The sequence below is a fragment of the Bufo gargarizans genome, chromosome 6 (genome assembly GCF_014858855.1).
Source record: "Bufo gargarizans isolate SCDJY-AF-19 chromosome 6, ASM1485885v1, whole genome shotgun sequence".
NCBI classification, from domain to species: domain Eukaryota; kingdom Metazoa; phylum Chordata; class Amphibia; order Anura; family Bufonidae; genus Bufo; species Bufo gargarizans.
In genome coordinates this window covers 248,453,013-248,525,101 of record NC_058085.1, presented here as the reverse complement: position 1 = coordinate 248,525,101, position 72,089 = coordinate 248,453,013, and the positions used below count along the sequence as shown (strand labels likewise).

The 72,089-nt window shown below is 44.1% G+C and overlaps 1 protein-coding gene and 2 long non-coding RNA genes across 7 annotated transcripts; 2 read left to right on the top strand and 1 right to left on the bottom strand.

Annotated features, from left to right (window-relative positions):
* Positions 1-13,975: 13,975 nt before the first annotated feature.
* On the bottom strand, positions 13,976-27,186 carry CNPY3 (canopy FGF signaling regulator 3). 5 transcript variants are annotated; one of them, XM_044297441.1, is made up of 7 exons: positions 27,136-27,186; positions 24,826-24,925; positions 19,675-19,804; positions 16,649-16,745; positions 15,976-16,098; positions 15,770-15,887; positions 13,976-15,394 (listed from the first exon to the last, which is right to left on the bottom strand). In XM_044297441.1, the coding sequence occupies exons 2-7, from the start codon at positions 24,914-24,916 to the stop codon at positions 15,192-15,194; spliced, it is 762 nt and encodes a 253-aa protein (XP_044153376.1). In that variant the 5' UTR covers positions 24,917-24,925; positions 27,136-27,186; the 3' UTR covers positions 13,976-15,191. The 5 variants fall into 5 exon arrangements, with proteins under 5 accessions (XP_044153376.1, XP_044153375.1, XP_044153378.1 ...); XM_044297440.1 differs by having other exon boundaries at positions 27,130-27,184; XM_044297443.1 differs by having other exon boundaries at positions 27,125-27,181.
* A 5,660-nt stretch (positions 27,187-32,846) lies between these two features.
* On the top strand, positions 32,847-34,277 carry LOC122939897. Its single transcript, XR_006390204.1, has 4 exons — positions 32,847-33,250; positions 33,800-33,856; positions 33,941-34,006; positions 34,228-34,277. It is a non-coding gene; the product is annotated as an uncharacterized LOC122939897 (long non-coding RNA).
* Positions 34,278-34,431: 154 nt separating this feature from the next.
* LOC122941597 lies at positions 34,432-35,950 on the top strand. The gene is made up of 3 exons (XR_006390467.1): positions 34,432-34,454; positions 35,411-35,570; positions 35,652-35,950. It is a non-coding gene; the product is annotated as an uncharacterized LOC122941597 (long non-coding RNA).
* The last annotated feature ends 36,139 nt before the right edge of the window (positions 35,951-72,089 follow it).

Below are 72,089 nucleotides of genomic sequence, written 5' to 3'. Positions count from 1 at the left end.
GTTTATTGGTCTTGGCTGGGGAATTCAGTCTGCCTTAGAAAGTCTTAACATGTAACTACTCTCCTGACCCAACATGTCTCGGTCAATCTTTTTCAGAGCAATCTTTGTACAAACAGAAGAGTGAAAGCTTAAACTGGTCAAATTACCATTTCCACAGTTCCAGGGTGTCTGGACTGCTCACACCGAGACCTCACCGCAGAGCCATGTGCACTGAGTCAGGACAGCTCTGTACTATGTAACCGTAGCCACTCTATGTGACGCCATATGGTGCGTATATATGCGTATATATCATATTATCCCCCTTTAAAGGGAATGTGTCAGTCAAACATTACCTATTGTTTCAATCAAGTTTTTATGTTAAACATAAATACATTTTGGGGGCTACTTTTAATTTCGCATGTTGATACTTACAGTTAAAACAAAAATCCGAAAATCCTCCAGTTTTGGCATTTGCCAATAGGCCAAGGTGGTATTACGCTGCCCAGTCTTCGGGCAGTGTGAGCGCCGATGGATGATAATCATCCACTAGCGCCAAGTTTGCACTTGTCTGATTACACGGGCCGGTGCAAACTTTGAATGAAGGAGGAACGATTGTTACTGCAGTTGTCACTCCCTCATTGGCAGCACAGCCCTGATTACAAAGCTCCTGATGAAAGATGCCCATAAGGGTACTTTAACACTAGCGTTCCATCAAAAGGGCTCAATGCCAGAAAATAACTGATCAGGCATATCCCCATGCATTCTGAATGGAGAGCAATCCGTTCAGGATGCATCAGGATGTCTTTCGTTCAGTCATTTTGACTGATCAGGCAAAAGATAAAACCGCAGCATGCTACGGTTTTATCTCTGGCCAAAAAAACTGAAGACTTGCCTGAATGCCGGCATTTTTTTCCATAGGAATGTATTAGTGCCAGATCCGGCATTCAAAATACCGGAAGCGCAGACCGAAAAAAAGGTGAAGAAAATAAATGCCGGATCCGTTTTGCCGGATGACACCGGAAAGACGGATCCTGCATTTCAATGCATTTTTCTGACTGATCAGGTATTTTTATTTACAAATGCCATCAGTTGGCATACGTTTTACCGGATCCAGCAGGCAGTTCCGGCGACGGAACTGCCTGCCAGATCACTCTGCCGCAAGTGTAAAAGTAGCCTAAGCCAATAAATGAGTGTTTGCTCATTCAACAACTGATTGGCTGCTCTATTATATACAGTGGATATAAAAAGTCTACACACCAGTGTTAAAATGTCAGGTTTCTGTGATTTAAAAAAAAGATAAATCATTTCAGAACTTTTTCCGCCTTTTATGTGACCTATAAACTGTACCACTCAATTGAAAAACAAACTGAAATCTTTTAGGTGGAGGGAAGAAAAAAGAAATAATGTGGTTGCATAAATGTGCACACCCTCTTATAACTGGGGATGTAGCTGTGTTCAGAATTAAGCAATCATATTCAAAATCCTGTTAAATAGGAGTCAGCATACACCTGCCATCATTTACAGTGCCTCTGATTCACCCCAAATACAGTTCAGCTGCTCTTGTTGGTCTTTCCTGAAATTTTCTTAGTCGCATCCCACAGCAAAAGCCATGGTCCAAGGAGAACTTCCAAAGCATCAGAAGGATCTCATTGTTAAAAGGTATCAGTCAGGAGAAGGATACAAAGGGACTTCCAAGGCATTAGATATACCATGGAACACAGTGATGATATGGCACAACAGTGACATTACCAAGAACTGGACGTCCCTCCAAAATTGATGAAAAGACGAGAAGAAAACTGGTCTGGGAGGCTACCAAGAGGCCTACAGCAACATTAAAGGAACTGCAGGAATATCTGGCAAGCAGGGACGTGCACACTTAGGCTACTTTCACACTTGCGCTTGATCGGATCCATTCTGAACGGATCCGATCATATTAATGCAGACGGATGCTCTGTTCAGTACGGATCCGTCTGCATTAATAACTTAGAAAAAAGTCTGAAAGTAGCCTGAGCGGATCCGTTCAGACTTTCAATGTAAAGTCAATGGGGGACGGATCCGCTTGAAGATTGAGCCATATGGTGTCATCTTCAAGCGGATCCGTTCCCATTGACTTACATTGTAAGTCTGAACGGATCCGCTTGCGTCCGCACGGCCAGGCGGACAGCTGAACGCTGCAAGCAGCGTTCAGCTGTCCGCCTGGCCGTGCGGAGGCGAGCGGAGCGGAGGCTGAACGCCGCCAGACTGATGCAGTCTGAGCGGATCCGCTCCATTCAGACTGCATCAGGGCTGGACGGAGGCGTTCGGGTCCGCTCGTGAGCTCCTTCAAACGGAGCTCACGAGCGGACCGACGAACGCAAGTGTGAAAGTAGCCTTAGGGCTCAAAGGGGGCTTGAGCCCCTGCCCCCTTAATGCCCTATTTTTTTTTTTCACTTGTACAAGTGCCGGGCTCCCACACAGCCTGCGTGTGCCGGGCCGGTCCCGTTCGGCGTATCCACGCAGCAGTGTTCAGATGTGCTGTTGCCAGGCCTATGGAGGGGGAGAAATGTGCCATTGGGGTGAGGGGGGGGGGGACTGCTGCCATGGAGGGGGTAGGGGAAGAAATGTGACATGAAGGGGGTGATGTAAAATGGAGGGGGTGATGTGACATGGAGGGGGAGAAATGTGACATGAATGCAGGGAGCGTAATGTGACATTAAGGCCGGGGGCATCATTGGGGGCACTTTTTACTGGCACATTATTAGGTGGCACTATGCGGGCACTTCTTGCCGCCACATTTTTGGTGGGCACTGAAGGGGCATCTACTGAGGCCATAAAGAAGGGGTATGTTATATGGAGAGCTCTGTACAGTGGCATTTTATACTGGGACACATTATGGTGGGTTACTTCTGGGCTAATTCAGGTGATTACATCCCCAAAAACTTTGGCTTCTTTCACATTAGCGTTAGGCTTGTCCAGCAGGGGAACAGCCTGCCGGATCTGTACTAACGCTAGCACATGTATGCCACCGTAAGTCAGCTCCGGCCCCATTAACTATAATGGGGATGGGTAGGAGATGCGGCCGGAAAAAAACCGCAGCCGGAACAGCCTGCCGGACAATCCCAACGCTAATGTGAAAGAAGCCTTAGCGTGTTCCTTTCTGTGTTCAGTAATCTCAGCCTCTCTCATCCTCTTCTAGGATGTTTCTCAGAGAATTGAATTTTTTACCAGGTATTATGCAAATGACATACTAATCTGGAGCAGCCCTAGTCAAGAAGGACTAAGATACATTCAGGATGCAAAGCATAACAATAGACTATTACAGACTTATTGCGTATTTTCGAAACTCCTGTTCACACTATGCCTGTAATTATAGTCAGTATTATTCACTTGTTCTCCTCTATTGCTGCTACTTAGATTTTTCAATAAAAAGAAAATTGAGAAGAAAAGGTGGACATACCCTTTAAATGAGTATGGCAATAAAATAATGGTCTATTATCACAAGACACATTCACATTCTGAAATAATCAGTAGCTACCTTGTTACTCGTATCTTCCAGCTTCATTTCTGTCAGTTTAACCATTCGAAGTAAAAGAAGTATGATATTTTACTGCCCACCTCTGGATACTTGGAAGGTTTACAAGATATCTTTATTCATCCAATCACCATTTGTAGGTAAACACTCACTAAGCCTGGTTCTTGGAGCTAGTTTTGTTCTACCATCTTCTACCAAGCTGTGACCAGCAGAAGATATTCTTCACCAGACAACTGACAAAGAGACGGCGCAAGGTTAATAAATAGGCTGCAAACTCAAGTACCATAAGGGGGGGCAGACGACAAAAATAATCCAGGTATATTGCTCTTAGTTTAAGCTGAGCTGAATGGGGTGAAATGCTTTCCCATACTTTTCAAGCTTTAGGTTGCTAAATTCGGGACATCCAAAACCCCGCCCCTGGGAACACCCCATTCCCACCAGGAAATGGCCACTTAAGGGTGTGGTTATTGTTACCCTCACCCATTTTCGGACCACGACACCGCGATTTTGCCGGGACTGTTTCTGAAAATCAGGGAAAGTCCCTGCGAATTCGAGACAGTTGGGAACTATTCTTTCCCTTATCCATCTCTGATCTCTGGCAGCCATTTTCCTTTAAAAAAAATAAAAGCGGTGAGACAGATAATGTCATGTGTGAACATAGCCTCAGAGACAGATCAGATCCTCTGGTGCAGTTGTGAGTAGTGACGGCTTGCCGTTCGCCCGGCGGTCGTTTCGTGGCGAACTTTGCTCGTTCGCGATTCGCCGAACATGCAAACATATGGCGATATTCGCGCCCGCCATATTCTTTTACATTGTGAAGAACTTTGACCCATGACACATCCATCAGGTGGTACAGGACAGCCAATTGAGACGTTTCAGCACATGGACATACCCCCTACCTTATGAATAAACCTGATCTGGCTGCCATTTACATTCAGTCTTTTGCCAGTGTAGGGAGAGGTTGCTGTGTGGAGCAGGGACAGACTGTTAAGGACACCAAACGCTAGCTAATAGGGCCCCAAAAGTCCTTTTAAGGACTGGTATAGGTGTACTATTGATAGGTGTAAAAAGGGCTGCCATCAGAAATTTTGGGGCTCTTTACACAGCTCAAGGCCTGGGCCACCCAGCCCCCCAGACGAAAGCTAATTTTGCCACCCTCCTTGACTCAGCCCATTGACCACACCCTTTAACCCTCCCCTTTTTGTCGGACATCTATTTAATGATTGTTTCATGCAACATTTTACTTGACCAGCTAATTTTAGATATTCTAGATATTCTTGGTGGTCATCTGTGCCATTTTGGCCTCGAAACATTACTTGGCCCCTACACTACATTACATTATTGACAACTGTAAGATTTTACCTTGACTGGTGGTGGCCTAGGTGTGTTTATCAGCAGGTCTGCTCCAGTCACTGTTATGGGGGGATCTGTGGATGACACTGTACTGGGGGTAGAAAATAGGCCAGCACTACTATTATTGTAGCAATTCCAATACGTGGTGGTGCCTGTAGCGTTAAATCCTGGTCCTAGGATTTCCGCAATAGACAATGTAGAATAAGCCACGGCACTCCAGAGGGATTCCAGTCAATTGACTGGAATCCCTCTGGAGTGCCGTGGCTTATTCTACATTGACTGTAATGGGGGATCTGTGGATGACACTGTAATGGGGGATCTGTGGATGGCACACTGTTATGGGGGATCTGTGGATGGCACACTGTTATGGGGGATCTGTGGATGATACACTGTTATGGCGGATCTGTGGATGACACACTGTTATGGCGGATCTGTGGATGACACACTGTTATGGCGGATCTGTGGATGACACACTGTTATGGCGGATCTGTGGATGACACACTGTTATGGAGGGGATCTGTGGATGACACACTGTTATGGGGGGGATCTGTGGATGACACACTGTTATGGGGGATCTGTGGATGGCACTGTTATGGAGGGGGATCTGTGGATGTCACATACTGTATATAGCATCTTATGCTATGTGTCATCCACAGATCTCCCATAAGTGTCATGCACAGATCCCCTTCCCCATAACAGTGCACAGATCCCCCTCCATAACAGTGTCATCCACAGACCCCCCCCCCCCCCATAACAGTGTCATCCACGGATCCCCCGCTCTATAACAGTGCCGTCATCCATAGATCACCCTCCCCGCCACTCACAGTAGTATACATTTATAAACTGTAATCGGTATCCTGCAGACAGTAACTTTAACGGGACACTGTCAGGCCCACTAAGCATTTCTAGCTATATATATGCAGGCACAGGTCTTCTAATGTGTATTAAAAACATATACGGTAAGTATACCCCCTGTCCACCTTATAAATGCAGCAAAATCATGTTTGATAACCTGATAGAATCGCTCTCCTTTGCGTCCAAGGGGCAGCGTTTCAGCTCCACTTGTGCCCAGCCGCGCCCTAACCGCCGTTTTCAAGCGCCGCCCAGCTCATCAATATTCACTTCGCTGGGCGGCTTCTGCTGTCCCCAACGCAGGCGCTTTTTTACACATATCTGCAGCAAGACATGTAGTGGCTGTGATCACAAAGCCGGCGCAGGCGCAGCTGAAGCCACCTCAGCGATGTTTATGGGACGCAAGCGCAGTATCATTGTGGCCACTGGGAGTGCCGGGCAAGGTATCCTGCGCATGCCCAGAAGCTGCAAGTGAGGGCGATGCCCATAGCTTTCTATTGGGCATGAGCGGGATCTAGGAGCGTCAGGGACAGCAGAAGCCGCCCAGCGAAGTGAATATTGATGAGCTGGGCGGCGCTTGAAAATGCAAAGTTAACACACTGACACAAAAAAAATATATGGCTCGGGTATCAGATTTACCCCCCTGATGGCGGCCCTGGGTGTGATATACTGAGGGGTGTGATATACTTAAAATATACTTTCTAACATAGAAAGCATATTATTGTGGATTTGTATTGTGCAGCAGTGGTGAGAGGTTCTGCAGCGATACTACAACTACAAAGAGTGACAAACGCAATTACAAAAAATAATTATAACTGGTATGATATACCAGTCGCCCACCCCCCCCCAAAAAAACTGATAGAAGCGGGGTGTTATATACCAATAATACACTTTCTATATAGTGCATTTGGGTAGTGCAGCATTTGTTTGCGGTTTTGCTGCGTTCCCGCAGCTTCACAGAGTGACAAACGGTACTGGAAAAAATAAGTATAACTGGTGTGCACATGCGTGTACGCGAAAATTATATTGCCGATATTTTGCATTGAATAAAATAATGAATGGAGATCGCAAATTCGAATAATACATCTGCTATGTCACTGTCCATGTTGTTGGACTATTTGTGCACTTCTAGTAATTATTTCTTGGCTGCAAATATAAGCTGAAGGTTTTTCAGGTTCGCCTGCCATTAAAATGAAAGGGACCCGCTGCAAACTTGCAGTTTGCGAACTGTCCCGGTAGATGTTCGGCCATCACTAGTTGAAATCAGAGAGGTAACTAGAATTTCCTATGCCCCCATATCAAGGCCCCTCAATTATCACATATTTTATATTACTGGTCTCATATGGGACAGAGAGATCTACTGTGCTCCTTCAGGCTCCTTTTCTTAGGTGTGTCTGCTACCTGTCAACCCCCTTATAGTTATGTCCTAGGATGAACTTGAATCAGATGTCCCTATATATGTTTCCCAAACAAACTAGTTGTGAACATGATCGTACAAATCTGACAAAATGGATTCTACCTGTTGTCTCCATAGAAATAAGTGGCGCCAGAGCCTGGCATTAAACGGTCTCACCTTGAGTCATCGACATGCATGTATGGCATTTCTTACTAAAAAGTGTCAATATATACAGCGTGAAGTACATCAGTCTCATTTTTATCTTCATGTTGTAGAGCGCCACCTTGTGTCCACTCCAGTTATTAACAACCCAACTTTTAGCTAAAAATTCCTGCTCATTACTGGGCTGAATAAGAGGTCATCCTTATCAGCGTCATCCCACCATAATGAGATGTTTACCTTCTTGTCCCTGTTTTTATTATGCATTTGCTAGAGGTTAAGACTGGCCTGTAAACCGCAGATATGAACTTCCTGTCGGCCTGTAGGAAATGGGATATAATTAGCTGAAGCAGATAAGGAGAGTAGCAGGGGTGAAGCAGAAGGCCAGCCTTGAGCTGTGGGGACGAAGAGATGAAAAACTTCTCGTTCTTGGCTTCGGAGTGAGAATGGACACGGCAGAAGTTGTGTCTTTGCCGCTTTGACGTTTACATTATGTCACAGGTTAACTGCTATTTTAATCTGTTCATCCCTGCCAAAGGGTTAAAAAGTATAGATATTTCCCATTATTATGCCACATAAAACGGTTCTTGCTAATACATATGAAAGCAGTCATAATCGGGTTAATTTTTACAGGGGGTTCCTACTGCTTTGGTGGTCAAAAGGAAAACAAAATTCTCCGTTATACAAACTTCGACCTTCAGGCTGCAATGTTGGCTGAAAATCTCAGCTCATCTGTGAATCTAATGATCCGTATGTAGAGCATAATAGATTTCTATGGGACGGTTAGTTTGGGTTACTAGACCCACAGTGGAGCTGAGATTTGTGTCTATAATACAGACACTTAAAGTGTACCTAACCTTTCAACAAACTTTGCATTAGTCTATAGTACAGTGTGCGTACATGAGGAATAACGCTATTTCTGGCTATTGTATCAGTTGTAGCTAGCTTTTTTAGGCAGTTTTGTCTCTAGATTGTAGTTCTCCTAGCTCTGGTGAGTGGAGACCAGCTCTCATACTCTGCATACAGAAAGTAGAGAAGAATCTGCTTCCCAACCTTCTCTTACTCACTCAGAAGCAGCCCCAGGATCATGGAGGACATTATAGAGAGGTACTGACCTGCATTGATGTGAATTTAGCACTTGTCTATGCAGTATCTCTTGCTTTGCCTGTTTCTGAGTTCCTGCTCACTCCTACCCCCATCCCTCTCTATAGACTTGTATTGACATATGTAATCTGATCCTTCATTGAGCTGGTCCATTCTGGAGGGCTTCAAGAAGAGAAAAGCATTTCGCTGGGAGTTCTTATGGTCACTTGTACTATTGATCTATGCCAAGTTGTGTGAGACGTTAGTGACCATTTAAATGGACCTCATTACGGCCTTCTACATAACTAGCATATGTTTGTGTAGCATAGGTATGCATATGATGTAATTAAATCCGAGAGATTACGACACTGCTTATAATGTGTGCAACCTGAGAAGCTTGAGAAAGGGGCATGTCCCCTGAAATGTCACTGGGGGTGTTGGCAAACTAATTTGTCTACCTCCATTCCTGTTTAGGCTACTTTCACACTTGCGCTTGATCGGATCCGTTCTGAACGGATCCGATCATATTAATGCATACGGAGGCTCCGTTCAGTACGGATCCGTCTGCATTAATAACTTAGAAAAATTTCGCAAGTGCGCAAGTAGCCTGAGCGGATCCGTTCAGACTTTCAATGTAAAGTCAATGGGGGACGGATCCGCTTGAAGATTGAGCCATATGGTGTCATCTTCAAGCGGATCCGTTCCCATTGACTTACATTGTAAGTCTGGACGGATCCGCACGGCCAGGCGGACAGCTGAACGCTGCAAGCAGCGTTCAGCTGTCCGCCTGGCCGTGCGGAGGCGAGCGGAGCGGAGGCTGAACGCCGCCAGACTGATGCAGTCTGAGCGGATCCGCTCCATTCAGACTGCATCAGGGCTGGACGGAGGCGTTCGGGTCCGCTCGTGAGCTCCTTCAAACGGAGCTCACGAGCGGACCGACGAACGCTAGTGTGAAAGTAGCCTTAAATAGCCTCTATGGATTTTCAACTTTTTGATATGGGCTTTTAATCACTGGGTATGGACACCATTTATGGACTTTAGATATCATTGGAAACTAAGTGAATTTTGACTAATTTATATAAAGTGAATAATTGAATCATAAAAAAAGATTGTGTTTGTCCTATTTTCATACGGGTGTTGATATTCCTGTCATACTCCTGGTGTACTAGAGAGGGATGGTGGCTAATACCCAGTGTCTCTGGGGGTACATGGTGTTAAAATTCGTCTACACTATCGATACATGAAGTTCTGGATTAATAACAGAGGGCGCTCACTGCAAAGGATAACTTCTGGACAGGTATAGTGCTATCTTTGGTTAAAAAAAAAGCAGCCTCGTTTTTGTAAGACCTCACACACACGACCGTATCTGTAGTATTGTCCGCAAACCACCTACAGTACAGACCAAAAGTTTGGACACACCTTCTCATTCAAAGAGTTTTCTTTATTTTCCTGACTATGAAAATTGTAGATTCACACTGAAGGCATCAAAACTATGAATTAACATGTGGAATTATATACACAACAAAAAAAAGGTGAAACAACTGAAATTATGTAATATTCTAGGTTCTTCAAAGTAGCCACCTTTTACTTTGATTACTGCTTTGCACACTCTTGGCATTCTCTTGATGAGCTTCAAGAGGTAGTCACCTGAAATGGTCTTCCAACAGTCTTGAAGGAGTTCCCAGTCCGTGTGTAATCTTTGCAGGTGACAGACTCATAGCCCATCTGTTCTGTGCGAGTGCCTCTATTGCTTCTTCTTAGCAATCTATGGGTAATCTCAGCATTAAAGGGTTTCTACCACCAGAAATACTGTTATGTAGCTGACTGACATTAGCGATGCGCTAATGTCAGCACTACATAACAGTATGTTTCTAACAGTAGTTCCTGCAGCCGTTTTTGTTAAAAACGTACTTTATGCTAATGAGCCTCTAGGTGCTATGTGGGCGTCATTAGCACCTAGAGAGCTCCGTTCACTAACCATTTCAGCCGCCCATCGCGTCCCTCCAGCTTGTCCCGCTCCTGTTGATTGACGTGAAACTTCTCAGTATCGAGTACCAATTCCCGCGCCTGCGCCGTGCGCTTCTGTATTCTCCCGGCGCCGGCTTCCTCACTGCGCCTGCGCCAACTACGTTACAATGAGGAAGCCGGCACCAGGAGAGCACCATTCACTCACTGCGCCTGCGCCGAATACAGAAGTGCACGGCGCAGGCGCGGGAATTGGTACTCGATACTGAGAAGTTTCACGTCAATCAACAGGAGCGGGGCGGGCTGGAGGGACGCGATGGGCGGCTGAAATGGTTAGTGGACGGAGCCCTCTAGGTGCTAATGACGCCCACATAGCACCTAGAGGCTCATTAGCATATCTATAAAAGTACGTTTTTAACAAAAACGGCTGCAGGAACTACTGTTAGAAACATACTGTTATGTAGTGCTGACATTAGCGCATCGCGAATCTCAGTCAGCTACATAACAGTATTTCTGGTGGTAGAAACCCTTTAAGACCCCACTAATAAAAACCTCTGATTTATCACTATAACATTTGAAAAGTTTGTTAAAAGCACAGGTACATTACAGAAAACTGTATTGTCCTGCATCTTTATAGTGTAAGACACATGGCTGAGTTTCTTGTATACCACTAGCACTGTATCCACTGCATACCCACACTGTTTTACTATGTCCAGTTGCTTATATAGTGGCAGAATATTCCAATATACAAGCCTGTGTTGGGCCATCAGCACTGAGAGTTATGTATTTTCCTTGGTGCATCTCAAAAGACATAACTTTTTATGTGTTTAAATTTTTTCCTATTTAATGACTTGTTTTTGCAAGCCCTGCAATGAAATAGTGTATCATAGAAGCACATACTTCCTGCAATCCAATGTACAATTGTGTCATAGTGATGGTGCAAATTCAGGAGCGGTGCTCCTGCTCTCACTACCGGGATCAGACGTAACTCCTATCCTTGTAGTTTTAAACCCCTAGATACCATGGTCAATGCTGATCGCAGCATCTAAGGCTACTTTCACACTGGCGTTTCTGGGTCTGCAAGCTGCCCCAAACGTATCAGTTCAACCCCAATGCATTCTGAATGGATAAGGATCCGTTCAGAATGCATCAATTTGGCTGCGTTTGGTCTCCGTTGTGCTTTTGAGGCGGACACTAAAACGCAGCTTGCATTGTTTTGGTGTCCGCCTGATGATGCGGAGCCAAACGGATCTGTCCTGACTTACAATGTAAGTCAATGGGGACAGATCCGTTTTCACTGACACAATATGGTGCAATTGAAAACTAATCCGTCCTGCATTTACTTTCAATGTAAGTCAAGACGGATCCGTTTTGACATAGACTTTTTTTTAATGAATAATGCAAACGGATCCGTTATGAACGGATACAAGCCTTTGTATTATTGGTGCGGATCCGTCTGTGCAGATACAAGACGGATCCGCACCGAACGCGTGTGTAAAAGTAGCCTAAATGGTTAGAGACATGGGGGATGGTTTTTTTCCTCGCATCAGCCCCCCATAATGCCAAGGAGTTGGCATGGCAACCAGGGCCTTACAATGACCCCAAGGCCTGCCACATACTCATATCTATTATGCCCTGTGTTTAGAAGGGCCTAATAGGCACTCTGTTCGTTTTACTGTAACTGGCATATTACACTGCAATACAAGTACTGTAGTGTATTATATGGGTGATTATATGTTTAAAGGGGTATTCTGAGTTTTTATACTGATCTGTAGGGGTCTGACACCCCGGACCCCTGCTGATCAGCTGTTTTAGAAGGCTGCAGCACTCCTGTAAGTGCCGCTGAATTCTCTCTACTTTTCCTAGGCCAGTCACAACACGTTCACGTGTCACAGCTTCTTAACGGCATTCTCTGCAGCCAATGAGGATGCCAGTAATTGATTTTAGTGCATTTAAGCTGCAATTCTTATTTTGGCCAGCAGGTGGCAGGCCAACATAAGAAATTAGCAATTCTGAACAATTAATGGATGTAAAAAAAGTCCATGATTGTTCAGAATTGAGAAAAAAATAAATGATTTCGTAGGCTTAAATATGAGCTTCAAAATCATTTAAACAAAGTTTTAAAAAACTGTCACAAAATATATAAACAATTTAAATAAATATAAGTTTAAATCACCTCCCTTTCCATAGAATAAAAAAATAAATACAGAAATAATGAAAAACACAAATATCATGGGTATAACCGTGACTGAAAACGCACGTACTATTAAAATATAGAAATATTTTACCAATACAGCAAATGGCGTAACAGAAAAAAGGGTCAAATGGCCAATTTGCCATTTTTTCATCTCTTCTCTTACCCCCAAAAATGTAATAAAATGTGATCAAAATGTCATATATCTACTGATACCATTTTGTGAGTATCAGCTCAGAAGATATAACTATAAAAAAGATATGGGGGTCAGAATATGGGGATGTAAAAAAGAAATATGTTCTCAAAGTTTAAATTTATTTTTACACTATTTAGACATAAAAACATATACATATGTGGTATCGTTGGAATCGTACTGACCCAGAGAATGAAAAGCACAGGTCAATTTTGCCGCAAACGGAACGCCGTGGGAACAAAACACGTAAAACAGTGGAGGAATTGTGTTTTTTTCCCGCTTCTCACTATATTGTATGCCATATTAAATGGTGGCGTTGGAAAATACAACTTGTCCCACATAAAATAAGCCCTCATACAGCTATTTGAACAGAAATATAAAAAAAAGTTATGGCTCAAGGAAAATAGGGAACTAAAATGAACACGCAAAAATGAAAAAACTCCAGTATCCTAAGGGTTAAAAATAATTACATGTCCCTTGAAAAATCAAGTCCTCACATGCTGAGGAAGAAAATTTTTAAAAATTATAGGCCAGATTTATCATGACTGACAGCTCACTCCACTTTCACATATGGCTAAAGTCAGTTTTAGCCAAGTCAGATTTATGATTGGCCCTTTAAGACTGTAATAAATGTGGTTTGACGGTAGCAGTTTATCCGTCAGTAAGCAGCTTTACAAAAGTCACACATCTTTACGAAAAAGTTGCATGTTCTATTAAAAAGTCTCATAAGATAAGCATGGTCCTCACTGGAGTGAAATTGCGCATTCTTTTGCGACTTTTTAAATAGTCCCAATAGTAAATCTGTCTAGAGATTCATTTACATAGGAAAACACGCCCACTTTCAGAAAACTGGCGAGCATAGTGCAGAGCAGGAGAAAGTTGCAAATTTTTGCGCAGTTTTAGTGATTGCGCAAAAATTTGCAACTTTCTGACTCCATTATTCTGACTTGAGCTAATGATAAATCTGGCCCTATGTCTTTTGAAGTATGGAGTAAAAGAAATTGCCATGTCCTGAAGTCCAAAATAGGCCACATTCTTAAGGGGTTAAAACATAAGAGCGACTAACCTTACATATTTAATCGCTTATCTCCACTACATTGCCAGACAGGAAACTAAGACCCTATTTACAATAAAGTGGTGCTGCCAGTTACGATTCTGACACCTCATTTCCGCATTTTGGACTATGTATCCAATTTTGAGTCACACTTTCATACAACACATCATATACCGTAATTGCGCAAATTTCCACCCATGTAACGTATGCCAGCCTGGACAGATAAAACTCAAACATTTATTACTTATATCTTTATTTTAATGTAAGAAAATAACACCAGTCTGCAGAACAGAAAGTCATGATCAGTTGAAAACCAACACACAAGAAACTCACAGGACACTGGGCAAGAATATTCTAGAAAAACAGCGAGGAGAGCGGCGAGAGACAAAGGAGAGAAAAGAATGGTAAACGGAATACTGATGGGCATAGAGGGGAAATGTGATGGATATGAGGGTAGGAGTCGCAGAAAAGTAAGTGATAGAGAAATAACCAGTCAAAGATGTAAGATGACATGAGCTCTACTAAATGTAACAGTGTAATAATACTGGAGGCAGCCTGGCTCAGAACTTATGATAGACCTCTTCTGTACATGTGAAGGTAAAAGGGTCTTCCAAGACCTCCCGGGGAGACAGCCAAGTACAAGTGCTCGGCTCTTTCTGGCAGTACTATAGAGATGAATGGAACGGCAGTGTGTATTCTTGATCTGCTGCTGCTCCATTTATTTTTGAGGTCCTAGCAGAGTACAGAGCCCATATTCTAGTGATTAGTGCAAGTCCCAGTGGTTGGAACCAACTGATCTGAAAGTTATTCCCTATCCTGTGGATAGGGGATAATGTGATGTAACCGGAAACCCCTTTATATACTTAATTTCTGTATGTCTGCAGTCACCACTAGAGGGAGCTTACTGCATACCGTTTATGGTTTTAATTCAATTGCATAACAATATACAACAAGCTCCCCCTAGTGGTGAGTGAAAGCAAACAGAACTTCATTATATGCCAGCACATAAATACTGACCTATGTAGAAAAAAAGATGGCCAGTCACTTTAAGTCAGAGAATCTAAAAACAGAATCAGCACTTCAGAGTAATTACATATATTATCTATAGCAGGCATGCTCAACCTCCAGCCCTCCAGCTGTTGCAAAACTACAACTCCCAGCATGCCCGAACAGCCTACAGCAGGGAATTGTGAGAGTTGTAGTTTTACAACAGCTGGAGGACCGTAGGTTGAGCATGCCTGATCTATGGGGTCCATCCTCAGAGCCTAGACATGATGTGCATATGGTCTTCACCGTTCTTCCCGTATCCTTCCATAAAACCAGCTGACTTAAATAGGAAGGAGGCAGTGTTATCAATAACAGGGATATGCAGGGAATAGAACCCAGAGGCATCGTGCCTAGGTTGAAGGCGCCATCTTAACCAGTCCAATTTCTTTCCAGCTGGAGGCAGTGTCAGAGCTCGTCACTAGATCTGCTTTGAGGAAGCTTAGTCTCCAGAGCTTCCATTTTCTCGGGGATTGCTCCATTATTGCGCTTACCATTTGAGTCTTTTGCTGCCTTCTTGGATTTCTTTTTCTCTCCTTTTTTGGTTTTCTTCTTCCCAGATGAAGGTCCAGGGTCCCCTTTCTTACCAGCCCACATCTCAGATAGGCAGCCTGGTCAAAGCCAATACAATGTTACAACAGTGCCTCCTTTGAGATGAATACTTATATAGATAACCGAAATGAAACGTCAAATTTAAGAAATCCTGTAATTTTAACCACATGAAAAACACCAGTGGACACTATATTATAGTGACATTGATAAAGGGCACTACACGGATGCACACAGAGTGACCAGATAGGCACCGCATGCTGCCATATAGTGCTCTGCCTTGTGCAGTAAGTGTCAAATAAACTTAAAGTTACGTCTTGTCTTCAATAAACAAATCTCTTGGCCAACTTTTTTTTTTCTCGCTCAAAACTGCCACTTTTGAGTTTGAATGGTCCTTAGGAAAGGAGGTAGTAGCCATGTTCTAATTAACCACTCACTTTTGTCTTGCCCTTTCAGGACGTGTTGCGCACATAGAAAGTCAGTAAGGTCCTCTTGCTGGTGATGCCGATACCAGTCTTCGATGACATCTTCAAACTCCTCTATCAGGAAATCACACTGATGATGAGAAGAGCATGGATGTAACCAGTGGTGTCACCAGAGATGGTACCATCACAAGCATATCCTCTATTATCTCAGAACTTACCTGCTTCTTCATATCAGCCACCTCAGCAGACGTTTCATTCCACAGCTCATACGGTATGTCCATCACAACTTTCACACCCTTATGAACAAGGTGATGCAAGGTCTGGAAGGTTTCTGACATTCCCTGAGTGAAATAAAAGTGCTGAGGTCAGATGGAATATGGAACATCAGTGTTCATCATTGCTCTATAATAAAAAAACATTTTTTAAATACTAACAAGCATTTTAGTGAGAATAACTCTTGCTAAAGGAGGGCTGAGCGGTGCAACATAAAATCAAATGTTAACCCTGTCTTCTACCCTAGACTACAGGTAATCAAATATTACTTAACCTCTCGACTACCCTAGACCTGGTTACATTATTCACTCCACTACGATAGACCACTATGGAAGTCTTAATAAGTCTGAAATAGTTTTCTAAACAATGGCGAGTCAGTATTTCATGAAAAAAAGGAAAACAGCTGAATAAGCACACCATAAGTATGTGTACCAAAAGTAGAAAATCTATGAGCCCAAAAGTAAGCGGAAAGCGGGAGCGCAGATGATTTCAGAAGTCTTTGATAACTCTTTACTTGCTGTATTGATCAAAGTCTCAGACCCAACATTATCATCTGTCACCCACATGCTCATTTATACACAGGAGTATATGTATAATCCTCTGTACACTGACAAGTACCTTGGCAAAACGGTTACTTCCAGAACGTTCCTTGTGAAGATTGTACTCCAGCAGTCTTTGGCAGAGGCCTTCAGTGACTTCTATCAGACGGATGTCCCTGGAAAAAGCCAAGTGTGTAATCATTAGTAAGAGATGTCCTACGGCAAGATGTTTAAGAAGTAAAGCTAACACTCTAATGTCCTCGTGTACTCCTACCTTACAATGCCGGTCCTGTCTATGCCGCATATCCCTGTAGATTAGGAAATACTGCACCAAACATGTACACTTTCTGTTCTCCAGTGGAGTATACTGTATGTGTCTTCATATTCTCTGCCTGTGGTTCCAACAGATTTCATGGCTTTGTCCATATAACTACCTCTACAGTGTGTCACAGAGGTGGGGACATTAGTCACATAATGTATGGAACGCTCTGATTAAGGCCTCATGCACATGACCGTATCAGTTTTTGCAGTCCACAAATCGCGGATCCACTAAACACAGATACCGGCCGTGTGCATCCCACATTTTCCTTTCCGTAGGTCCCACAGTATGTTACAAATGCCTATTCTTGTCCGCAAAACGGACATGTTCTATCCTTTTTGTGGGACCAAAGAACGGGCATACAGATGCGGACAGTACATGGAGTGCTGTCTGCATTTTTTGCATCCCCATTGAAATTGACGGGTCCGCATCCAATCCACATTGTGCATGACGCCTAAGAAGGACCCTCATTGATAAGCCAGAGCATAAAGCAGCTATAAACAGTACTCTCATTTAGGAGAACCTGGCGCGTCCATACATTACACAAACGAACCCACTGATTTCAACGGGACCTGGGTAAACTGTGCAGGTTTCTCTACAGATCCCTGTTAGTCACACCTTTTTTGGGCTGAAACGATAACTTGATTGAATCGAGTAATTCGACACACAAAAAATCCTCGATGCAGATTTTTTGCATCGAGGATTCGTTTGTGTCATGTGACCACGGAGCGGGAGTGAAGCGCTTGCTATTACTCACCACTCCGTGCACTCCACACCGCGCTGCATTTTCCTCCTGACACATGGTCAGAACATAGTGCATGTAAGCGTGCACTATGACACGACGCTGCAGTGCGCGGAGAAGATGGACGAGCTGTGGAGCGGCGCCCCTACAGGAGAGGTAAGTATTTTATTTCACTGGCGCTGGGGACATGGCTAGGAGGGGGAGATGGTGGTACTGGGGGCAAGCTGGTGGCACTGGGGTGCACCTAATGGCACTGAGGGGGGAGCAGATGATGAGGGCACTGAGGGGGTAGCAGCTGATGAGGGCACTGAGGGGGGGGAAGCAGCTGATGAGGGCACTGAGGGGGGGGAAGCAGCTGATGAGGGCACTGAGGGGGGGGAAGCAGCTGATGAGGGCACTGAGGGGGGGGGAAGCAGCTGATGAGGGCACTGAGGGGGGGGGAGCAGCTGATGAGGGCACTGAGGGGGGGGAGCAGCTGATGAGGGCACTGAGGGGGGGGAGCAGCTGATGAGGGCACTGAGGGGGGGGGCAGCTGATGAGGGCACTGAGGGGGGGAGCAGCTGATGAGGGCACTGAGGGGGGGGGGAGCAGCTGATGAGGGCACTGAGGGGGGGAGCAGCTGATGAGGGCACTGAGGGGGGGGAGCAGCTGATGTGGGCACTGAGGGGGAGAGCAGCTGATGAGGGCACTGAGGGGGAGAGCAGCTGATGAGGGCACTGAGGGGGAGAGCAGCTGATGAGGGCACTGAGGGGGAGAGCAGCTGATGAGGGCACTGAGGGGGAGAGCAGCTGATGAGGGCACTGAGGGGGAGAGCAGCTGATGAGGGCACTGAGGGGGGATGATGAGTTTTTATAAAGAAAAACGTTCTTTTTTTATTAGTTTTTTTTTAAATTAGAGTACTTGATTAATCGCTGGACTAATCAATAGAATACTCGATTACAAAAATAGTCGATAACTGCAGCCCTACACCCATTTGTTGGCAGATCCAAAAAGAGATTCAATGCTGTGAACAACTTAAACAAGGAAACAAAATGATTTTCACACATGCTAGAAGGACGTTGCACTATTTTTCAGGCTTTCACTGGATCAAATGTAGTAGCACATGTTCATCCCTGTACTGCTTTTTCGTTTTATAGCGAATGAGGGGTTAAGATATGTTCATTGAGTTGGATAACGGCCTATAAATTTGATTAGCTGCAGTTAACCTCCTTACTCCCGCTGCCTGTCTGTACTATCTGTGTGTGCCGACTCTCCAGTGAAGTTCTATGGGATGTAGCTTCACACTGGTCTTCTTACCTCCTGCATGTAAGAGCTGACAGGGGAGAGAGATGACAGGGCAGAGAGGGCAGGCTCAAGCTGCACCACACAGGAGAACATGGAGACCCTGCAGTGTGATGGGGAAAGCAGCTGTGTCACTAATCTGTCATGGCTGCCCTCAGAAAACACAATGCAGTGTGGTGAGACGCCGTCCCCTCTGTCTCTACAAAGCTAGGCATGATGGGAAATGTAGGATGCATTAGGAAAATCATATCCAAGGGGAGAAGGAATCAAGATGGCTGACAATCCACAACGTACACCTCAAATAGAACAGGTATATACGAGAGCCTCTACCTTATTTTAATAATGGTCTGTCCTGCACTATCCTGGTAAAACTGTGAATCCCAACCTGTGGCCCTCCAGCTGTTGAAAAACTACAACTCCCAGCATACCCCAATAGCAGAGTTTTAGTTTTGCAACAAGTGAAGGGCCGCAGGTTGAGCATCCCTGGGATCAAAAACTCAGTGTGCTTCTTTAAGATATTGATTAGACTCAACTAACAACTCTTAGAGGATCTTAGAAGCCAAGACTATGGTTGCACCGTGTAACATGCAAACCTCCCTCTCCCATAGATATATAACTTCAGAGAGGAGGGATGAGAACCTGAGCACTGAGGCAGTAGCCTTCCCTGACTACCATACTACTGGCACATATCCTGCATTGTCCCAGAGTGATCAGTGATTGTACGATAAGACAAGACTGGAAGAACAGTAAATTGAATACTCACGAATTTGTGTACTTGATCTTAGTTTGCTTCTTGGTACCATCTATAAAGCCATAGTGAGTATCAATCACTTCACTTCTCCGTGATGTCTCTTCAAATGAGGATTTCAGCTCCACGGCAACGTATTTACAGACTGCAAGAGAGAAACTCCGACACCTGCTGACACTGGCACACAGGAGGGTACTGCGTTCCAGGTAGATTCCCAAGACACCCCACTATCATGGCTCACTGCCCTCTAATAATCTCTCTCTTACAACAGTCAAGCAGAGATGACAGAGCTGCAGTGTAAAGCACAGGGGAAGGGATGAAGTGGTGCTTTTCTTAGATGCCATTATTTGGTGCATAAACATTAACATTAAATCAATGTCAATGTACAGTGTTGTGCAAAAGTTTTAGGCAGATGTGGGGAAAAATGCTGCAAAGTAAGAATACTTTCAAAAATTGAAATGTTCATTATTATTGCATCAATTAACAAGATGCAAAGTGAATGAACAAAAGAAAAATCAGATCAATATTTGCTGTGACCACCTTTTGCTTTCATAGCAGTATCAAATCTTCTAGGTACACTTACACACAGTTTTTGAGGGACCTCGGCAGGGAGGTTGTTCCAAACATCTAGGAGAACTAACCACAGATCTTCTATGGATGCAGGCTTGTTCAGATCCTTCTGTCCCTTCATGTAATCCCAGACAGACTGGCTGATGAGAGCAGGACTATGTGGGGACCATATCAGCTCTTCCAGGACTCCATGTTCTTCTTTACGCTGAAGTTCTTAACCACTTCTAGGCACAACCAGTTTTCACCTTCCTGACCAAGCCTAATCTGACATGTGTCACTTTAAGTGGTAAAAACTCTTTTACTTATCCAAGCGATTCTGAGGCTGTTTTTTCTTGACACATCATACTTCATGTTACTGGTAAAATTGGGAATTGATGGGGTAAGAGGTTTAGATGTGTTGGTCAGCATTGGCCACTATGGGGTCAAACCACAAGCACGGGCCTGGCTGTCACCAAACATAGCTTCTGTGCCTGCCTGATCAGTGTGCTGTAATAGTATGGTGTGGGTTATTAACTATCTCCTTGCTGCACGGTAAATATACAGTCCATGGGCTGTACGTTTGGGGAAACTGTTCTGCTGCAGAATAAATTTGGTGCTAATCAGACACCTCCCTGGAGGTATTGCATGATGGACACAGCAAAGAGGACATCAATCCTGACCACCTCGAGGACCATAGATGCAGTGATCGCCAAGGAAACCTTTTTCAGCAGATGAAAGACTCGAAAGCAGAAGATGTCCAGCAGTGCCAATAAGATCAGAACTGACAAAAATCAGTGGGACCCTGGTATTTCCATTTACTGTTCAGAAAAGCCTGGAGAAGTGGTCTTCATGGAAGAATTGGAATAATTTTGATGTGGAAACAAGGCCGAACGACTCACCTAGGCAGGAAAACATAGGAAATGGGGTGCAGAAAAATGGCAGCAGGTACTTCGGACTAATGAGTCAAAATGTGAAATATTTGGCTGTAACAGATGGCAGTTTGTTGACTGAAAGGCTGGAGTCTAGTACAATAATGAGTGTCTGCAGGCAACAGTGATGCATGGTGGGGGTTCATTACAAGTTTGGGGCTGCATATCAGCAAATGGAGTTGGGGATTTGATCAGGATTAAAGATGTCCTCAATTATGAGAAGTAGAGGCAGATACTTATCCTTCATGCAATACCATCAGGGAGGTTACTCTGCAGCAGGACAACGACCCCAAACATGCATCCAATGTCATTAAAGGGTTTCTACCACTTCGGTGTCACATATTTGGCTGTCAGACACTAGCGATCCGCTAGTGTCTGCTCTGCCCAACCATCCTAATATAATTGCTTTTGGGGCAGCCGTTTTGCTAAAAAAAAGAACTTTTATTAATATGCTAATGAGCCTCTAGGTGCTATGGGGGCGTCATTAGCACCTAGAAGCTCCGTCTACCTTCAGAAGCTGCCGCCGCCCAGCGCGTCCCTCCAGCCCGCCCATCTCCTCCTGAATGCGATCCTCCTTGTGAGCGCCTATATTCGGCGCATGCGCAGTGAATGTCTGACAGCTTCCCTGCTCAGACATCTCCACTGCGCCTGCGCGATGACGCCATAGTGCTCCGAGGAACAGGCACAGTGGAGATGTCTGAGCAGGGAAGCTGTCAGACATTGACTGCGCATGCGCAGAATACATACGCTCACAAGGAGGATCGCATTCAGGAGGAGATGGGCGGGCTGGAGGGACGCGCTGGGCGGCGGCAGTTTCTGAAGGTAGACGGAGCCTCTAGGTGCTAATGACGCCCCCATAGCACCTAGAGGCTCATTAGCATATTAATAAAAGTTCTTTTTTTAGCAAAACGGCTGCCCCAAAAGCAATTATATTAGGATGGTTGGGCAGAGCAGAAACTAGCGGATCGCTAGTGTCTGACAGCTAAATATGTGCAGCGAAGTGATAGAAACCCTTTAACAACTATCTCTAGTGTAAAGAAGAACAAGGAGTCCTGGAGGTGATGATATGGCCGACACAGAGCCCTGATCTCATCATCCAGTCTGTCTGGGATTACATGAAGGGACAGAATGATCTAAACAAGCCTGCATCCATAGAAGATCTGCCGAAGTCCTTCAAAAACTGTGTGTAAGTGTACCTGCAATGGGTGGGGTGTCACACCAAATACTGATCTGATTTAGATAATGTTCATTCACTTTTCATTTTATAAATTGATAAAAATAAATGATTAATATTTCCATTTTTGAAAGCATTCTCACTTTGCAGCATTTTTCCCACACCTGCCTAAAACTTTTCCACAGTACTGAACACCGGGGAAAAGTAGAGCTAAAAAAGAAAAAATAAACATTCCTTCGCAGCTTTTCATTTTCTTACTTTCATACCGGACACAAATTATAATGTTATGTTATAGGATATGGTCAGACATCCCTGAAGGAGGAATGCACGATACGGGCACCCATGGCATGGCAGCAATTCTCTATGACATGAGTGACACAGAGCCAAGGTTTTTCCTGATAACAAGGGCTGAGCGAATTGCGCTTTGGATCCAATGCTGAACTCGATTTGTTCCGCCCAACTTTGCTTTAATGCTGTACAGAGACCTGTCTCCATACAGCATTAAAATGTATGGGTTGCACGGAGGAGAAATTTGAGACTCGTGAGACTTTGGTGAATAACTTCAGCCTTCGATTCTACCAGCTGGCAGCTCGGTACCGAAGCCGACTTCAGATTCCTGTTTTAAAATGTTTTTAAAGTTGTAGAATCGAAGGCCCACGTTCTTCACTGAAGTCTTGCGAGACTTCGGCCTTTACAAATTTAGCCTCCGTGCAGACCATACATTTTAATGCTGTACGGAGACAGGTCTCTGAACAGCATTATAACGAAATAGGGAAGTAAATCGACTTTGGATCTTGGCTCTGAAACGCAATTTGCACACCCCAACTGACAACAACCATTAAGGTGGCCACACACATTAGATAGCAGCTGGGCGATGGTTAAACTTCTGAACGTTCGTGTCGCAGGCACGGCCATACACATTTTAGTGCATATTGACTGTTACAGTTATTCTAACTGCCCATACACATTCCATGAAACTGGGGGAAGGACAAAAGATCTTTCTGGGAACGTTCTTTCAAAGAAAGCTCTTTCATTCACAAACTTTCTTTGAGTGAAAGATCTTTCGTCCGACTATCGAACAAAAATAATTAACCATGGTCGGCTAAAACGATTGTTCGTTGTGAAATTGAAACCGATAAACGATTGTTTTAAATGAAATCATCAGTTTTGATCGGCTTTAGGGCTTATTCAGACGGCCAGACACGGATCCGTTTTTTTGCAGATTAGACACAGACCTATTCACTTCTATGGGGCCCTTTTCTTCTGTTCTACGGCTCCACAATGTTGCGGATAGCATGCGGCTGTCTGAATGAGCCCTTAGCAGGGTGGATAAAAATCAATTATATATATATTTTTTTTATAAAAAGAAACCGGATTTGTTTTTTATATAAAATGCTTTTGAGGAAAATATATTACCATCCAAAGGTTATTCCATCATGAAATAAAGATTAGTTTTTTAATTGTGTAGAATAAGGCTGTATATGTTAAATTTTTGGGGTAAATAAATTCCATGAATCCATTCACAATGTCATGCTCTTCCAGAGGTTTTTGTAAGATTATTGGGCAGTTTCTCTGCCTACAAGATATTATCACAGATGCTTGGTTTACTTTTGCAGTTCTCAAAACTGAATTTGACTCAGCAGAGATCACATGCCTCTTCATAGCATAAATGTTATAACATGGACAGAGTTGAGAAAAATACCTTAATCCTAACTTCTACAAACCTATGAATACAGAATCAACCCCTTCAGTGCTAAGTTTAAAGAAGTTCGGTGAATAGAAAAGAAACAATATTTTTCTGATTGTTTGGAGTGGAATAGATCTGCACAAGAAGCAAATAACATGCTATAATGTTATTGTTTCAGTTGAATAAATCTATTTAAATTGTTATTATTAAGGTAATGATTATTTTTCTCCTTCCTAAGTACAACAGAAAAGTTGTCCAAATATGAATGATTAACCTATTAAACTGGGGATAAAAAAACTAATATGAAAAGTTGTTATTCTTAAAATCTTCATCTACTTGCATATTATAAGTTATACCAGCAAGAATTGGTCTTTAGGTAGAAAACTATGATTTAATCAAGCCCTTAGACTAATGTATATGTATATTACAGCTGTTCTCTTGATTGTGTACACGGCAGCGTTCACTGGATGACCATAGTGAGTGTACTGCTCATGGCGTGGCTGCTACCTGCCACTTAAGCCTTATTCACACGTCAGTGTTTGGTCAGTGATTTCCATCAGTGATTGTGAGCCAAATCTAGGATTGGAGCCTCCACAGACTCCAGGTATAAGGGAAAGATCTGCACCTGTTCTGGTTCACAATCACTGACCGAACACTGACGTGTGAATAAGGGCTTATGATTATGTTGTGTTGTCTGTTAGCGATAATGTTTGTAAAAGTGCAACTTCCGAATTTGCTTTTCAGAAACAAAGAACCAATAGCACTGGGTGGAGAATTTCAGGTAAAGGACTGAGAAACTTCTCCTTACAACTACATATCGGTCGTACCTTCACATTTATTGGGAAGATGTACCCATTCATTGTCCACTGCGTTTGCCAGCCGGACAGCGAGGGGAAGAAGAACAAGCAGGAACCACATAGCTGATGTCTGGAGGGAAACAAATCACAGATCAGACATGGAATGGGAGACCCCTATATATTAAATACTGATGGCCTAATCTCACATGTACACAAGTAACGGTATGTCCTAACATGGGCTCTGGCTGACAGTAGAAACTGTCACACAACACCACAACCGGCTTTGGTCACAGCGCAGAAGGGGTAAACATGGACCATTCCCAGCCATTACGTCAACCATAACTGTCCTCCAGGGGACTGCACAGACACAGCTGCTGTGCCCAGGCAATCACCATCATTGAGACAGTGATGATCACAATAGGAATCTCTATAAGGTACCCATAAAGAGGGAAAACATTAGAAGGTGGCACTCATGTTCAGATGTCCTTCTGAAGATGTGGGCAGAGCCTCAAGATGAACAGCCCTGTCTTAAGGCCCGACAAAAAGGAAGTGTTCCTTCCCGACAATTGCCTACTCATCTGTGGGGGTAAAGTGCTGCATTTACAAGCAGCGATCTTCTCCAAGGTATAGAAAGGAGTGATCGCTCGTCTGGCGGCAGCTTTACACCAGCAGACAATCACTAACGAGCGTCGGGATGTGTAATCAGCCCTTTAGAGATGGCCTCTTATGCAGTGCCTGGGCTCTAGCTGAAAGGGGCGTCTACAAGTGCTACGTGTAAATGAGCAGGGTGAGTACTTTAGTGTAACCCTAGGGGTTATCGGACCCCTGAAATGCCTCCCCATATGCCCTGGCCCCTCAAGCACAAAGCACTTACCTTGGTCCCCGGCACCTGAGTAACTCCTGGTCCCCGCACAGCCGACGCTGAATCTCCCCGTGCGCAGATGAAAACGATGTCGGGGATGGGGGGGCAGCTAATGGCAGGCGGTGACAGGGATGAGCCTCCCTAGCGTCACCTGCGATGCAGGAACCGGGGAGCAAGGTAAGTACATTGTGTGTGTGGGGCCCAGGAATATGGGAGAGCATTTCAGGGTTCAGATAACCCCTTTACATTTGCACTTTGTACCCCGGCAGTTTATTCCCGTGGAGGAACAGACTGCCGGAATTCACTGCACCCAGCGTATATGGACAAGAAATACTACACGCAGAATTTTTTGTCCGACCTAAAGCCGGCATATGTGCGGGAAGCGTCCGGATCCCATCACAGTGAATAGGGATACGGCGGTATCCAGCTGTGCCAGATACAGTGAACTCCGACAGTTCAAAGCGCAGATGTGAACCCAGCCTAACATTACATTAGGTGATTGCGGTTAAAGGGGCAGGCTTATCTTAATAATATGTCCTATTAGATCAAATTGACATCAATGGCGGCCCCTGCTCGCAACCCTCCATTATTTTATATATAAACCTACATTTCCCCTGCAGGAAAAATGAGCAGCGAAGGGTAGCTTTCCTGGCCAAAATAGTCTATTTGCTGGGAGTCTGACCTGAAGGGATCAGCTGATTTCTGCGCAGGTTCCCACATTAAATGGGTGACAAGACAACCCCTTTAAATTGATTGGATATGTCATGACTGTATGACCTGTAGGTTTGAGAATAAGTGTACGGATAATGCCACCATCTCAGGGTGGGCAAGGATGCCAGTGGTCAGGAAAATCTGTCACCACATACCTCCACAGTAATCCAAGTCAAGTGTCACATGTGCTCTGGTCCCCAATCCTGATCGGTGCTGGCATTCCTGAGAAATCATAGATTTTCTAATATGCAAATGAGCTGTTTGGTGCAACATGGGCGTCAGCATTACACCAAAACGCCAGCCCTTCGGTGGGAGGGGAGATGTGTTCTGGAATTGGCGCATGCACAGTACAGCCATGATGCTTGCCCTGGCGGGACCCATCACTGAGAGCTGGGGGGCAGCGCTGGACCCGATAAGGAGCAGAGGCTTTGGTGACACAGTGACGCCCTAATTGCACCAAACAGCTCATTTGCATATTTCCCAGGGATACAGCTGAACCCCAGAGTGATCACGTGATACCCTCCAGTGGTAGTCACTCTTTGCAGCAGCTCTCCAGTCTGACTTTGTATAATGACAGTCCTGCATACAAATATATAGGGGGTGACTAGTGTCACTAGCGTTTGTTAATGTGAAGTGTCCCTTTAAGAGAGGCAACCTAGCAATATACAGAATGGGGAGCTTTCCCTTTAAATGCCGCGAAGCTATAAGAGAGGCTGATAAAGCACGGCGTACAGTATCATACATGCTGCACATCACCTCACCCGTACCCGCTGCTCCTCTCCGGTAACTTCCGCTTTCTGCTGTCACGCGGCACAGCAGCCAATCACAGAGCGCTCCGTTCCTCCAGTCACGTGATACCACTTCTCTTTTTTCCCCAGCTCGGTATGCGCGTCTGCTGAGTGGAACTCAGAATCCTACTGCGCTTGCGCAACCTTGTTCCCATCCGCAGCATCCCGGGTCCTGCATGGGGTTCGTTGTTCTCTGCCGGATCCGGGATGCTGCAGAAGGGAACGTAGATTTGGTTTCTGGAAATGAATGTAACTGGTGATAGACTTGTATACAAACCCTTTTAATGAACAATGGGGGGTGGGGGATTAAAAGAAAACTGGCTTATGCCCACAGCAACCAATCAGATTCCACCTTTTATTTTCCAAAGGAGCTCTAAAAAATGAAAGGTGGAATCTGATTGGTTGCTATGGACAACTATGCCGTTTTCCCTTTACACCAGTTTGATAAATCTCCCTAGTGTGTACAGTGCTCTGTCAGTGTATGGAGCAGGCAAGAAAACTGTATGCGGTATGAAGATGAAGGTGTATGGCGGTACGGTGAGGGCTGCGTGGCTTTTAGTGAAACCCTACTGTGGCTCTGAAAGTTTAACCCCTCACTGACATGGAGATTTTCTGTATTTACGCTTTCGTTTTAAACACCGTGCCGGGGCGGTAACCTTTTTATTTTTTCATTCTCAGTTTTATGGGTTTTGTTTTTACAGTGTTCACTATGCGATAAAACTGTTTTCAATCTCTGGGTCAGTACAAAAAAGTAAAAACTTTTTTACATTTTTTCATTGCCATAAGCAGGGGAACAGCAGCCGCTATTACACGCAGAGGTAGAGTGGCCGCAATAAGGTAGCAAAGGGTGAAGCAGCGCTGCCCCTGCTGATAGAGAGAGGACGCGCGTCCTGGCACTGGCATGGCCATATGACCACTTTCCTGCTCCTGGTGAGACAGAACTAATCTGGCGAAATGCGTTGAGCTGAGATAGGAAGCCTATTGATTAAAGGGGTTGTCCGGGTTCAGAGCTAAACCCGGACATATCCCCATTTTCACCCAGGCAGCCCCCCTGACTTGAGCATCAGAGCAGTTCATGCTCCGTTGCTCTCCTTTGCCCTGCGCTAAATCGCACAGGGCAAAGGCATTTTTGGGAGATCCGGTGACGTACCGGGGCTCTCTATGGGGCTGCCAGGAAGCCCAGTGACGTCACCAGCACTGATGGGAGGGATTTAGCTCTGCCCTAGCCAGTAAAACGGCTAGGGCAGCACTAATGCCCGCCCATCAGAGCCGGTGACATCACCGAATACACTGCCAGGTGGAAGTTTCCACCCAGAAGTGTGCTCATGAAAATAAAAGAGCCCTTGCCCTGCACAATTTAGCACAGGGCAAGGGAGCGCATCGGAGCATGAGATGCTAGCCTCAGTGGGGCTGCCTGGGTGAAACAACCCCTTTAAGAGCTATTTTAAAGGGAACCTGTCACTGGGATTTTGTGTATAGAGCTGAGGACATGGATTGCTAAATGGCCGCTAGCACATCCGCAATACCCAGTCCCCTTAGCTCTGTGTGCTTTTATTGTGTAAAAAAAATGGATTTGATACATATGCAAATTAACCTGAGATGAGTCCTGTATGTGAGATGAGTCAGGGACAGGGCTCATCTCAGGTTAATTTGCATATGTATAAAATCGTTTTTTTTTTACACAATAGAAGCACACAGAGCTATGGGGACTGGGTATTGTGGATGTGCTAGCAGCCATCTAGCAACCCATGTCCTCAGCTCTATACACAAAATCCCGGTGACAGGTTCCCTTTAAGCTAGGAAGTGTATAGCAATATAGCCAAGGGTATTTTGAGAGCCAGGTGTTGGCCTCACACATGGAGATTATTTTTGACTCCCGCTTCAGAAAATATATATGTAGAACAGACTGATTGCCCAGTTTTATAAATCACTACTGCTGCTCCACATATAATCCTTTTACGACTCCATACCGTCTATGACGACAGCCATTGTATAAGGCCTCCTGCACACAAACGCGTGCTCCCCTTGGCCGTGCTGCAGCCCGCAAATTGCACGAACACCAACCATGGGGCAGCCGCAGCGAATCGCGGACCCTTTCAATTTAATGGGTCCGCGATCCGCCCGTTCCACAAAAAGATAGGACATGTTCTATCTTTTTGCGGAACGGGATGAACCCCCACGGAAGCACTTCGTAGTGTTTCCGTCCTGCACTATTCCGCATCTCCGGATTTGCGGACCTATTGAAGTGAATGGGTCCGCATCCGTGATGCGGAATGCTCATTTAATAAAGATTTATTATTTTTATTTTAGTATCCTTTTCAGGCAGTGAAGTGTGAACTCAGCCTAAGGCCTCATGCACACGACTGTGCCGTTTTTTGCGGTCCGCAAACCGCGGATCTGCAAAAAACGGAAGCCGGCCGTGTTGCCTTCCGCAATTTGCGAAACGAAACGGGCGCGGACAATATAAATACTTATTCTTGTCCGCAAACCACGGACAAGAATAGGACATGTTATATTTTTTTTTTGCGGGGCCACGGAACGGAGCCACGGATGCAGACAGCACACGGAGTGCTGTCCGCATTCGAGCTGCCAAAACGGCGGCTCGTATGCGGACCCAAACAACGGTCGTGTGCATGAGGCCTAACTTTGTTATAGTTATATCTATGGAGCTGTGTGAGGGCTCATTTTGTTGAGGGACTATCTGTAGTTTTTATTGATATGATTTATTTTATTTTTTATCACTATTTATTCCGTTTTGTGGCGGTAGGTGAAGCGATGAAAAAATGGCGAATTGGCCATTTAGAGGCTGTATGGGACAATTTTTTTTTATATTTTAATAGTACTGGCATTTTCAGATGCGGTGATGCCTATGATGCTTATTTTTGTACCGGTACGACATGAGTTTAAAACACGATTGCGGCATTGCGGGGGTTAATCGGAACAGAATGCCCACTGAAATCATTCAGCGGGCATCCTGTCACAACGCCGGGGGGGCATATGACCCCTCCCCGTATCGGCGATCGCAGCAAACTGCAGGTCAATTCAGACCTGCAGTTTGCAGCGCTTTCTGCAGTTTCTGATCCCCACGGTGATCAGAAACTTTAAAATGCCCAAAATATAGATTTTTCACCCCCCATCCCCCCTGCACCCCTGAATGATTTTATGCCGGCGGGTGGTGCAGGGGGGGGGTTGCGGGAGGAGGGCGGTGCGATCCCCCGCCCGCCTCCTCTTGAATATTCATTGGTGTCCAGTGGGTATACCAGAGTGTCAGCACATTGCTGACACTCTGGTATAAACGGCTGACATCTGTGCTGTGATGTCAGCCGTTTAACCCTTTCCATACTTCAGTCCGTACGGACCGCTGTATTGAAAGGGTTAACAGTCAGGGAGCTCCCTCCCTCTCCCATCGGGGGGCTGCTGTGCCTTTGCAGCCCCAAGACAGGATGGGGTCACAGAGGGAGGGAGCCCCCCTCCTTTTCCTTCCCCGTCTGCTCAGTTGTGGCAGACGGGGAAGGTTCCCATGGCAACAAGACGTCTTCTCAGGCATCCTGCTGTCCATGTGCTAAAGGCATAGATCTGTTCAGACAAAGTGTAAGTAAAATACAGTACAATACACTATATAGTGTATTGTACTGTATTATTCAGACATCAGACCTACTGGATCTTCAAGAACCAAGTGGGTCTGGGTCAAAAAAATGTTTTAAAAAAAGTGAAAAAAGTAGATTAAAAAAAACACATTTATCACTGAATAAAAAAATCACTATTTATTCCGTTTTGTGGCGGTAGGTGAAGCGATGAAAAAATGGCGAATTGGCCATTTTGAATTTTTTTTTACTTAACTTTTTGGTTAAACTATTCGCTGTATGGGACAATTTTTTTTATATTTTAATAGTACTGGCATTTTCAGATGCGGTGATGCCTATGATGCTTATTTTTTTATTGTTTATTTTCATTTTAGGGAAGTGATTAGAACTTTTATTTTTTTCTATATATTTTTCAAAATGTTTCCTTTTTTTTAAACTTTTTTTAACCCCTTAGAGACGCATGACGTACCGGTACGGCATGTTTCCCGAGTCCTTAAGGACCCGTGACGTACCGGTACGACATGAGTTTAAAACGCGATTGCGGCAATGCGGGGGTTAATCGGAACAGAATGCCCGCTGAAATCATTCAGCGGGCATCCTGTCACAACGCCGGGGGGGCATATGACCCCTCCCCGTATCGGTGATCGCAGCAAACTGCAGGTCAATTCAGACCTGCAGTTTGCAGCGCTTTCTGCAGTTTCTGATCCCCGCGGTGATCAGAAACTTTAAAATGCCCCAAATATAGATTTTTCACCCCCCATCCCCCCTGCACCCCTGAATGATTTTATGCCGGCGGGTGGTGCAGGGGGGGGTTGCGGGAGGAGGGAGGTGCGGCAGGCGGGATCGCGATCCCCCGCCCGCCTCCTCTTGAATATTCATTGGTGTCCAGTGGGTATACCAGAGTGTCAGCACATTGCTGACGCTCTGGTATAAACGGCTTACATCTGTGCTGTGATGTCAGCCGTTTAACCCTTTCCATACTGCAGTCCGTACGGACCGCTGTATGGAAAGGGTTAACAGTCAGGGAGCCCCCTCCTTTTCCTTCCCCGTCTGCTCAGTTGTGGCAGACGGGGAAGGTTTTCATGGCAACAAGACGCCTTCTCAGGCATCCTGCTGTCCATGTGCTAAAGGCATAGATCTGTTCAAACAAAGTGTAAGTAAAATACAGTACAATACACTATATAGTGTACTGTACTGTATTATTCAGACATCAGATGGATCTTCAAGAACCAAGTGGGTCTGGGTCAAAAAAAAATAAAAAAAAGTGAAAAAAGTTAAGATAAAAAAAACACATTTATCACTGAATAAAAAAATAAATAATACACTACACATATTAGGTATCGCCGCGTCCATAACGACCCGATCTATAAAACGGTCATGTTACTTTCCCCGCACGGTGAACGCCATAAAAACAAAAACAAAAAAACTATGAGCAAATTTAAATTTTGCCCACCTTACTTCGCAAAAAAGGTAGTAAAAATGATTAAGAAAAAGTCGCATGTACACCAAAATAGTACCAATCAAACCGTCATCTCATCCCGCAAAAATCATACCCTACCCAAGATAATCGCCCAAAAACTGAAAAAACTATGGCTCTTAGACTATGGAAACACTAAAACATGATTTTTGGGGTTTCAAAAATGAAATCATTCTGTAAAAGTTACATAAATTAAAAAAAGTATACATATTAGGTATCGCCGCGTCCGTATCGACCGGCTCTAAAAAAATATCACATGACCTAACCCCTCAGGTGAACACCGAAAAAAAAAAAAGCCATTTTGTAAAAAAAAGGCATTTTTTGTCATCTTACATCACAAAAAGTGTAATAGCAAGCGAACAAAAAGTCATATGCACCCCAAAATAGTGTCAATCAAACCGTCATCTCATCTCACAAAAAATGAGACCCTACCTAAAATAATCGCCCAAAAACTTAAAAAACTACGGCTCTCAGACTATGGAGACACTAAAACATGATTTATTTATTTTTTGTTTCAAAAATGAAATCATTGTGTAAAACTTACATAAATAAAAAAATTGTATACATATTAGGCTATGTTCACATCTGCGTTCAAGCTCTCCGTTCCTGTAGTCCGTCCGGAAGTAGAAAAAAAAATCTAAAAACGTATCCGTTCAACCTCCCATAGAAACTAATTGACGTATGTATGCATACGTTTGACTCCGTTAGTTGGTAATACGTTCGGAATACGTTTTTTCAGACGGAAAACAAAATCCTGCTTGCAGGATTTTTTTCTACGTTCAGAAAAGCGGATTCTTGACGGAGCGTCCATTCACGTTCATTGTAGTAAATGAGAAACGGATTGTTCAATTTTTATTTCGCGGACATAGCGTTCCTAAAGTACGTTTTTTTTGTTGCTGAACATGCGCAGAACAAACAGGAACTTACAAACGAAGACAGGAAACAAGGGAGTGTCATGTGACAGTCACGTGAGCGCTACTCCTCACCATTTCTGAAGGCTGATGTGCAAGTTGGAGAAAGTCTCAAGAAAAGGGTATGAATTGATGCAATTGAAAAGTATTTACTTCGATCATCTACTGGTGCATGCTATTTGGCTACTGGGGGCTAATATCTTGAAACTGTGGATGCTATTAGGCACATGGGGGATGTTATTAGTCTTTTGTGAGATGCTATTACGCTACTGGGACATGTTATTTGGCTACTGGGGGCAAATATTTTTAAACTGTGGATGCTATAAGGCTATGGGAGGATGCTATAAGGCTACTGGGGAATGCTATTATGCTACTGTTGAAGCCTGTTGGAGGATGCTATTGCGCAAGTGGGGGATGCTATTCGGCTACTGCGGGGGTGCTACTAGGCTACTGGGGGATGCTATAAGGCTGCTGGAGAATGCTATAAGGCTACTGGGGGATGCTATAATGCTACTGGGGAATGCTATAAGGTTGATATAATTTTAATGACCAGAGGAGCAATTTTGTGTTTTGACTAATCCCTGTTTTTACCCTTGTTGCATCTTGTGCCAATGTGTATGTTGAAATATGTCTATAAGCTCTTGTCTATAATGTTTCTGTAACGTTTTCAGATGTCTTCGCCTTGTCCTTCGGTTTGCAGTCGAAGTACCCCCTCCTTTCACATGCAGGTAAAAATCTTTAAATAAAAATCTATTATTAATGATCCAAATAATAAATATGTTTGAACCACAATACATATTTATATATTGCAGGGACACTCCGACACTGAATCCTCTGCTGGCGAGGAATTGCGTTTTTCTCCTGAACCAATGGAGTCAGTAAGTGTGGAATGTTATATTTAGATTTTTTGGTTTCTACACATCCATAATTGGTATAATGGATATAAACTCGAAAGGTACATGATTTGCCAACACCGCAAAAGGATAGATAGGCCAATGTATTGGCAACAAGATTTGAAATAGTGTATATGGCATTTTGGTTGCTGCAGGGCAGGCAGATGGCAATTTTCAATGAATAGAAAACTGTGTTTGTTTTTCAGACACAGGAGGGTACACATTCAATAGAAAATCCGCGAAGTAGACGTCATAACGACGATAATGTGAGTATCTATACTTAGGTTCTCTAACTAAATCAATTTTCTTTTGTGATAACTATATTATTTATTAGGACCCAAACAGTCAAATTGAAAATCCATCACCTGTTCAAAAAAGAACTTCCAGGCGTGGTGGTCGCGGACAACGTGGTCGTGGTGGACGTGTAGGCCGTGTGAGTAGGCACATGTGCTGTGATGTGAGCTGTCCACACTGCCCTCAGTATACAGTATCTTATATCACCTATAAGATAACGTGGCCATCATACCTCAAATTTTTTTTATTATTAGAACAAATGACCATGAGGATTGGAGACATTTGTTTTACCCAAACCAAAGTTTAAGGGTTGCTTATGCCATAATGGACATACCATGAACAGGGGCTACTCTCTTATAAAATAAAAAGCAATGACCCGCTCGCCAAGTCTATATCTTTATAGCCGTTCACACCCAAAGACCAAATACAAGGAAATCCAAAAAATGTTTATATTTTTTTATTAAAACAAAAGATGCAGTGGGCAGTGGTTGGCACATGCAACATATTCGCTATACAAGTTTTATCCAAAAGACTTAAGTGCTATTGGAATTGCAGGTAGCTTTTATAGGTAATGATAACATTTGTTTTAAACCAAATAGGGTAGACAGCAAGAATTGGACGAGGAAGATAGGCAATTTCTCCCAATCATAAACTGTGAACTGCTAATACAGCTAGTAGAAGCAAGGCCAGCTCTATGGGACCAAACAGACCCCAAGCACTCGGACCACAACACGACTCGTCGACAATGGCAAGAGGTCTATGCCAATTTGGTTCCCACATGGAACGATTTGAGTCGTCAGGCTAAAAAAAATTGTGGTACATTAATTTCAATCCTTTTGTTAAATCATTTGGTTTTAGAAGATTTGATAGTGATGTTTCTAGTTGGAAGAATAGTGAAGTGAGCATAAGTTTTCTGTTTGGAAAACTTTGTTTCAACAACTGATACAGCCAATTCAGGTACCGGGCAAAATAACAGTTAAATACAATGCAGAATTTTGGACTGCCTGGGGCAACAGTTTTTTATGCAATCCGATGTCAACAGAAAAGAATATATAACATTATATACGGTTATTAAAATTGTTCTTTATTTTCTAGCTGAAATCATATCAACACGCTGGAGGTCAATACGCGATAGGTTTATGCGTGACCTCAATCATGAACGAACGGCGCCAAGTGGTTCGGGTACTTCTCGGAGGAAACCTTACCAATATGCACCACATCTTCAATTTCTTCAACGTTGTTTTCAGCAGCGCATGTGAGTTAAATTTCCTAAAGAGAAGACAAAAAAAAATTATGAATATAGAAATTATACCTTTTATTTCCCTATCTATTTTAGGACTCATTCAAGCACACTCCCTCCTGAAGCAGAACCTGTTGAACATGAGGACTCAACCGAACAATTGTCTGGACGATCTACCGATCAAACTTCATTACCATCTCAGTCACAGGATTCTGCTCTGGAGTCGCGCGGCCGGCAAACTGAGACATGTGCTCAGATTGAAGATACTCGACAGTTCATTTCTTCTGCCTTTGACAGAGTTTTAAGTAGGCCGAGGCCACTTCGAAGACCACATAGAGTCTTTGAGGATCTTGCACTGATCTTCCGAGATTGTTTATTAAAAATAGAGGAGGAGCAAACTCTGTATAAGCAAGAGTTAACTTCCATGATCAATCATGTCGAGGTAGTTTGTCGTCCAGAACCCCTTAACCATAATCAGCAGTTTCTCTTAACGTTAAGTCATTGGATGGACAACATGACTCCAGAGCAGAATTGTGATTGTCGAGTGACATTGATCAAAACTGTTTGGAATATTAAACACGCACCATCCTCTAATTTTGTTCCTCTGGCTCAGTCGTATCCACCAGCCACCTCCTACCCAACATCCATGACTTCTCCACCTGCTCACTCATACTCTGAGCCACATATCGCTCCCCAGTCACAAAACTTTCAACAGTCACAAAACTTTCAACAGTCACAAAACTTTCAACAGTCACAAAACTTAGCCCTATCCCAAAACTTTAGCCACTCCCAAAACTTTCCCCCATCCAAAACTTTACCTACGTACCACAACTTCCCACAGGCCCAAAACGTAGGCACTGCACAAAACTTTCCAGCTTTACAGAACTTTCCATCAACATCCCACATCTTTATTCCATCCCAAAGCCATCCACCGTCCCAAAGACAACCTACGTCCCACCAATACCCAACGGCTCACACATTTCCACCTTCTCAAAGCCATAGCACATCCGCAGGGGCGTAACTAGAAGTGACTGGGCCCCACAGCAAATATTTGTAAGGGCCCCCCTCAGCGCGCTTCGCACCTCCCTCCTCCTGTGTAAACCCCACTCCTTTGGCACAGTGTAGCGGTATACTGTATATTGTGTGGCACAGTATAGAGGTATACTGTATATTGTGTGGCACAGTATAGAGGTATACTGTATATTGTGTGGCACAGTGTAGAGGTATATTGTGAGGCACAGTGTAGCGGTATACTGTATATTGTGTGGCACAGTGTTGAGGTATATTGTGAGGCACAGTGTAGCGGTATACTGTATATTGTGTGGCACAGTGTAGCGGTATATTGTGAGGCACAGTGTAGAGGTATACTGTATATTGTGTGGCACAGTGTAGCGGTATACTGTATATTGTGGGGCACAGTGTAGAGGTATACTGTATATTGTGGGGCACAGTGTAGCGGTATACTGTACATTGTGTGGCACAGTGTAGCAGTATACTGTATATTGTGAGGCACAGTGTAGAGGTATACTGTACATTGTGGGGCACAGTATAGAGGTATACTGTACATTGTGAGGCACAGTATAGAGGTATACTGTATATTGTGTGGCACAGTGTAGCGGTATATTGTGGGGCACAGTGTAAGCTATATGTGTATAACATAAACATACTCCACATGAACACTTACAGTTACATGGCTTGGCCCTTGGGGGTCTCGGACGCCACTTCCACACTTTGGCCGGGGGCTCGGCGGAGCTGATGTTGTGTTTTATCCTAATGAGAAAGATTTTATAATAAGGATTTGGAGAAGGGGCAGAGGGATAGCAGAGCAGGGAGAGGCCGGTGCTGCTACTAGGGGGTCATACCATGGGACAGTAATAAAACCCACCATAATGCCCCCCCCCCAGTAGTAATAATTCTCCTTATAATGTGACAGTGCAAAAAATACCCCCTTGTAATGCCCCCAGTTGAGCTAATGTCCCCATAGTGCCCCAAAAAATGTGCCAGTATAAAATACCCCTATATAGTGCCCCCAGTAACTTCCCCCATAGTGCTCCTCTCCCCCCTTCCTGCTAGTGCCCCCCAAAATGTACCAGTATAAAATGCCCCATATATAGTGCCCCAGTAGATGCCGCTCAGTGTCCGGCCTCTGATAGGCTGCCGGCCTAGTGTCCCCCATAATGCCCCCCAATAATGTGCCAGTAAGTGCCCCTATCATGTGCCAGTATCAAGTGCCTCTCCCCCCCCACATGTCCCAGTATCATAGTGCCATCTCCCCCCATGTGCCAGTATCAAGTGCCTCTCTCCTTCCCACCCCCCATGTGCCAGTATCAAGTGCCTCTCTCCTCCCCATGTCCCAGTATCATAGTGCCATCTCCCCCCCCCCCACACTAAAAAGTGCCAATATCAAGTGCCTCTCTCCCTCCCCCCTCCCCATGTGCCAGTATCAGGTGCCCCCCCCCCCATGTGCCAGTATCAAGTGCCAACCCCCCCTCTCCCCTCCAGGTGCCAGTATCAGGTGCCTCCCCCCCCCCCCCCTATGTCCCAGTATCATAGTGCCATCTCCCCCCCCCCCCCACCACCACAAAAAAAGTGCCAGTATCAAGTGCCTCTCTCCCTCCCCCCCCCCCCAATGCCAGTATCAGGTGCCTCTCTCCCCCCCCCCCCCAGGTGCCAGTATCAGGTGCCAACCCCCCTCCCCCCATGTGCCAGTATCAGGTGCCTTCCGCTCCTTCCGCAGTAACAGTCGGGTATTAAAAAAATAATAATAAACACTTCTACTTACCTCCATGTCAGCGATGCGATGCAGCCTCTTCCTGTGTCCCGCCTTGTATGCCCTTATATGGAGTCAGTGCTTGTATTTCAGAAAAGAGTCTGCTGGGATTCGAACCCAGGACCTTCTGCTTCAGAGGCAGAGCAGCTAACCACTAGACCATAAGAGCTGCATTGAGGCTGAGTGAAAAAATATGAGACTTCTACTGTTATAGCTGGCTAAGTGTACATCTATACACATGGCAGCTGTTCATATATAGAGATGTAGCAGAGCTGAATGTGCAGGGACAGCTGTCATATACAGATATAGCAGTGCTAGGTGTGTTTGGGCAGCTGTCATGTGTATAGATGTATTTTTTTTTTTTTTTTTACAGTCAGTTGTAATGCAGCCTTTATGGCTGTGAGGGTAAATGCTTTGCCACTGATTCACTTATAGATTGGAGGTTGTGGGTTCGAATCCCAGACCAGGAGACTTTTAGCAGACAGTAAAATTAGATCACTCTAGCGGCTGTGAAGGGGCCCTGAACACGATATTTATCTAACTTGAAAATAAACTGTCACACACGCTGCTTGGGGCGCCGGGCCCCCTTGGCAGCCCGGGCCCCGAAGCAGCTGCTTCCCCTGCTTCCCCGGTAGTTACGCCACTGCACATCCGTCAGATATCAACCTTTCAAGAGACTTTAAGCCAATCTCAATCACAGCTACCTTCCTATGTCTCTGCACAAACACCTTTCCAATCCAACAACACTGGAAGTTCCCAAACACGTCTACAGACACCAAGTCCAGATGTGATTTCTATGTCAACTCAAAATAAAATCTCCATAAACGAAGGTGTTTCCACCTCCGTTTTTCCCACTCCAACCACTTTTACTAACCTTTCTCAAACAAATCTGTTCCATACCAATCTGATACTGATTCATATTCCCTTCATACCCCACAACATCAACAACAGGGTGAATATGTCAGACCACAACATTCGTTCATGCAATCACTTCTAGACCAAAGTGCAGAAGATGCTGGGTCCCCAACTGCAGCCCCAGGAAAGGCTCCATTCACTCAACCACCACCCTAGTTAACAAAATATATATTATGTTTTAAAGTTTATAAATGAGTACCTCACAAGGTTTATATTGACCACTGTGTCAATTTGTTGAAGTTTATAAATAAGTACCTCACAAGGTTTATATTGACAAGCTGTGTCAATTTTTGCACTTTAATGATGTTGAACTTGAAAGATTTTATATGTTTTATACTTTTATATTATTAGATTAATAAGGAGGTTTCAGATATGTGTGTAATTATTGTGCACTTATCAGCTTTCAGAAGCCCATACAAGCTGCTAAATATAGGCAGGTGGTTTGATTTCCTCGTTCGGACGTTTAGATTTTCAAGAACTAACATGATAATCATAGCAGATTGGACCCTAAAAAGAGTAATTGGCCTTATTATTCATGATTTCTTTATCTCCTGCCCAAGGTGCTGATGACTTACAGTTTTCCAACTAGTCTTTTTTCCTTATATTAAGGAGAAAAATGCCATTCATCAGCACATGGGTCAGAGACACAGAGATTAGCTACCATGACTAGACTCAGATTGGTTCAACTCTTTTACGGTAATGGACTGCAATGATTATGATGATAGTTCTTGTTTACCACTTGTGAGTGAGTGACACAGTACACAAATCTATATACTGTCACTTATTCACCACCTTGCGTGGTCTGCACAAAGCTGATGACTTTTTCAGTCTCCCACCTGTTGTTGTTCCATTGCTATTGTCTCGCTATCGTGATCCTCCATTGTACACTTGCTTGAAAACAATGCAAATACAATAATAGAAATGGCATATGTCATTACTATTTTCTTTGATATAATGTCTCATGCACAAGACTGAACACACTCAGAGACATGGTGTTTGTCAAAAAAAAATTGTACCTGCTGATGTAATTTAAAGGGGTACTGGAGGACACACCATCAGTGATTACACTGATTCTTTGCATGTTGTGCCACCCACATGGCTGTAGTCTAGCACTTTCTACATCATATTGATGATGCACAGTAGCCCTGTGTTTGGTGCATAGCAGCATTGAAATAACTGATGATGTGCACTTCCATTTGCATGTTTCATGTCACCATATAACTTCTTGCTCGCTCAAGGAAGACATGTCTCGCGGTGCATACTGTAGTGTGATTATTCTGAACTTGGTATGATGATGCTATCACATAGCATGTGCAATCAAGAGAATGGTGTGCACTTCAGTCACAGATAGAACAACTTTTTCACAATGGACATTTTGTTATTCCTACATGTACGGTAGAGCTTATCCTTTTCTTATGTGAATTCTAGTTCCATTGTGTTGAGCTACGTGCTTTTATGGAAGTTTATTTGTAAACTTATGCAAATGATTATTTAAATATAAAAATATGTTTAAAAAAAAGTATTTATCTAAATAAATACTTTTATAATTTCAAATATTCTTTGTCAGTGATTTTCATACTTTCAAGACTAAAACGACAAACAAGGGATATGGAGATGCTTGGAGAGGCTTACCTTTTGCTGAATCCAAGGCAATAAATGTAGGTAGACCGATACATCATGGTTGACTCAACAATAAACAACAATATATTAAGAAGAAACAATAAAATAAACTATTATGTACATAACTATTTACAACTTTCAACTGTACATATTTAATAAACAAACAGTAACAAACAATAGAGAATATTTGTTCAAATATGTTCATCCTGCCAATGCACAGATCCAGCTGAAGAAATGAAATATTCTGCAAATTGATCGCGCATGCGACTCACAGCAACTGTTGATCTTGGGCCAGTTTCTATGTTATCTCCTGGTGGATTTAATGCCAGTGGCTCCGTAGGCAAAGGCTCTTTGGTCAGTACATAATTGTGCAACACAACGCATGCTTTTATGACATCATCCACAGTATCTGTTTTCAATTGTATTGGACGAGTGAATATTCGCCATTTTGCAGTCAATATGCCAAAAGCACACTCGACCATTCTTCTTGCTCGAGTCAGTCTGTAATTGAACACTCTTTTGCGATAGTCTAGACCACGGCTGGCATATGGCTTCAGTAAATTTCCACACATTTGGAAAGCTTCATCTCCAACTAGAACAAATGGAAGTGCAGGGTTTGTAGTACCTGGTAAAGGCCTGGGCTCTGGTATACCAAAGTTTCCGGAGTACAGCCTTTTTCCCATATTAGAATTTTTAAAAACACGTGAGTCATTTGTTCGCCCAAAAGCTCCAATATCAACAGCCACAAATTTGTAATTTGCATCAACAATTGCCATTAGGATCACAGAAAAATACTTTTTATAGTTAAAAAAGGAGGATCCGCTACGTGGGGGCTTCAAGAGCCTCACATGCTTCCCATCCACTGCACCAATACAATTGGGAAACTGTGTCACCTCATAAAACTTGTCGGCTATGCTGATCCACTGTTGGCAAGTAGGATGGGGAAGAAATTCTTCACGCAGAAGATTCCAAATTGCCCGGCAGGTATCTTTAACAATGTAAGATATTGTAGATTTCCCTAGTCGAAATTGAAAATGAAGACTGGAAAAACTTTCACCACTAGCCAGAAACCTACAAAAAAATAAAATAAAATTTAACATAATTGTTACACAAATACTATTCACAATAAAAAAACTGCAGCAAAACAACTTTTTGGATTGTCCCACAAGCATTAATTCAAGATCCTTCACAGCAAACAGATCAACATTACCTAGCGGTTGAACGGAAAATGGTATCAAATTTGGATGCATTTACATATTTTAGGTAACTACTATATTTAAAAACTTTTCTCTTGAGATTAATCATATACTCACAATAATAATAAAAACAAAAAGGCTCTGAAACACAGTAGAAGCAATAATGGAAAGTTGTAGCATACATACCGCAGAGTGACCATGAGTCGTTCTTCTGGAGTTACACTTCGACGAAATTTCGTATCCTTCCGTCTCAATCGGCAATGTAAACGTTGGGAAAGGTCATCAAAGCTTGCGACACTTACACGGAGATATTCTGCAAATTTGACAGGGTGTTTTCGGAGTTCTTGATAAAGGGTCGAATATACACCTCGTGTCATTCGGCATGATGTAATGGGATGCACCCAATATCGCCGTCTCCTTTTCATGGATGACATTCGCATCTTTTGAAGTTTCCATATCATATAGTCCACAGAAAAAAGGACATGAGCAGGCAGCATTGTTCCTCTTCCAGCAATTGGATGTCACAATATGGCACCATTTTTATATAGCATGCAGATAGGGGAGGGACAACTGAAAAAAAAAAAAAAAGGAAAAAAACGGATCCGTTATCGGAGTAACTAAAGTGATTGAACGGACATTAACTGACATTTTTAATCAGTTTATTAACGTATCCGTTAGATGGTATCCGTTTAAAAACGTAGCAAAATATGTCCGTTACGTTCCGTTATGAATGAATCCGTTTCAATTTTGAAACGGACGCAAGTCAGAACGGAAAGCCGAACGGAGGACTGAACGCTGATGTGAACGAGGCCTTAGGTATCGCTGCGTCCGTGACAACCTGGTCTATAAAAATATCACATGATCTAACCTGTCAGATGAATGTCGTAAATAACAAAAAATAAAAACTGTGCCAAAACAGCTATTTCTTGATATCTTGTAATATATAGCAACCAAAAATCATATGTACCCTAAATTAGTACCAACAATACTGCCACCCTATCCCGTAGTTTCTAAAATGGGGTCACTTTTTTGGAGTTTCTACTCTAGGGGTGCATCAGGGGGGCTTCAAATGGGACATGGTGTCTAAAAAAACAGTCTAGCAAAATCTGCCTTCCAAAAACCTTATGGCATTCCTTTCCTTCTGCGCCCTGCCGTGTGCCCATACAGCTGTTTACGACCACATATGAGGTGTTTCTGCAGAATCAGGGCCATAAATAATGAGTTTTGTTTGGCTGTTAACCCTTGCTTTGTAACTGGAAAAAAAATATAAAAATGGAAAATCTGCCAAAAAAGTTAAATTTTAAAATTGTATCTCTATTTTCCATTAAATCTTGTGCAACACCTAAAGGGTTAACAAAGTTTGCAAAATCAGTTTTGAATACCTTGAGGGGTGTAGTTTCTTAGATGGGGTCACTTTTATGGAGTTTGTACTCTAGGGGTGCATTAGGGGGGCTTCACATGGGACATGGTGTAAATAAACCAGTCCAGCAAAATCTGCTTTCCAAAAACCATACGGCGCACCTTTCCCTCTATGCCCTACTGTGTGCCTGAACAGTAGTTTACGGCCACATATGGGGTGTTTCTGCAAACTACAGAATCAAGGCAATAAATATAGCATTTTTTTGGCTGTTAACCCTTGCTTTGTTACTGGCAAAAATTGATTAAAATTGAAAATTTGCCAAAAAATCTAAATTCAGAAATGTTATCACCATTTGCCATTAACTCTTGCGGAACACCTAAAGGGTTAACAACGTTTGTAAAATCAGTTTTGAATACCTTGAGGGGTGTAGTTTCTAGAATGGGGTCATTTTTGGGTGGTTTCTATTATGTAAGCATCGCAAAGTGACTTCAGACCTGAACTGGTCCCTAAAAAGTGGGTTTTTGAAAATTTCTGAAAAATTTCAAGATTTTCTTCTAAACTTCTAAGCCTTGTAACACCCCCCCCCCCCCCCCCAAAATAAAATATTATTCCCAAATTGATCCAAACATGAAGTAGACATATGGGGAATGTAAAGTAATAACTATTTTTGTAGGTATTACTATGTATTATAGAAGTAGAGAAATTGAAACTTGGAAATTTGCAATTTTTTACTTCATTTTTGGTAAATTTGGTATTTTTTATAAATAAAAATGTTAGTTTTTTTTTTTACTTCATTTTACCAGTGTCATGAAGTACAATATAAAAACACAAAATGCAATCGCACACTGCAACCAGCACTCTGCCCTGCCTTTATGCTGGATGTTGAATAAGGCATTGGTGTACATTTTGGCCAAAGCTTAATAAGCCACTCACCACGTCAAGGTCGCCTTCATGAGTGGTCCCTAACACTAGTTCCTACCTTTTATGGGCCATGACAGCCACATAAAGTCCAGGGAGCGCAGGCACAGCATGCACGCCAAGCACACTCTGCTTTTAACCCCGTCCGGTGCCATTACAGCTTTCATCGGATCCAGGGATGCAAGTACTCACATGCATGCTGAGCCCACTTTATACTTCTCCTGGAGCCTAATAGCTACTGGTAGGTGCTGTATAAGCAGACTCAGTTTTATATTGACTTTAAAACCAGCCTCCAGGGGGCAGATTAACTGGACAGGTGTGCTTGACTGCTTGGAGATCGCCACGCCGCCATTAGGCTCCAGGAGAAGTATATAGTGGGCTCAGCATGCATGTGAGTACTTGCATCCCTGGATCCGTTGAAAGCTGTAATGGCACCGGACGGGGTTAAAAGCAGAGTGTGCTTGGCGTGCATGCTGTGCCTGCGCTCCCTGGACTTTATGTGGCTGTCATGGCCCATAAAAGGTAGGAACTAGTGTTAGGGACCACTCATGAAGGCGACCTTGACGTGGTGAGTGGCTTATTAAGCTTTGGCCAAAATGTACACCAATGCCTTATTCAACATCCAGCATAAAGGCAGGGCAGAGTGCTGGTTGCAGTGTGCGATTGCATTTTGTGTTTTTACATTTATATCTTTATTTCGCCATAGCAATCTGCACCTGCTAGGGGTTGTGCGGGCTGAATTTTCCATATTTTTCTCTATGAAGTACAATATGTGACGAAAAAACAGTCTCAGAATGGCCTGGATAAGTCAAAGCATTTTAAAGTTATTTACACATAAAGTGACACTGGTCAGATTTGCAAAAAATGGGCAAGCCTTAAGGTGAAATAGGGCTTAGTCCTTAAGGGGTTAAATCCCCCTGGATGATATAAATACCTCCGCATTAGACACCTCCTGGCCTCTAATGCGCCGCTTGTTGTAAAAGCTGATCACCAGATACTCAAAACTTGGTCTCTATCAACTCAAGCAAAGAAAGGCATAAAACCCCTATATGTCGCACTGGGTGACAAGGAGGTATTTGTGAAAACTACCCCCTTTAAATCATGGGAACTTGACATGCATTTATCGATTGATAAGGCTCAATGGTCGCATGCCCTTCAGTTTGCTGCCAAATGTTTTAGATGCACTCTCCACTATGAGTCATATATGAAAACAGTCTTACGTTGGTACTACACCCCGGACAGACTCAACATAATCTACCCAGGCTCATCGCACCTTTGCTGGAGAGAATGTGCATGTAAAGGTACATTGCTTCACATCTTATGGTGTTGGCCAAAATGTCCCCTTCTAAACAATCTGTGGAAACAGATTTTCGCGATAATTTCTGACCTGTCCGGAATCTCAACACCACCAACCCCTCAGCTAGCACTGCTCCTGATCGATATGGGCAGATTCCCACCATCTTACCGAGTGAGTGTAGCACATCTTCTTATATCAACCAAGATAACCATAGCCAAATATTGGAAGTCGCAGATAGTCCCCACGGTTAAAGAAATAATTGACAAGGTTGATAAAACCCATTCATATGAGAGGATCCTGGCGTATAATTTTCCACCCTCCTTGAAATTTAATAAAGCTTGGCAATGCTGGGGAGAATACAGAACGAAGCTCCAACTGATTTAATCCAACACACTACCTCCCACCCGAGTATACCGATTTCTTATTGTCATTGTACAAGGTGTAATCGTACCCAATACACTGATATGCATGTACCTAACTCGATCTATTCGATCTATTTGCTTTCATGTATGTTCTTTACATGTTGTTTTTGTCCCCCCCCCCCCAATCCCTCCCCCCCATTCCCCCTCCATTCTCATACCTGACTATGTCAATGCTCAGCGAAATACAGTATCTTGTACTCAGATACCCTAATACTGATAATGTATGTCAATGATCCTTTAAAAACTTGAATAAAAAACTATTGATTTAAAAAAAAAAAATCCCCCTGGATGACTATAACATGTAATCATTAGATTGCCATATGTAACTAATGGTATTTTATCGTATTTGGATACGGCATTCAGTATATTCCAATGTAGTGATGCCACCTGCAGGCCTGTATTAGAATATACCAGTGATAGGCATCGGAGCCTTTGGTCTTCTAACCTTTGGTAACAGCTTCCCTGATCTCAACCTTCGGCCTCATACACACGAATGTATTTTCTTTCCATGTCTGTTCCGTTTTTTTTGCGGACCGTATGCGGAACCATTTATTTCAATGAGTCCGCAAAAAAATGGAAGTTACACTATGTGCATTCTGTTTTCATATGTCCGTATTTCCGTTTTGCAAAAAAATTGAATATGTCCTATTATTGTCCGCAGTACGGACAAGGATAGTACTGTTCTATTAGGGGCCAGCTGTTCTGTTCCGCAAAATACGGACTGCACACAGACGTCATCCGTTTTTGCCGCAAAAAATACGGATGACATCCGTGTGCATTCCGTATTTCGCGGAACGGAACAGCTGGCCCCTAATAGAACAGTCCTATCCTTGTTTGTAATGCGGACAAGAATAGGAAAATTTCAATTTTTTATGCAGAACGGATATCTGGAAACGGAATGCACGCGGAGTACCTTCTGTTTTTTTTTTTTTTTTTTTTTTGCGGACCCATTGAAATGAATGGCCCGTTTCGGTCTGCAAAAATAACGGAACGGACACGGAATGAAAATACTTTCGTGTAAAAGAGGCCTTAGGCCTCTTGCACACCAACGTATGTATTTTGCGGTCCGCAAAAAACTGATCCGCAAAAAATACAGATGACATCCGTGTGCATTCCGTATTATGCGGAACAGAACAGCTGGCCCCTAATAGAACAGTACTATCCTTGTCCGTAATGCGGACAAGAATAGGACATGTTCTATTTTTTTTGCGGAACGGAAATACGGAAACGGAATGCACACGGAGTACCTTCTGTTTTCTTGCGGACCCATTGAAATGAATCGTTCCATATACGGTCCACAAAAGAGGCCTTAGGAAGCTGTTGCAGGAGCAGGAGCATGCAGCTCCCACGTTTTTCCCATTGTAATGCCGTGGTCACATTTTAACACCTCCCTCGTGTACAACTATCAGTGACTGACAGCTATATTTGTATACACACTTAGGGCTCGTGTGAAGCCTGTGCTGTGTCCGCAATGCACAGGCACCATCCGTGGGGCAGGCGCATGGGGATCGCAGACCCATTCACTTGAGCAAGTTCTATCTTTTTGCGGTGCGGAAGCACGGAATGGAACCCCAGAAAGCACTTTGTAGTGCTTTCGTAGTGTTCCATTCCGCATCTCAGGATTTGCGGACCCATTGGAATGAATAGGTCCGCATCCGTTATGCGGAATGGCCACTGAACGGTGCCTGTGTATTGCGGATCCGCAAATGCGGTCTGCAATACGGCAACAGGCCCTTGTAAACGAGCCCTTACACAGTGAATGCTAGAAATCACTGATAACACCTCCCCTGTGTACAACTATCAGTGACTGACAGCTATCTATGTATACACACACAGAGAATGCTATCAATCACTGATAACACTTCCCCCATGTATAGCTATCAGTGACTGACACATAGGTGCATGATGCATAGGTGATGTGACCACTGCAGCCAGTCATTGCCTGCACCAGTCATGTGACCCATGTCAAACTGGATGTTAACGCAGGGAGACCTGGGACCTGCAGAGCTGGAGCGGTAGTGATGGATCTTAAACCCAGCGGTGGAGATCAATGCGTTTTGCACTCACGTGATAAAAAACTAAATGTGGTACCCAGACCCAAACTTCTTCACAGAAGTTCAGGTTTGGGTTCAAGGTTGTGTAGATTGTATTATTTCCACTTATAACATGGTTATAAGGGAAAATAATAGCATTCTGAATACAGAATGCATAGTACAATAGGGCATGAGGGGTTAAAAAAAATATATTTAACTCGCCTTAATCCACTTGTTCGCGCAGTCGGCATCTCTTCCGTCTTCTTTTGTGAGGAATAGGACATTTGATGACGTCACTATGCTCATCACATGTTCCGTCACATGATCTTTCACCATGGTGAAGGATCATGTGACGGACCATGTGATGAACACAGTGACGTCATCAAAAGTCCTATTCCTCACAGAACAAGACAGAAGAGATGCCGGCTGCGCGAACAAGTGGATTAAGGCGAGTTAAATATATTTTTTTTAACCCCTCAAGCCCTATTGTACTTAGCATCCAGTTGATCATTTGTTACCTAATAGCACCCTTAAAGGGGTTCTCCTGGCCCGACGTATCCTGAGGATATGAAATCCCATGAAAATTATCACCTGTCCTAAGTGATGACCCCTTTAAAGGCCTTAGGCAAGATTTGGTCACAGATAAAATTTCCAATGTTGGAACTGTTAACTTTTTTTAATCCACATCCATAAACATATTTACTTCTAACATACATTATGGAGGATTTGTGAGCCCTAAAACGGGTTGCGTAGGGTTAAAAAAATATGGCTTCTCTCTTCCAGAAATAGGGCCATACCTGCCCACAGGTTGGGTGTGGTACTTCAGTTCAGCCTCGTTTATGTCACAAGACACAACCCATGGAGATGTGGCGCTGTTTCTGGAAGAAAGCATCCATATTTTTCTGGTTACACCAATGCTTGCGCCAGGACAGCGGAGTTTTGTGTATCTGTCTGGTTGAGAGTCATATGCTGAGCTCAATTTAGTTTGTGCAGGTGAAGTAGGGTTCTTTAACCACTTCAACCCCGCTAGCTAAAACCCCCTTAATGACCAGGCCACTTTTTACACTTCGGCACTACACTACTTTCACCGTTTATCGCTCGGTCATGCAACTTACCACCCAAATGAATTTTACCTCCTTTTCTTCTCACTAATGGAGCTTTCATTTGGTGGTATTTTATTGCTGCTGACATTTTTACTTTTTTTGTTATTAATCAAAATGTAACGATTTTTTTGCAAAAAAATGACATTTTTCACTTTCAGCTGTAAAATTTTGTAAAAAAAACGACATCCATATATACATTTTTCGCCAAATTTATTGTTCTACATGTCTTTGATAAAAAAAATGTTTGGGCAAAAAAAAAAATAATGGTTTGGGTAAAAGTTATAGCGTTTACACACTATGGTACAAAAATGTGAATTTCCACTTTTTGAAGCAGCTCTGACTTTCTGAGCACCTGTCATGTTTCCTGAGGTTCTACAATGCCCAAACAGTAGAAAAACCCCACAAATGACCCCATTTCGGAACGTAGACACCCTAAGGTATTCGATGATGGGCATAGTGAGTTCATAGAACTTTTTATTTTTTGTCACAAGTTAGCAGAAAATGATGATTTTTTTATTTATTAATTTTTTCCTTACAAAGTCTCATATTCCACTAACTTGCGACAAAAAATAAAAAATTCTAGGAACTCGCCATGCCCCTCACGGAATACCTTGGGGTGTCTTCTTTCCAAAATGGGGTCACTTGTGGGGTAGTTATACTGCCCTGGCAATTTAGGGGCCCAAATGTGTGAGAAGTACTTTGCAATCAAAATGTGTAAAAATTGGCCTGCGAAATCCGAAAGGTGCACTTTGGAATGTGTGCCCCTTTGCCCACCTTGGCTGCAAAAAAGTGTCACACATCTGGTATCGCTGTACTCAGGAGAAGTTGGGGAATGTGTTTTGGGGTGTCATTTTACATATAACCATGCTGGGTGAGAGAAATATCTTGGCAAAAGACAACTTTTCCATTTCTTTTTATACAAAGTTGGCATTTGACCAAGATATTTTTCTCACCCAGCATGGGTATATGTAAAATGACACCCCAAAACACATTCCCCAACTTCTCCTGAGTACAGCGATACCAGATGTGTGACACTTTTTTGCAGCCAAGGTGGGCAAAGGGGCACATATTCCAAAGTGCACCTTTCGGATTTCGCAGGCCATTTTTTACACATTTTGATTGTAAAGTACTTCTCACACATTTGGGCCCCTAAATTGCCAGGGCAGTATAACTACGCCACAAGTGACCCCATTTTGGAAAGAAGACACCCTAAGGTATTCCGTGAGGGGCATGGCGAGTTCCTAGAATTTTTTATTTTTTGTCGCAAGTTAGTGGAATATGAGACTTTGTAAGAAAAAAAAAGAAAAAATCATCATTTTCCGCTAACTTGTGACAAAAAATTAAAAATTCGAGGAACTCGCCATGCCCCTCACGGAATACCTTGGGGTGTCTTCCTTCCAAAAGGGGGTCACTTGTGGGGTAGTTATACTGCCCTGGCAATTTAGGGGCCCAAATGTGTGAGAAGTACTTTACAATCAAAATGTGTAAAAAATGGCCTGCGAAATCCGAAAGGTGCACTTTGGAATATGTGCCCCTTTGCCCACCTTGGCTGCAAAAAAGTGTCACACATCTGGTATCGCTGTACTCAGGAGAAGTTGGGGAATGTGTTTTGGGGTGTCATTTTACATATAACCATGCTGGGTGAGAGAAATATCTTGGCAAAAGACAACTTTTCCATTTCTTTTTATACAAAGTTGGCATTTGACCAAGATATTTATCTCACCCAGCATGGGTATATGTAAAATGACACCCCAAAACACATTCCCCAGCTTCTCCTGAGTACGGCGATACCACATGTGTGACACTTTTGCGCATCTAGGCTGCAAAAGTGCCCAAATTCCTTTTAGGAGGGCATTTTTAGACATTTGGATCCCAGACTTCTTCTCATGCTTTAGGGCCCCTAAAAAGCCAGGGCAATATAAATACCCCACATGTGACCCCACTTTGGAAAGAAGACACCCCAAGGTATTCAATGAGGGGCATGGCGAGTTCATAGAAATGTATTTTTTTGGCATAAGTTAGCGGAAATTGATATTTTTTTTTTGTTTTTTCTCACAAAGTCTCACTTTCCGCTTAACTTAGGACAAAAATTTGAATCTTTCATGGACTCAATATGTCCCTCAGCGAATACCTTGGGGTGTCTTCTTTCCAAAATGGGGTCAGTTGTGGGGTGTTTGTACTGCCCTGGCATTTGAGGGTCTCCGCAATCATTACATGTAAGGCCAGCATTAGGAGTTTCTGCTATTCTCCTTATATTGAGCATACAGGTAATGAGATTTTTTTTTTCCGTTCAGCCTCTGGGCTGAAAGAAAAAAATGAACGGCACAGATTTCTTCATTCGCATCGATCAATGTGGATGAAAAAATCTCTGCCACAAAAAAACAAAAAGGAGGGGAAAGGCGTCTGCCAGGACATAGGAGCTCCGCCCAACATCCATACCCACTTAGCTCGTATGCCCTGGCAAACCAGATTTTTCCATTCACATCAATCGATGTGGATGAATAAATCATTGCCGGGAATTTATTTTATTTTTTTTTATATACAAAGTGTTTGCCAAAGCATAGGAACGCCGCCTCCTCCTCAGCTCGTATGCCTTGGCAAACGTATCTGTTACTGCAGAGTAGAAATCTCGTCTTGCAGCGCCGCATACACCGACTTGCGTGTAATCTGACAGCAGCGCAATGCTTCTGTCAGAATGCACATCAGTGCTGCAGCTAGTCGATCGGTTGGTCCACCTGGAAGGTAAAAAGAAAAAACCAGGCCGCAACGCAATCATTTTATTAACTTTGGAACAGAACATATAAACTTTAACTTTTTGAACTAAACATTAACCTTTTTGCTTACTGGTGTTTTTTTTTTTTTTTTTTTACCTTTATAGAACAAACCTCTCCTTCCCCATGGGTCAATGTGCAAAGCGCAAAGCGCCCAAAGATGTGGCGAAGTGCGTTATGCACTTTGTCCCAGGTGAAAGGAGACGTTTGCAGCAGCTGTGAGTGAATGGGCCCTAATAGCCCTGTGTGCCTGTCCTGGTGAGATTATCCCTATGCTAGGTGTACCTGTGTGTGGTACTTCCGGAAACACTCCCCTAAGCATAGGGCAGGGTGGTCAGGACAGTCAGGACAGAAATAGCGGGTGTCACGCCTTATTCCACTCCTGCTACAGACACGACATCTTTTTCGGGGTGACGGTTGGGTTGAGGTACCAGCAACGACATTGGGGAAATGTCGCTCGTGTAGACGGCTAACTACACTGGTGGATGGGGCCACGGAACCTCCTGGGTACAGGAGGTTCTCGATGATGTCTTCCTGAAATTTGAGGAAGGATCCAGTTCTCCCAGCCTTACTGTAGAGAACAAAACTATTATACAGAGCCAATTGAATTAAATATACAGACACCTTCTTATACCAGCGTCTGGTTCTGCGGGAAACTAAATACGGAGACAACATCTGGTCATTGAAGTCCACCCCTCCCATGTGAAGTTTATAGTCGTGGACTGAGAGGGGCTTTTCAATGACACGGGTTGCTCGCTCAATTTGTATTGTCGTGTCTGCGTGAATGGAGGAGAGCATGTAAACGTCACGAGCAGTTCTTCGTTACACAGTGCGGCCCTCTGCCCCCTTGCAAGACGGGTGCTAACGAGCCGTTGGGGGAAGCCCGCGCGACTAGTTCGCGCGGTGCCACAGGCGCCAATCCGTTCTAGAAACAAATGCCTAAAGAGGGCCACACTTGTGTAGAAATTGTCCACATAAAGATGGTACCCCTTGCCGAATAAGGGTGACACCAAGTCCCAGACTATCTTCCCACTGCTCCCCAGGTAGTCAGGGCAACCGACCGGCTCCAGGGTCTGATCTTTTCCCTCATAGACACAAAATTTGTGGGTATAGCCTGTGGCCCTTTCACAGAGCTTATACAATTTGACCCCATACCGGGCGCACTTGCTTGGGATGTATTGTTTGAAGCCAAGGCGCCCGGTAAAATGTATCAGGGACTCGTCTACGCAGATGTTTTGCTCTGGGGTATACAAATCTGCAAATTTCAGGTTGAAATGGTCTATGAGGGGCCGAATTTTGTGGAGCCGGTCAAAAGCAGGGTGGCCTCTGGGACGGGAGGCGGTGTTGTCACTAAAGTGCAGGAAACGCAGGATGGTCTGAAATCGTGTCCTGGACATGATGAATTGGGTTCGTGGACCAATATGACCGCAATTCATGCTTTTTAGTTAGACCCATGTTGAGGAGAAGGCCCCAAAAAAAATTAATTTCGGAAACTTGGACTGGTTTCCACCGGAAAGGCTGGGCATAAAAGCTTCCCGGGTTAGCGGTTATAAATTGTGTGGCATACCGGTTTGTCTCTGCCACAACTAAATCTAAGAGCTCCGCTGTCAAGAACAGCTCAAAAAATCCCAGGGCCGAACTGATCTGAGCTGTCTCAACCCGAACTCCAGACTGGGCGGTGAAAGGGGGAACTACAGTTGCGGCTGAAGTTGGGGACTGCCAATCAGGGTTTGCCAGCACCTCTGGGATTCTAGGGGCTCTACGGGCACGTCTTTGCGGTGGCTGCGATGGGGTCACTACTGCACGTGCCACCGTACCAGCTTCAACTGCCCTTCTGGTGCTCGCTACTTCACCATGTTCTACGGCAGTGCTGGTACTAGGTCCAGGAAGGGCTGCGCTGCTGGTGTATGCCTCACCACGTAATCCGACAGCACCAGCCCCACTCTGCTGCTCTTGAAGCGGATCCTGCGCAACCTGCGGTCTAGCGACACGGGGCCGGGTACGCCTGGTGCTATCAGGGACCTCAGCCTCCTCGTCCGAACTTTGGGTCAGAGAGCCACTGCTTTCTACAGGTTCATATTCTGACCCGCTAGATTAATCAGATGAGGGTTCCCATTCCTCATCCGACTGGGTCAGAAGCCTGTAGGCCTCTTCAGAAGAATACCCCCTGTTTGACATTTGGGCAACTAAATTTAGGGGTATTCCCTGAGACTACCCAAGAAAAAAAGCAAGCCTGTCTTACAAATGGGAGGCTAGCGAAGTACCGGAGGCCGCTGCGGTTGATAAAAAATATCAAAACAGATTTTTTTATCGCTGCAGCGCGTGTAAAGTGAATGTGCAGTGATCAAAAATATATATTTTTTGTCACTGCGGTGGGGCGGGCGTGGGTGAACGCACGTGTGGGCGACCAATCAGGCCTGATCGGGCAAACACTGCGTTTTGGGTGGAGGGCGAACTAAAGTGACACTAATACTATTATAGATCTGACCGTGATCAGTTTTGATCACTTCCAGATACTATAAAAGTACAAATGCTGATTAGCGATACGCTAATCAGCGAATAACGGACTGCGGTGCAGTGGGCTGGGCGCTAACTGATCCCTAAACTACCTAACCAAGGGGCCTAAACTATACCTAAAACCTAACGGTCAATACCAGTGGAAAAAAAAAGTGACCGTTTGCACTGATCACTTTTTTCCTTTCACTAGTGATTGACAGGGGCGATCAAAGGGTTAATTGGGGTTCAGGGGGGTGATCTGGGGCTAGTATGTGGTGTTTGGTGTACTCACTGTGTAGCCTGCTCCTCTGCTGGATCCAACCGACGAAAAGGACCAGCAGAGGAGCAGGCAGCCATATAACAGATCATATTTACAAATATGATCTGCTATCTGCCTTGTCATTGTTTTTTTAAAAAATCAGCAACCTGCCAGCCGCGATCATTGGCTGGCAGGTTGCTGACGAAATGCTCCTTGACGAAATGCCGGCCCGCGATGCGCATGCGCGGGCCGGCTGTGACTGAAATCTCGCGTCTCGCGAGATGACGCACGGATGCGTCCAGGAGGAATAAATCAACCACCTCCCGGACGCATCCGTGCGTTATGCGGTCGGGAGGTGGTTAAGAGCTCCATATTTGTTGAATCTCCTAGTGGGCCCCTCACACCCCCTGCACAAGTGGCACATGGCACAGTAGACTATACTACATACAGATACAAAACAGCCTCTCAACCAGTCTATGTTCTTGTAAAAACAGGGTAGATTATTTAACAAAGTACCCATTTTATTATCAGAGATGTATTGGGTGGCGAAGGTGACTTGTAGGTACCCAGGTAGGCCAGCCAGTATCTTCTTTCATCAGGGACTGGTCTTCTCAAAGTCGATGCAGTGACCCCCATAATCAATTGTTTTGCTGCTGCATTCCCTATATAAATCCTACAGGTCTGTAAAAGTAGAAATGCAAAGACATGTCTGACATGTTTCCACCATGGCTGCCCCTGTCATCAGCAGGTCAAAGATAATCAGCTTGAAGGTGATGATCTTCATAGCTAGTAGAAGGAGGACATTCTGCATCATATGGTGACCTAAATGTGAGAAATATATAAAGTTATTTGGACACAGAATTTTTGGGCTGTGTGAACATTGCATAAATATCAATGGAAGTAATAGTACATCATGGTGCTGGCTGTATTATATGACCAAGATCGCCAAGTAGCTCCTACATGCTGAATGTCGGGAGAAGCCTACTTTGTGTCACTACTGTTGAGTAGGGCTGAGCCCTGCTCATCATCCAGCAATGAGAACTAGTAGGAGGAGAGAGAGCACTCATACCATCCTGTTAGGACATGTTCACAGCATTTTGTATGTATATTTCGGAGTATATGACGCACATACTACATACAGAGATATGCGGACAAATAGCATCCTATTGATTTCACTAGGAAACAGCAATGTTTTTTTATGCAGCTGTTTTTTTACATGTCGTGTAAGAAAAATAAGTGGCATGTCACTTTCTTGTTGTGTATTTAATGTGTATTACTCATGGAGAGGTGGAGAATACAAATAAGGCCCGGTTCACATCACTGTTTTATTTTCTGTTCTTCTGATCCATCAGAAATACAGAAAAATAAAAAGGGATCCTTTATTTTGAGCATCCGTTATTTCTCAGTTTGCATCCATTTTAGCCATTTCCATCTGAAATCCGTTAATTTAGACGGAAAAAAAGTACTTTGTGGAGGACTTTTTCTCCCATCTAAAATAACTGATGTCAGACGGAAATGGCTAAAATGAATGCAACATAAGCATAACGGATGCTTAAAATAAAGGATCCGGTTTTTTTTTCTTTCAGAAGAACGGAAAACGAAAGAGTGATGTGAATTCACCCTAACCTTAACAAACACACCTCAAACACACCTCAAAATTCCTATATCAAGTTGAAAGACACGGAAATCTGCTGTGTATTTCTGTTGAATGTATTGGCTCCGATGAGCCAAAGTTATTACTTCGAAATCTCGCGAGACTTTGCATAATAACTTCAGAAATTGGTTTATATTGTAAAAAAACATGGACTCGGGTTCGGTTCCAAGTTACCACAATTACAATGAAACCACATTTATATAATTTTTCTTGCGTTTTAACACAAAAAAAAATATTTTTTTCTTTGCATCGCCATATTAAGACCCCCCATAACTTTTTTATTTTTATGTATACGGAGCTGGGTGAGGGCTCATTTTTGTGGGACGATCTGTAGTTTTTATTGATACAATTTTGGAGTGTGTATTAGGGCTGTACGATATATCAAAAAAATAATCGAATCGCGATAATCGCCAAATGCGATATGGCGATTTGGCGGACCCGAAAATGCAGCGATTATATATGAAGGGGCCCCGTGCACATAACTGGCTTTGTGTGTAAAGTATTTTACTACTGTATGAAACAAGCTCTCTCCTATTGATAAAATGGCCAGCCTCTGTACTCACTTTCACGATGAATGCACTGCAGCGAACGGCAGCGAGTGGGCCGGCCGGCGCGCGTGACTGACGTCACTTAGTAACGCTCCTGCTTCCTGCGCCGCTCGCTACCCTGCATTCATAGTACTGTGAAAGTGAGTACAGAGGCTGGCCATTTTATCAATAGGAGAGAGCTTGTTTCACACAGTAGTAAAATACTTCACACACAAAGCCAGTTATGTGCGCAGTTTATGAGGGGACACAGGGCCATGAGGGGGACCAGCATAAATTGCTATATGTGTGTCTTATGCTGGCCCCCCTCATGGCCCTATGTGTCATAGCACACATCCCCTATAACAGCGTCCTCCACAGATCCCCCACATAACAGCGTCCTCCACAGATCCCCCACATAACAGCGTCCTCCACAGATCCCCCACATAACAGCGTCCTCCACAGATCCCCCACGTAACAGCGTCCTCCACAGATCCCCCACATAACAGCAGTCCTCCACAGATCCCCCACATAACAGTGCGTCATCCACAGATCACCCATAGCAGTGCCATCCACAGATCACCCATAACTATGTCATACCCAGCCGCGTCAGCGGCTCATATGGGAAAATCTAAGCAAATAGACCTCTAGCACAATTCCCTTAAAATATCGCATCACATATTGTTATCGCAATTTTTAGGGCCCTAATCGCAATAGCACAAAATTCCCATATCGTGCAGCCCTAGTGTGTATGAATTTTTCACTTATCACTTTTTATCCAATTTTTGGGGGAGGCAATTTCGGCCATTTCCTGTATGGGATAAACATTGTTATATTTAATAGCACAGTGCTGCCTAGGATTTATTTTTATTTTTTTATTGTTATTTTAATTTGGGGGAAAGGGGGGTGATTTTAAATATTATCACTTCTCCCACAGACTCCTATGCATTGGAGTCTTGTATACTACAAATTACAACCTGTTCTCACATTCCCTAATAGCGCAGTGTGTTATTAGGTTGATTCCCAAGCAAAAGGTCACTGGTTCGAATTCCAGGGGTCTGGAAGAAACAAGGGAAAAGAGGGCTAACGGATCACAAATTTTAAGGAACTGTCAAGTTCGGTGGAGGAAGCCTGATGATATGGGGTTGTTTCACAGCCAAAGGTGTTGGATACTTGACCAGGATCGATGGTGGTCGGTCTCAATGCTGAGCTATATGTAGTATCCTACAAGATGAGTTACTTCGTACATTTGAGTACTATGGGTATGAAAAGGACGACATAGTGTTCCAGCAGGACAACGACCCGAAACATATGTCTAGATTGGCGAGTAAATAGTTTAGTGACAATTAAGTAGAAGTGCTGGATTGGCCCCCACAGTCCCCAGACCTCATCCCAATCGAATACTTGTGGGTAGAGTTGAAGGAAAAGCTGTATTCGTACCCAAGTGAGTCGACCAGTATGCACTGTGGGGATCCGCTCTGGTAGGCAGTGGTAGCGAGTGCAGTATAGAGGCAACACAGAATGGTCTTGGTGTAAAACACGATGCTTTGTTTATTCACACGGTGCATACAAGTGAAAGACGGTGCAGTTCATAGGGAGGGTGATCACACACAACAGCAAAATAATAGTTCAAACACAGCAAGTCCCTGCTGCCGGCTACTTGAGGCCTGTTTCAGTCACATAAAGCAAAGTCTATTTAAAGCCAGGAGTAATGTCACCTTTTTCTCCTTTGTGAAGTAAGTCCATGGGTCTTGCTTCTAGCCACAGGACACGGATCCCTCCTGGGTTCAGCTGCAGGATCCTGCACAGTCCTCCACAGGCCTCAGCACACAGCCCAGCTCACCTCCACTTCTCACTCTCACAGCCAGAGAACACAGAAGCTTCACATTGCACACCACACCCTTGTTGCTGGTCAGGTTTTTAACCCTTCCCTGCAAAACCTGGCCTGGACCGTGGGGAGACAGGCACCCGCCCGCATATCTGCCTGCTCCCAATAAGAGCCGGCCCGGATCCGCTGTGTTAACAGCATAACCGCTGCAATATGCACTTTTCTGGCTCTTACTCCACCGGTGCCAGGACCCCCGGTGGCACGTACCTGCCGTCTATTACCACCCCAGGTACTCTCCTACAGCACCAACATTGGGAACGTGTAGATGAGACCTGAGAACAGATTTCGGTTGAGACATGCTTGAATCTGATCGAGCGCATTACCAAAAGAATTCAGGCAGTGTTAAAAGCCAAAGGTGGATTGACAAAATAATACAAATTTTGAATTTTAGGAGCAAAACAATGCAGTTACATGAGAAAAATCTACATAAAAAATCATGCAATGCAATTTATGTTTGAGATAGCCAAGATGATTGTCTATATGGAGCCTGAAAGTCAAAAGTTCAAAACATTGTTAACCTTTTGCTTGTCAGTTGTAGATACATAGATTAAAAGGATGTGTTTGATGAAGGGGATAAATTCTGTTACTTGGGGGGGGGGGGGGGGGGGGTCCAACTCCCAACACCCCCAACAATCAGCTGTTTGAAGAGGCCACCACACTTGGGAGAGTGCTGCAGCCTGCTCGCAGCTTACCAAGCTCAGTGCTGTCCACTGTCCATCCCAATGTGTGAAAGCTATCTAAATCTTTTATAAAAATACAGTCCTGATCAAAAGTTTAAGACCACTTGAAAAATGGCAAAAAAATCATATTTAGCATGGCTGGATCTTAACAAGGTTCCAAGTAGAGCTTCAACATGCAACAAGAAGAAATGGGAGTGAGACAAAAAAAAATTTGAGCATTCAATTTAATGAAAACAATGAATAAATTGAAACAGGCTGTTTTTCAACTGATCAAAAGTTTAGGATCACATGAAAAGATGTGGATTAATTGTCATTTTCTGTCAGGTAGTCACACGTTGTGATGGCAAAGGCAAAAAAACTCTCCCTTTTTGAACATGGTCGGGTTGTTGAACTGCATAAGCAGGGTCTCTCACAGCACCCCATCGCTGCTGAGGTGGGACGCAGTAAGTCATTTGGAATTTCTTAAATGATCCTGAGGGTTATGGAACAAAAAAGTCAAGTGGAAGACCCAAAAAAAAAATCATCAGCACTGAGCCAGAGGATCTAATTGGCTGTCCATCAAGACACTGGATGATCCTCGACCCAAATTAAGGCCCTAAGGGTCCATTCACACGTCCTGTTTTTTTCCATCCTGAAAAACGGTCCGTTTTTTGCGGATCCGTTGTTCCTGAAAATGTTTCCGTATGTCATCCGTATGTCATCCGTTTTTTGCGGATCCGCAAAAAACGGGAGCATGTATACATTTCAATAATCAAATAAAGTTGTTTGGATTTCTTTGAAAAAAAAAAAAAAAAAAATTTGTTATGTGTTTCCAGGAACGGAATCCGCAAAAAACGGATGACATACGGAATGACATCCGAATGTCATCCGTTTTTTGCGGATCCATTGACTTTGTATTGTACCAGGATCCGATTTTTCAGGACAAGAATAGGACATGTTTTATATTTAAACGGACATGCGGAACGGAACAACGGAAACGGACAGCACACATTGTGCTGTCCGATTTTTTCCAGGACCCATTGAAAATGAATGGGTCCAGATCTGGTCCTGATCTGTTCCTGAAAAAACGGAACAGATCAGGAAATAAAAAACGGACGTGTGAATGGACCCTTACTGGTGCTGACTGCAGCCCCATAACCATCAGACGGCATCTGAGACTGAAGGGCTTCAAAAACAAACGCCACAGAATTGCTCGTTTGGACTTTGCAAGAGAGCACCAAACTGTCACGACCATGGTCATGGTCGTGACTCCTGTAACCACATGTAGTTGCCTGCGGTCTAGGTCTGGTTGTCAATCACAGGTGAGGGCTGTAGTATGTTGCCTCACCTGTGGTTGCCGCTGGCAACATTATTTAAGTGGCAGCATAGCAGCCTGAGCTGTTGCGAGGCAGCTTGCTATGTTGTGCATGCGGTTGCACTTGGCAACTTGTGTGATATGTGTGCACTTTCCATGTTTGGTGTGCACGGGGTTGTTTGTGTGTTCACTTCCCCTTTAAGTTGCTGTCTTCCCTTGTCTGGTGTTGCAAGGGTTAATTCCCTTCCTACTGTGTGTGCATTGGGTGTGGGTGTGGCCACTTTGGGCTATAAAGCCTCTGTGGAGACCTGAAGCTGAGGGGTTCTTCAGCCATGGTTTGCTGGAGACATCCTCCTGGTTATTCACCATCTCTTCAGTGAGGGCCACCCTTGTGGTCATAAATGTTGTTATGTGATGTTAAGTTTATGTTTATGTGGTGTCTGTTATTATTGCAGCTATGGTTCTGGCTTCCTGTGTGTTTATGTGTGCTGTGTCCTTTTATGTCTGTGTGTGGACTTCAGCACTTGTGTCCAGGGATCCAGTCAGTGTGTCTGTGGCAGGTAGGGGTGGAAGTCTGTTTATGTTTATATCCCCTTGCAGCTCGGCTAGTTTAGACTCCTGTTTCTCCGCATCCAGGAGGAACAGGTGGTCTACCCAGCTCCTAGTTCAGGGATCGGCGGAGGGTGAGTAGGGATCCGAGGTTCCTGAGCATGAGCCCTCCTACCTTCAAGGTCGGCTCATGCAGCTAGGAGTCAGGGTCGGATTAGGGATGCGTTAGGAGGTGACCTGCTCCCTTATTCTGTTGTCCTGGCCGAGCAGTGACTAACATCTTGTGGCATCACATGGCTGAGGGTTTTCCTCATCCTCAGCCGTGACACAAACATGGGACATTCAAAGGTGGAAGAAAGTTTTATTCTCTGATGAGAAAAAATGTAACCTTGATGGTCCTGATGGTTTCCAACGTTACTGGCATGACAAGCAGATCCCACCTGAGATGTTTTCTACGCGCCGCAGTGGAGGGGGCGCCATAATGGTCTGGGGTCCTTTTTCCTTCAGTGGAACAATGGAACTTCAGGAAGTGCAGGGGTGTTAAACGGCCGCTGGCTATGTCCAGATGTTGCAGAGACCATTCCTTATGACTGAGGGCCCTCGTCTGTGTGGTAACGACTGGGTTTTTCAACAGGACAACGCTACAGTACACAATGCCCGCAGGACAAGGGACTTCTTCCAGGAGAACAACATCACTCTTTTGGCCCATCCTGAAACATACCCTTTGATCAGCTGAACAACAGCCTGTTTCAGTTTATTCGTTGCTTTCATTAAATTGAATGCTCAAAAAATGTTTTGTCTCACTCCCATTTCTTCTTGTTGCATGTTGAAGCTCTACTTGGAACCTTGTTAAGATCCAGTCATGCTAAATATGATTTTTTGCTATTTTTCAAGTGGTCTTAAACTTTTGATCAGGACTCTATTAGCTCTGGGGAAAAAATCTTTACCTACCCAGCTCCACAGGAGGTTTATCTTCATTACAGTAAGGTTGATCGGTTTCTCCTAGAATAAATAAATCAGAATGTTTAACACTATTCATAATTATCATTTTAAGAATTGGGATTCTCAAATTGTAGGGGACCAAGGAGATCTCACAGATTACCGTAGTAGTCATAGCTTGCATTGGTGGTTCAGTGTGTCATGCAGGTAGACATTGTTTCCCTGGACCCTGTCACCTTCCTCTCCCATTCGACAGCTTCCCACCTGTACCAGGCACAGGCTAAAACTGGACCTTCCACTTCTGGCCATGTCCTCTTAGGAGATCCATGGACAGAACATCATGGACATCTGAGGAGCCAATGCAATACTAAGAGAACAGTCTCTGCACCACATAAGAAAAGTTGGAGGAAGAAGTAGGTAAATTCCAGCGGAGTTTGAGGTCTGTATATAAGGAGTTTCCCATTATAGGAAGTGATGCTGTATTGCTAGGATATTCCATTACTTCCAAATTGGTGGCCATTTGACATTCAGACCCACCACCATCCTCAGAACGAAGGACCCACAACACTAGTAAACGTTTACCAGCTTTTAAATGGACGGCACTTGCAACAGGTGGGATATGTGGATACGTTTATTAGATAATAAAAAATAGGGTATTCCTTTTTATAAAAAGGCAATTAGTAGTTGTTAGTTGGTAGTTGGCATTACCAGTGGGTATCTGGATACCCACTGGAGAAGGAGCTGAAGGCTCTGAAACACGTATGGGGAGAGAGCAGCCATAAGTCCCATATCTATACTGGCCAGTATATGGAAATTTTTTGCGGTGAACACTAAGAAGAACCGTTATTTCAAATAATCGCACTCATTTCAAATAATCGCGCGCATCTCGAAGAATCCCGCTCAGTAGAACACGTGGGACGCTGACCGCCAAAGTATCTCTCACTACCCGGAAGAGACATCACCGGAGGAGAAAAGCGTGCAACGGCGAGACCGCTACATACCCACGTGCAGAGCGAGGACGCCGCCAACTACCTGGACAAAGAGAGAACGCGGCCTACTACCTGGACACCCGGAGTAACACAGAAGAGCGGTAATGTACCACTGTGCTATTTCCTTTCCAGGTGATAACCCAGCACTCTATTGAGGAGCAGATATATGAAAGATCTAGCTGCAAAAGATTAATTTGCAATATCATTCTGTTTGCTTTTTATAGCAGTGATCAATATATAAACAATTTTTGGGGATCAATCCACTACTAATGAGAACTGCCTTTTACTACCTATACTACCATATATGGACACTGATCAATGTAATTTGTCACATGTTCTCTATATTTATAGACATCAACGTATAATTATCACAGTTATCAAATCCTGAATATCATTCACATCGTTTTATATGAACTAGCACCTTGTCACCTATTAACTACCTTATTTATTTTATCTATCTATTTATATATCCAGTCACCTATTATTACCTTCTGAAGAGTACATATACCACAAGTCCTACTAAAACCATATCGTGAATCCAGACTAATATATGCCAACTAACAACTACTAATTGCCTTTTTATAAAAAGGAATACCCTATTTTTATTATCTAATAAACGTATCCACATATGCCACCTGTTTTCATTTTTTATCCCACTAACTTGAAGCTTTTTGGGTTAGCTTCCTCGGACTGAGCACAGCTATAATTTTGTTACAAGAAGTGAGACACCTAAACTATATATTTGTTTACCAGCTTTTGTAATAAAAAATTGATTACCTGAGATAATTTTATGTTTTTCCAACATATCATGTTCGGTCTTTGTTACAAAGCATGTCACTGCACCTGGAAATTTGTCAGTAGGTGGAGATAAGGCAGAGAGATGGAAAGTCTCTGGAGGTAAAATATGACTTCTCTGTGCATGTAATGAAGGTAGAAGACTGACGTTTTCATTTATAAGTGGTAGAGAATTGGATGCGTCCAGATATCCATCTAATGAAGGAATGAAAACCTCACTGACATTTGATGGAATGGAGAACTCCCAAGAAGTGAGAAGTGTATTTGGTAGAGAAGGCCAGGAGATGGTTGTAGAACTTTCAGATAAACAAGTTTTCAAGTTCTCGAAACAAGAAGGTGAACTAAGATTTAGAGGTACAAGCATATGAGGTCTAGTAACTCCATACTGAAGAAGGTACTGCCGGTTGATGGATAGCCTTACTATAGCTGTATTCAGTGTTGATGCATGGAAAATTCCATATTGACTTTGATTGCCATTTAAGAACCGTACAGTTCCAGCCACTTTATATACACCTGGCACCAAACAAAAAATACTGGTCTGATTCTGGCTGTCATCCTGAAGACTCCAGACCAAGGTTAAAGAAGAGGGGAGAGGTAATGACCAACAGCCTATAAGAGAAGAGACTGAATTTTCATCTATATATACAATGCACTCCACTATGGTTTCCACAGTACAGGTATCTCACTGTCATCCATCCTTCTTTCAGTCACAATTACGAGAATAGAAAAAGCTCAGCCATCGTAGATTTTCATGCAGCAGTCTTGTACCACACCAGCAAAGTGAGTTTTTAGCTATTTTTATCCATACATGTAGAGGAAATCTGCCTATCGGCATTGTGGATTTCACCCTTTGCAGGAAAAATATTGATTGCTGACTTGAATCAGCAGTATTTCCTCACTAAAATCTGCAAAAAAATAAAAAAAATGCACCATTTGGTGAGAACTGTGGAAATCTGCAGCATGTCAATTCAGGTGGCAGATTTCACTCTCTGCAATGCAAACAGTGAAATCTGTGTAAAATCAGCATTTCTGCAACAAAATTAGCTATAAAAAAATAAATAAAACCCTTCCATGCTTTTTTTGCTGCTGCATTTCAGTCACATGTGGACATACCCTTAGAATTCAGTTGTAGCAGATTAATCACAGTATTATCCATTCATATCAAGACTCGTACAATCAATCTTCCACCACTCCATGTAATACGCTGAGAAGGTCAAGCATTAGCCCTAGTAATCTACTTACCACTTATTCCAACAATCAGTATGGGATAGAAACATGACATGTTACCCATGACAAGATCTACAGCATGTGCACTCAAGGAGGGTTGCCGCAATTATTTGTAGAAATTGTCTCTACCGTTGGCCCACACACATCTGGAGAGGAACCTGCTGCTGAAACCACAATCATTGTCTGCCACACAGCAACTAAAAAGACAATTAACTTTTATTGTAATTGACCTAGATAGAGTGGTAGGAGGCACGAGGAATATGTGAGATAGATAAGCCAAGTTCACATCAGTTATTTGGTCAGTTATTTCCATCACTTAGGCTACTTTCACACTTGTGTTGTTTGATTCCGGCAGGCAGGATCCTGATCAGTCTGAAAAATGCCTGATCAGTCAGATAAATGCATTGCAATACCAGATCCGTTTTTCTGGTGTCATCAGGCAAAACAGATCCGGTATTTGTTTTTTACGTTTTTAAAGGTCTGTGCATGTGCAAACTGGAAGGACGGATCCGGCATTCCGGTATTTTGAATGCCAGATCCGGCACTAATACATTCCTATAGGAAAAAATGCCGGATCCGTCATTCAGGCAAGTCTTAGTTTTTTTTTCGCCGGAGATAAAATTGTAGCATGCTACGGTTTTCTCTTTTGCCTGATCAGTCAAAATGACTGAACTGAAGACATCCTGATGCATCCTGAATGGATTACTCTCCATTCAGAATGCATGGGGATATACCTAATCAGTTATTTTCCGATATAGAGTCCCTGTGACGGAAGAAAAACGCTAGTGTGAAAGTACCCTTATTGTGAACCCCAGGCCTGCCTCTAGCGCAGGGGCCAGCAACCATCAGCACTTCCGGTTGTTGTGAAACTACAGTTACCAGCAAACTCCATTGACTACTGTAGGAACTCTAGGAAGAGCAGAGCAAGTTGGCATGCTGGGAGTTGTAGTTTCACAACAGCAGGAGGTTGTCTACCCCTGCTCTAGTGTGTCCCAGCAGTTGCATCTCTGGTGCAGCTCAGTATAGCAGTGGCATTAAAATAATTACACTACGGGAATAGTTACACCAAACAATATATACAATATAGCTCAACAAGTGTGTGGTCCTAATCAACAACAACACCACAATACCACACCACTATTATATATCCAATAACATATGTATTTCAAAAAAATCTGTAAAATACAATACATAATATTAATCATCCATAAAAATGGATCCCAAATGTGGCAGTGGGCAGCGGACCAGTCGCACTGCAGGTCACATAATCCAAGAAAAATGAAAATAACAGAAGATTCGTATGAGTACAAATACAACATAAGTATCAGTCCCTCCCTGCAGTTTCACATCTCCATTATACATGCCATCAAACAAGCAGGCAAAATGTGGTGGTAGATCATGAAGTAGAACCTTACATATAATCACCACTAATAACACAGGTCGACAAAAGTCAATCCTGTCTATATAAACAACCCATACAATAGTTAGATGGCAGGTATATCAAAATCCTCCACAAGTCAAGGAGATAACCCACAGCAACTAAGGCAATTCAAATAAATACAGGCCGCAGTGTGATAGGACCACCACCGTTACCCCGATGCGCGTTTCTCCTTACCACTTCTTCCAGGGGCCATGTCACATGTGCACCCAGACCAAGCTTAAATACCCACCCATACTCTGAAAAACCCCTCCCATTCTCATTAAACCCAGTTATATGGATCACCTGTATTCGCACACCCAAAAGTGCGCGCTTGCCCTAATATCCGGTGTATTCAAGACACACACTGTGGCACATAATTTCCCACACTTACGGAACCAGAAGTGCAGCTACCGTCATTTAAGTAAGGGCGGCGAGTGCTGGATACAGCGGAACCGGAAATATCAGTACCGCCATTTTGAAAGAGGGCAAGGGGAGATATACTGGGAGTAAGGAACCCCATATCATGGACCAATTAAACCGCAATATACAGTACAGACCAAAAGTTTGGACACACCTTCTCATTCAAAGAGTTTTCTTTATTTTCATGATTATGGAAATTGTAGATTCACACTGAAGGCATCAAATCTATGAATTAACACATGTGGAATTATATACATGTTACGACCAGAGGATGTGGATCCTCTGTGTCAGCTGATAGAGGACTGGAATTAGTCCAATATTGCTGACTCTCAGAGTCAGGACCCTGGTGTCTGCACCTGTTACCTTGAATGCAGCTACCTGCAGTAGTGTGAACAGAGTCCAACAAAGGCAGACAGTACTGGCAGACAGTATTCAAAAGTCACTTGACAGATACAGGCAACACAAAGTTCAGAGCAATATAGCATGCAGATATAAGCAGTCTCAGAGGCAGCACAGGGTCTGGATCCAGGCAGACTTACAGGAGGAGATGGACAGATGCGTAATCAGGCAGTGCAGATATAAGCGGTCTCGTTGTCAGGCAGTGCAGAGGTCTATAATCCAGGTGGTCCAATAAACAGACAGCAGGCAGATGCATAGTCAAATGAAGCGGAGGTCAGAATCCAGGAAATCCAATAAACGGACACAGTGGAATGCTTCAGCGGGAGTCAAGAGGTACAACAACCACGCTTGGGCACTTCATGATGCGTGAAGCTGCCTTAAATGCAAAATAGTCCCGCCTCCGGGTGGGGATGGTAATCAGGAACCAGCTGCCTACTCCTATAAGAAAGGGAGAGGTGCGCGTGCTATAGCTCATCAGATGACACCTGGCAAAAAGGACGGATGCGGCGGTATGCTGGCGGGCACCTGCGTCTCCTACAAGGTAAGTGTAATGCAAGGCACCAACAAACAGACCAATGATGAAAGCAAAAAGGTGTTTATTCACCAGAAACATAAATGTCCAGGACACTTGCTGGTAACAAGGAATAATAACAAAAAAACAGGCAAGGAGATTCCAGGAATAGTCCCAACCAGTGCTGAATGATGCTGTGCACTTGGCAGTCGAGTCACTCCAGATCTTGGGTCCGCTGTAAGGACAAAGTTCCTGGCAGTCTTCAGTCACTAGGAGTTGTGACCTATACCTGGTTGAGGGAAAATAACAGTGGGCACTGATCACCCTGAGAGACCTCCTTTTAAATGCCTGCTGACCAATCCCAGGGTGCCAAGTGTCCACTACCATAGGTGAACAAATTGCACTGCACCTGAGTACAAGGCCTAAGGCAATCACAAGTTGATTAACCCATGGCTGGCTCCCTAATCCACTTTGCTCTTGTGAGTCAGTATAATATGCGCCACTGGTCGACGAAGTGCATAAGAAGCGCGTACTCGCGACCGTGTATCCCTTTGCGAACCTGCCCTCGTGCGTACGCACGGACGCATGATTGACTCAGCGCGAGTATGCGAGCGCGTGGACCCAGATGCGGAAACGGAAGTCGCAGGAGACACCGGAGACAACCCTGGCCGCGGCGTCTTGTCACTCGCCTGGCCACTCTGTCCCCGGGACTCCGACGGTCCTCCCCTCCGATGTCCACGCGAACGCATCTCCGCACTGGCTCGCAAAGGGGTCAGCGCTGGTGCATCAGAGACACGCATAACCTGTCCCGCAACTCCACGAGGACCCCTCTTGGTTCCCCTGGAGTGCAAAACAGGTGAGGATCTTACATTACCCCCCCCCCCCTCGAGGAGGCGGCTCTGAAGACTCCAAGCAAGCTTTCCCCGGATTATCCCGGTGAAAGGCTGCCACCACTCCATCCAACATCTCTCCTCTGGACCAAAACCCTTCCAGTCCACCAAGTATTGAAGAGACCTTTGGACAAAACGAGAGTCCAAAATTCTGTTCACTTCGAACTCCGGTACCCCTTGGACCTCCAGCGGGGATGGGGTCTGAATGAAGGGAGCGGAGTCGGCTGCCGATTTGAGAAGTGAAACATGAAAGGTGTTCACTCCTCGGATCGACGGTGGAAGAGCAACCTTGTACGTAACTCGGTTGATCTTTTGTGTCACTGGGTATGGGCCAATGAATCGAGGACCCAACTTGGAAGATGGCTGACGCAGCGGAATGTTCCGGGTGGAGACCCACACCTGATCTCCCACCTTAAACATTTGCTCTACGGTGCGATGACGATCAGCAAATTTCTTCTGTTGCGCCACCGCACTGCGGAGATTCCGCTGGGCCGACAACCAAATGGGACGCCTATCCTTGAACCACTGATCCACCACCGGTGAGTCAGTGGAGGGTCCGGCCAAAGAAGAGAGTCTTGGATCCCTGCCCCCCACGCACCTGAACGGAGACATCTTAGTGGAAGCATGCTCAGAGTTATTATAAGCCACCTCCGCAAAGGGTAGATACGCTGCCCATTCCTCCTGGCAGTCTGACACGAAGCACCGGAGATATTGCTCCAGAGTCTGGTTAGTCCTTTCCGTCTGACCGTTGGTCTCTGGGTGAAAACCAGAAGAAAAAGACAAATTAATACCCAATCGGGAGCAGAAAGAACGCCAGAAGCAGGAGATGAATTGCACTCCTCTGTCTGAAACAATGTCATCCGGCGCTCCGTGTAATCGAAAGACATGATTCAAGAACAGATCTGCCAATTCTCTGGCCGAGGGCAATCCAGGGAGTGGGATAAAATGGGCCATTTTACTAAAACGGTCCACCACTACCCAGATTACCGTACTTCCAGAGGACCTTGGCAAATCTGTGATGAAATCCATGGAAATGTGAGTCCATGGAGCCTGGGGAATAGGCAGTGGGAGTAAAGTCCCAGAAGGGGCAGACCGAGACGGTTTACATCTGGCGCAAACAGTACATGCCTGGATATAGGCCTTAACATCCACGGACATGTTGGGCCACCACACGTGACGTTTAACAAGGGCAAGTGTTTTTTTAACACCCAAATGCCCGGCAGACTTTGAGTCATGAAGCTGTCGGATGACCTCCAATCGAAGGTTAATGGGTACGAAACATCGACCCTCGGGTTTGTCAGGTGGACTCTCTGCCTGTGAGGGCTCAAGAAGAGAGGACAAGTCCTCCATTACTTCTGCGGCCCCCAGGGCAGCAAGAAAACATTTAGTTGGGAGAATGGTTTCTGGCTCAGAGTCCAGGACGGAAGCAGCCTCAGGGAAGCAGCGGGACAGGGCATCTGCCTTCACGTTTTTGGAACCTGGTTTATAAGTGAGGTGGAAATTGAAGCGGGTGAAAAACAATGCCCACCTGGCTTGTCGGGAGTTGAGTCTTTTGGCACTCTCTAGATACTCCAAATTTTTGTGGTCAGTGTAAACCGTGATGGGATGTTCTGCACCCTCTAGCCAATGTCTCCACTCTTGAAAAGCCAATCTTACTCCCAGAAGCTCTCTATTGCCGATATCATAATTACACTCGGCTGGAGAGAGCTTCCGAGAGAAGAAGGCACAGGGATGTAACCTCTCAGGGTCCCCAGAATACTGTGAGAGAACTGCCCCTACACCGACCTCTGAGGCATCGACCTCGAGAACAAAAGGTCTGGAGGTGTCTGGATGAGTAAGAATTGGTGCCGTGCAAAAGGCCTGTTTCAGCGTCTCAAAGGCTCTGACTGCCTCTCTCGTCCACTTAGAAGGATTAGCTCCCTTCTTAGTGAGGTTGGTGAGAGGTACTACTATCGCAGAAAAATTCTTAATAAACTTGCGGTAGAAGTTGGCAAAGCCTAAGAAACGCTGCAACCCCTTAAGATCCTTAGGTTGAGGCCAATCCAAGACAGCAGAAAGTTTGGATGGGTCCATAGCCAATCCCTTTTCTGAGATAATGTACCCCAGGAAAGGCAACTCCTTCACCTCAAACAGACACTTCTCAAGTTTGGCATAGAGGCGGTTCTCCCTCAACTTCTGGAAAACCTGACACACGTGTCTCCGATGAGAGACCAGATCCGAGGAGTAGATTAGTATGTCATCTAGATAGACAACAACACATCTATCCAAGAAATCTCTGAGAACATCGTTGATGAACTCCTGGAAGACCGCGGGAGCATTACAGAGACCGAAAGGCATCACGAGATACTCGTAATGCCCGTCTCTGGTATTAAATGCGGTCTTCCATTCGTCACCCTCTCTAATGCGAACTAAATTATAAGCACCCCTTAAATCGAGTTTGGTGAAGACTCGGGCCCCTGCCACCTGAGAAAACAGATCATCAATCAGAGGCAGTGGATACCGATTCTTCACCGTAATCCGATTAAGGGCACGATAATCGATGCAAGGTCTCAAGCCTCCATCCTTCTTCTCCACAAAGAAGAATCCAGCTCCAGCAGGGGAAGTGGATGGACGAATGAAATTCTTCTCAAGGTTCTCTTTAATATACTCCCGCTGAGCCTGAACCTCAGGCCCAGTGAGATTATAAAGATGCCCTCGTGGTGGCATGGTGCCTGGCAACAGGTCTATAGGACAATCATATGACCTATGGGGAGGTAATACATCAGCCCCCTGAGGACTGAACACATCTCGGAAATTATGATACTGCTGTGGTAAAGTACTTAATACTTCCATGGAGGCTAGTGACAGGTCGGGACGAATGCACTTAGTAAGGCATTCCATACTCCACTGACAGATAAGACCCGAGCGCCAGTCCACTACTGGATTATGGAGCCTTAACCAAGGGAGACCCAAAATCACGGGAGTGGATGGCATGTCAAGGACAAAAAGGCTTAAGGTCTCCCGATGATCAGCCCCCACCGTTACCTGTATTCCCGGAGTCATCCACACTGCACGACCATCTTGAAGAGGGGAACCATCAATCGCGGTCACTGACATGGTGGTTTTCGGCTGGCTCAACGGGATGCCAAGTCGACGAACCAAGGTTGAGTCCACAAAATTCCCAGCGGCCCCAGAATCGATTAGTGCTGACAACCC

Bases quoted from the DNA above. Each gene is read 5' to 3' on its own strand.
- CNPY3 (XM_044297439.1), bottom strand. From the start codon at position 27,121: ATGTGCAGCATGTATGATACT. The intron at 15,888-15,975 runs GTAAGTTCTGAG...TCTCATCATCAG, and splicing joins TGGCTGATATGAAGAAGCAG to TGTGATTTCCTGATAGAGGA. The intron at 15,395-15,769 runs GTGAGTGGTTAA...GGCTTTGACCAG, and splicing joins CCTGAAAGGGCAAGACAAAA to GCTGCCTATCTGAGATGTGG.